This window comes from Heptranchias perlo, chromosome 16 (assembly GCF_035084215.1).
Source record: "Heptranchias perlo isolate sHepPer1 chromosome 16, sHepPer1.hap1, whole genome shotgun sequence".
Lineage (NCBI taxonomy): Eukaryota > Metazoa > Chordata > Chondrichthyes > Hexanchiformes > Hexanchidae > Heptranchias > Heptranchias perlo.
Genome location: NC_090340.1, coordinates 23,437,982 through 23,510,070, shown reverse-complemented (window position 1 = coordinate 23,510,070; position 72,089 = coordinate 23,437,982). Strand labels below are relative to the sequence as shown.

The window sequence follows — 72,089 nt, the reverse complement described above, 5'->3', positions numbered from 1 at the left end:
GAAACATGGCTAAGGGAGGGGCAGGACTGGCAGCTCAATGTTCCAGGGTACAGATGCTATAGGAAAAATAGAGCAGGAGGTAAGAGAGGAGGGGGAGTTGCGTTCTTGATTAGGGAGAACATCACGGCAGTAGTGAGAGGGGATATATCCGAGGGTTCGCCCACTGAGTCTATATGGGTAGAACTGAAAAATAAGAAGGGAGAGATCACTTTGATAGGATTGTACTACAGACCCCCAAATAGTCAACGGGAAATTGAGGAGCAAATATGTAAGGAGATTACAGACAGCTGCAAGAAAAATAGGGTGGTAATAGTAGGGGACTTTAACTTTCCCAACATTGACTGGGACAGCCATAGCATTAGGGGCTTGGATGGAGAGAAATTTGTTGAGTGTATTCAGGAGGCATTTCTCATTCAGTATGTGGATGGACTGACCAGAGAGGGGGCAAAACTTGACCTCCTCTTGGGAAATAAGGAAGGGCAGGTGACAGAAGTGTTAGTGAGGGATCACTTTGGGACCAGTGATCATAATTCCATTAGTTTTAAGATAGCTATGGAGAAGGATAGGTCTGGCCCAAAAGTTAAAATTCTAAATTGGGGAAAGGCCAATTTTGATGGTATTAGACAGGAACTTTCAGAAGTTGATTGGGAGAGTCTGTTGGCAGGCAAAGGGACGTCTGGTAAGTGGGAGGCTTTCAAAAGTGTGTTAACCAGGGTTCAGGGTAAGCACATTCCTTTTAAAGTGAAGGGCAAGGCTGGTAGAAGTAGGGAACCTTGGATGACTCGGGAGATTGAGGCCCTAGTCAAAAAGAAGAAGGAGGCATATGACATGCATAGGCAGCTGGGATCAAGTGGATCCCTTGAAGAGTATAGAGATTGCCGGAGTAGAGTTAAGAGAGAAATCAGGAGGGCAAAAAGGGGACATGAGATTGCTTTGGCAGATAAGGCAAAGGAGAATCCAAAGAGCTTCTACAAATACATAAAGGGCAAAAGGGTAACTAGGGAGAGAGTAGGGCCTCTTAAGGATCAACAAGATCATCTATGTGCGGAACCACAAGAGATGGGTGAGATCCTGAATGAATATTTCACATCGGTATTTACGGTTGAGAAAGGCATGGATGTTAGGGAACTTGGGGAAATAAATAGTGATGTCTTGAGGAGTGTACATATTACAGAGAGGGAGGTGCATCAAGGTAGATAAATCTCCGGGACCTGATGAAATGTATCCCAGGACGTTATGGGAGGTTAGGGAGGAAATTGCGGGTCCCCTAGCAGAGATATTTGAATCATCCACCGCTACAGGTGAGGTGCCTGAAGATTGGAGGGTAGCAAATGTTGTGCCTTTGTTTAAGAAGGGCGGCAGGGAAAAGCCTGGGAACTACAGACCGGTGAGCCTGACATCTGTAGTGGGTAAGTTGTTAGAGGGTATTCTGAGGGACAGGATCTACAGGCATTTGGAGAGGCAGGGACTAATTAGGAACAGTCAGCATGGTTTTGTGAGAGGAAAATCATGTCTCACGAATTTGATTGAGTTTTTTGACAAGGTACCGCATGGTAGGTTGTTGCATAAGGTTGAATCTCATGGGATCCAAGGTGAGGTAGCCAATTGGATACAAAATTGGCTTGACGACAGAAGACAGAGGGTGGTTTTAGAGGGTTGTTTTTCAAACTGGATGCCTGTGTCCAGCGGTGTGCCTCAGGGATCAGTGCTGGGTCCGCTGTTATTTGTTATTTATATTAATGATTTGGATGAGAATTTAGGAGGCAGATGACACCAAGATTGGTGGCATTGTGGACAGTGAAGAAGGATATCTAGGATTGCAACGGGATCTTGATAAATTGGGCCAGTGGGCCGATGAATGGCAGATGGAGTTTAATTTAGATAAATGTGAGGTGATGCATTTTGGTAGATGGAATCGGGCCAGGACCTACTCCGTTAATGGTAGGGCGTTGGGGAGAGTTATAGAACAAAGAGATCTAGGAGTACAGGTTCATAGCTCCTTGAAAGTGGAGTCACAGGTGGATAGGGTGGTGAAGAAGGCATTCGGCATGCTTGGTTTCATTGGTCAGAACATTGAATGCAGGAGTTGGGATGTCTTGTTGAAGTTGTACAGGGCATTGGTGAGGCCACACTTGGAGTACTGTGTACAGTTCTGGTCACCCTATTGTAGAAAGGATATTATTAAACTAGAAAGAGTGCAGAAAAGATTTACTAGGATGCTACTGGGACTTGATGGTTTGACTTATAGGGAGAGGTTAGACAGACTGGGACTTTTTTCCCTGGAGAGTAGGAGGTTAAGGGGTGATCTTATAGAAGTCTATAAAATAATGAGGGGCATAGATAAGGTAGACAGTCAAAATCTTTTCCCAAAGGTAGGGGAGTCTATAACGAGGGGGCACAGATTTAAGGTGAGAGGGGAGAGATACAAAAGGGTCCAGAGGGGCAATTTTTTCACTCAAAGGGTGGTGAGTGTCTGGAACGAGCTGCCAGAGGCAGTAGTAGAGGCGGGTACAATTTTGTCTTTTAAAAAGCATTTGGACAGTTACATGGGTAAGATGGGTATAGAGGGATATGGGCCAAGTGCAGGAAATTGGGACTAGCTTAGTGGAATAAACTGGGCGACATGGACATGTTGGGCCGAAGGGCCTGTTTCCATGCTGTAACTTCTATGATTCTATGATTCTATGTCCCTCACAGCATTATTCCAAGAAGAGTAAAGGATTCCAATATTTACCCCTCAACCAACATCACTAAAAAAAAAACAAATTATCTGGTCTTAATCTCATTGCTGTTTGTGGTAACTTGCTGTATGCAAATTAGCTGCCACGTTTTCCTACATTACAACAGTGACTACACTTCAAAAGAACTTAATTGGCTGTAAAGCGCTTTGGGACGTCCTGAGGTTGTGAAAGGCGCTATATAAATGCAGTCTTTTTACTAGTAAATCTCCTGTGGTATTTCTCATGGTAAATTGGAGGTTATGCTATTGCAAGGGGAGCAAGATTAGGGGAGGGATGCACATGACTACTGAGAGGATTTGAAAAGAGGTTTGTGAGGGAGGTGCTCAGAGACAGTGAAATAAGTGTTTTTCCTTACCCACTGCTCGTAGATACAGGCCCATCATAAATTTATGACTATAGAGATAATGCCACAATCATAAGTTCAGAGCAAGAAGTTGCGTTCATTGGGAGTGTAGGTCAAACAAGCAGAACTACAATTTTGCAACCCTATCCCAAGCTACTGGAAGCAGGGGTTGGGAAATGACCCCCAATATTATTTGTGTATTATTGGGTTTGGCCAGCCCACTAGATAAGCACTAAATCCAACGGACATATGCCTTCTACACACAATTAAAAGCAAGAAGGGTGTACATGTGGCAGGAGACACTGTTGGAATGAAAAGACAGGGTGGCAGAAGTAAGAAATGTTTAAAGGAACACTATTTACATGAAAACAATGTTTGGTGAACCTTTTTTATTTATTCATTAGCACAAACAGTAAAACAAATCATTGTTTCACTTGAAAGTGATGTGATGAAAAATGTTGCAAGATTCTTGTTCATAGTCTACCTCCCTAAACAACAACTTGCATTTGTATAGCACCTTTAACGTAGTAAAGTGTCGCAAGGTGCTTCACAGGTTCATAATCAGACAAAAAAATTGACACCAAGCCAAGGAATCATAGAATCTTACAGCACAGAAGGAGGCCATTCGGCCCATTGTGTCTGTGCTGGCTCTTTGAAAGAGCTATCCAATTAGTCCCACTCCCTTGCTGTTTCCCCATAGCATTGCAATTTTCTCCCCTTCAAGTATTTATCCAATTCCCTTTTGAAAGTTACTATTGAATCTGTTTCCACAATCCTTTCAAGCAGTGCATTCCAGATCATCATAACTCGCTGCATTAAAAAAAACTCATCTCACCTCTGGCTCTTTTGCCAATTATCTTAAAAAAGGAGACATTAGGACAGGTAAAGAAGGTAGGTTTTAAGGAGTGCCTTAAAGGAGAAAAGAGAGATAGAGAGGTTTAGGGAGGGAGCTCTTGAGCTTAGGATTTAGGCAACTGAAGGCATGGCCGCCAATGGTGGACGAAAGGAATGGGGATGTACAAGATGCCAGAATTGGAGGAACACAGAGTTCTCGGAGGATTGTAGGGCTGGAGGAGATTACAGAGATGGAGGGGCGAGGCCATGCAAAGATTTTTTAGAAAAAGGTTTGCCAAACACTTTATCAGGAAGACAATACCTTTTTAATAACTTTGGTGCTCACAAGTCTGAGATTGTTTGAAAAACAGTAGAAACAAGTGGCATCACAAAAAAGATAGGGCTTCCAACAGCAACAGAAGCACTAGTCCTTATGCTATCTTCCTCAGCAATTGCATCCTTCGTTCTTGTACTAAACATATGGTTCAATTCTAATATTTGACAAGTCTCATGATCATTGCACTCATTGGGAACACGATGGTTCTTCAGACTGACTGACCGTAATAGTACTGTATGTTTCTTTGTAAATTTATGAGCCTTTCAAATTTATGAAAGAACACCTTTGTATCTATATTTCAGTAGTGAATTTTTTAAAAATCAATTAAGAGATGGGGCAGGTAATGGGGGAACATAGTGGCACGAATCTCTTAGGACCAGATAATCTGAGTTTGCTTCTTAAAAAAAAGTTGTAATTTATTAATTTGATTGTTAAAGGTTGTTACCTCCATTTGAAGAGCACAGAATCTTGACTCCCTCCTCCCTAACACCACACAGTTCCACAATACACAAAATAATCTACATATTACACTCACAAGCTGACCTGGCTGTCTCCAAAGATCATTATAAAGTTGAGTAATTAGGTCGTAAAGTCCTTGTTATTTCTGTGGTCCTCTTGCTGCTGCCTTGGTAACAATAGCTGTTGGCCTTTTGCTGTCAGCAATCAAGTGATGTGTCAGAAATGCCAGTGGAGATGGTCGTATGATTTTTAATACAGACATTATGTAAGCTCTAAACCTTGCCTGATTTATGAGCCGTTGGCACCACCTCAACACTTAAAAAGAGTTGTCTATCAAATAAGATCATGGAGGAACTCTTTGCTGCATCTATTTGATCATCCACCCAGTTCTGGCAATATACATAGAAGCAGCGCCACAGCCAAATTCAACTAATTCATCATTTGGATCTTAGTACTTCAGTTCTATTAAGAAATTAGTTGCAGAACATGTTTGAATCTGGCATAAATTCAGCAATCTGTAGTCTTCACATTGCTTTATGGTGCATTGTACTTATTGACACTAGGATTGTTGTGCACCTGAAAGTACTAACTGATTAATTGAAATGTACTTTCTGTATTGGTTGTTCCTGTTTTACAAAGTTACCCTGTTATTACAGGTAGTGCTGTGTACAATGAAGTAAACAGAACAATCATGAACGGTGGACGCCTGAAATCAAAAAGGCAATGGCTGCAAATGCAAAACAGGCTTATCAGCATCTGAAAACGAAAGATAGATTTATCATTTTGTGTGTGACACTTTGTCAGAAGGCCACACTTGAAATAACAACTATTCTTTCACATACTGGTTGGTCTACATATTTCCAATAACTTCTATTTTATTGTGTATAACGATGAACTTAATTAATAATATTGACATACATTGGATCCATATTGCATAATATATGTATGTCAGAAGTATGAAAAAGTTTCAGATAACAGGAATGATTATCATTGACAGTATGAGGAATGATATAGAAACTTCATAACATCTTGCATACACCAAAACAATTCTCTAAGTTTGTTGATGTTAGTGTTGCTTGTATATGCGGGATTGACTGCACATTATCTTTGTTCACTATTAACCTTGATGTGGAGATTCCGGTGATGGACTGGGGTTGACAAATGTAAGGAATCTTACAACACCAGGTTATCGGTTATAGTCGGACTATAACCTGGTGTTGTAAGATTCCTTTCAACTATTAACCTAATTCACTTGAATCCACACATATATTAGAAGAAATAATGACACTGATGCCAGTTTAGTTGGGGGTGGTAAGAGGGTCCTACCTTTCCTTTGCGAATTTTGCACTCATCAAAGTGCTGAAACACTTTCCATTTCAGGCACCCAGTGCCAACATAAGCACTTCTGGCTCGGGTATAATGCATTGATTTGCAAAATAAAGTTCACACTACTCTGCTACAACAACATGACTCGGCCTCAATCTGATAAGAGTATCCCTTGTTGCACCCGTGTGACATTTTTTTTCCCTTTCCTGCTCCAGCCATCCTATGGCATCTCAGTGAAATTGCCATTTTGTGCCAACTACTGCTGAATTAAGTAAGTTTTGTGCTGTGGGCCCATGCCCACCAGTAACTGGTTTGACTCCCTCTAATCTCATTAAAATGAAGGGCCCTTGCAGTCAGTGCTTAAAGGAAACTTTCATCCAATCAGTCCAAGTTGCATTTTAAATACAAATACAGTTTCTAATGTGTTCCACAAACTATATTCTCATATTTAGCCCATATTCAAACATATGCCATTTTACAGTACGAGAATACAAAAACAAAGGACTGGAAAATACCAGTTAGTCCATCACACCTGTCCTATATTGTCATAGTGTGATTTCTACACACCATTATCTCCATCTGTCCCCTCCGACATAAAAATAAGTTCCGTGAGCTTCTTAAAACCCAATTCAGTACAAAATAATGAAATTGCCAAGAAAGTCAAGTAAACCAGGTATTATGGTTTATATTGAAGTATCCTATATTGAGTAACATACATGTCTAGTACTGGCAAAAATGCTGCTTGATTCAAATGGAACAATTTAGTTAAATGTGGTTTAATTTATAGATTTGATAAAGTTTGATCAACAAACTGGTCTTTTAAAAATATGTATTTACTAATGATGGAGCTAATATTGTATCATACAAATCATATCATACAGTGGTAAATACTGGTCAGCTCTCACTATTTCCCACACAGTGAGTTTCTGAACTGGGACAGATATTCCCCTTTGGATGAAGGAAGGGAACATTGGTGAGTGAGTTGCCCATGGTGTCTTAGGGTATATCCTGGTGGACAGTTACAGAGAAACATTGTCACAGGTCGGGAAGCAGGTCACAGCCTGTGCTGTTGTTCAGGAAGTAGTATAGAGCACAGGAAGACACAAAGACTGCAATAAAATCCAAAATCCAACAACCAATTTTGAAAATATATTTATTATTTCATTGATTCAAGCTATATTGACAGTATATGTAAAGGAGGTGTCTCTTTTAATTTAGTCTTGCTGTTGTTAAACTCACTGGTTTCGCAATTCCATCACCATCTTGCCACCAAATAAAGAAATATCCTTACAATATTTTCTTTGTTCAATTAAGTTAACTCCAAGTGAAAATTGCTCCTTCAGAGCAATTCCCATTCATGCGCAGTTTGACCAGTTCCCAGCCACTGCATCGTATGAGTAGGCTCACTTCTATATCTATGTTCAGGGCTATCTAGTTTTCTCTCAAATTTCCCTATCTGTGACATAGTTAATGGCTCATCCTCTGGTGGCTCTTCCCATTAATTCAGAGGTGCCTGAAGTATTAAAAAGGATCAATTGCTGGCATGCCCACCTTTAAGCCAAGTCATGCATTCAAGCCACTCCAGAAATTGATCACATAATCTATGCTGATCTTTAGTGCTGTACTGAGGGAATGATACATTGTCGCAGGTGCCATCTTTTGGGTGAGATGTTGCACTGAAGCCCTGTCTGCCCGTTAAGCTGGAAGGAAAAGATACTATGACACTATTCAAAAGGATGGCATTCTCCTGCTGTCCTGGCCAATATTCCTCCCTCAACCAGCACCAGCAAAAAGAAAATGAGATTTAATTTTCTGATTGTGTAAACTTGTGTACAAATTGGCCACCACGTTTGTCTTCACAACAATGTTGGTGGCACACATTAGAAACTACAATTCGAACTTAAAATCCAGCTTGATAGGATGAAAACCTTCTTTGAGTGCTGGCTGTCGGGTCAACATTAAATAAGAGAGACTAATTGAAAAGCAGGGGATGAGGAAGTTAGAGGTCTCGTCCCAGTTCAGGGTTCATACTATCTTTCTGCTCTATTTAATCACCCATTCACTGACAACAAAGCATATACTGAAGCCAAGACCATGCCACTCATCTTGCTGAAAGCTACATCTAAAGGGTTCGAATGAAGACTGCATTATGACATATGTTCATCTTTTCTTTCTAGAGGAAGCAGAATCAGAGCCCAGTGGCACAAAGCAAGCCAACATTCATCACAGCATGTAGCATTACCCCATCCAAAGCAGCAGCTCAGGTACATCTGCCCTGGGGAATTTGATACTGAGGTACAGGAGAGCACACTGAGTGATACACAGAGTGTGAATAAACAGTACAAGGTGATGGAACCTGCTGTCCAGATGGCCAGCTCACATCTATTCTCTGCTGATGGAGTCGCAGATCTGACCCTTAAGGAACCAGCTTTTGAAAGAAGTATGCTTTCTGGGCATGAAAGACTGCTATAGTCATTAGAGACTGTGCCAAGCAACCTTCAACTGACGACAGCTAATATGAAGGAGTCCACTACCTGCATGGATAACACACCAAATCCGAGGCAGTAGTCCTGCCCGGTGCTCTCCCAGGCCGTTTAAATTAGCTGAACTCCAATAAACAGCTGGGTTCAGTGGAAGTCAAGTTGGGTGTTTGCAAAAAAGGACACTGTCCAACTTTCACTGCAATCTTAAGGCTTTTAAAATCCAAGTTTGGCATCACCTAATCATCACTCCTGTTTTGCCTTGATTTCTCTTTTCAACTTTGTGGTATCCTGCACTAAGGGCTTTGGCCCATAAACTTGATTTCTCAATTCAATATATTAAAAAAAATCCACTACTGCAGCTGACCTGGGAGAGGTAGGATAAACCAAACTAGAGGGTAGATTCCCTGATAACTTGAATATAAACGTGTTCATTAAATTTAAAGTTAAGAAAAGGATAATCTCCTTTAAAATGCCATTTACCGCAATCGTTGCACCTATTCTTCATGTAGAGAATTTAACAATTATTGAACAAGCTTCTATAAACCAACATAAACTATTATTGAAACAAAACTGTTGCTACTACAGCTATAATTAATGACCCTGGTCACTTTATTGTATTGTGCTATTTTATCACGCCCTCTTGATGTTACACAGTTTGTTGCTATGGCTACAGGAAAAACAGAAAATAACATCTCTTCAGCACTTTAAAGGAACATTTTGTTATAGAAAGGGAACAGAAGGACTTTGTGAAGAGGCTTTCGGAACGAAGCTAAGGGAACTCGGAAAGGTAAAAAGGCTGATTCTTCCTTGTTTAACATGTTAAATACTTTATAGCCATAAAATACCTCAATGTGTATAGGTGGGTAGGATTTGTACGGACTAAAAGAATAAGAAGCGTTCACTTGTTTACACACTTGAGTATATTATTTTTTTATTTGATATTTCAAGTTATTTAATGCAGTTTATGAACTATTTGCATTATTTCTCACCTCTTCTTTGTAAGAGCTGTGTTGTTACCTTTGTAACATGCAACTTCCAGCAGAAGAACCCAGTTGTACTATCTCCATCAATTCCTTGATAAAACTAATTTAATAAGTAAAATCCCATGGGCTGGAGTCCTTTGTTTCTAGGTGCTCTCCATAATTATTTAAGTGAAGTCTTATATTAGAGGTTTTAACTCAATGAGAAGAAAGAACTTGCATTTATACAGCACCTTATCACGTACTCAGGACATCGCAAAGCATTTTACAACAAATGGATTACTTTTGAAGTGCAGCCAATTGCACACAGCAAGGAACCACAAACAGTATATGAATGATCAGATAATCTGCTTTTGGTGGTGTTAGTTGAGGGAGGAATGTTGGTCATACTAAGCATTCGGTACAGGACATCCTGCTCTTCTTAAAATAGTTCTACAGGATCCTTTACGTCCAACTGAGCAAGCAGACTGGGGCTCAGTTCAATGAGTCATCCAAAAGACAGTGCCTCAGTACTGAGCTGAAGTAGGAGCCTAGCTGATACGCTCAAGTCTGTAATGGAGCTTGAACCCACGGTCTTATTGACTTAGAAATAAGAGTGCTACCAACTGAGCCAAATTGACACAAATTGAAATATTACATAGGCCTGAATGTAATCATAACTAGTAGGAATTTTATGAGAAAAGTTCCACATCTTCAGGTTAAAGAAAGTATATGGTAATACAGCTTGAGTGTAAAGTATTCTCTTTATCCATATAGTACTAACACATTACTATTGCTAGCCATGTCACCTCCATGCTTGCTCACCACCAATTCAGGTGCACATGGGAGTATCTCTGATGACCAAAATTAGTAGATGACGTAGTGTCTGAAGTGACTTCATAGACTTGGTGCTTCAGATCCATGTGGATGCTGATCTGAAGGAGCCTGACCTGGGAAAAGTTAGCATTAGCTAAGCACACACAGGAGTCAGCTGATAATACCATTCCCAGCGTAGGCAACTCCAAATTAGCACCAGGTTAATCTATACAGCCATTCCAGGATCCACCCATAGCCTTCACCATCAGAGGACCTTGATTGGGTAACAGCGCAAGAGAAGAACTGACATTACAGATCCCAATGGGATGGAAATGAACAAGAAAAAAATCTTTTGTAAGGCAGGAGAACTTTATTCCATTTTTTTTAAGTTATACTAGAAGTACTCTTCTTTACGGTTTCCTTCTCCATTAATCCCAAATGTTGATGTTCATTTTTTTAAAATTCATTCACGGAATGTGGGCGTCGCTGGCAAGGCCAGCATTTATTGCCCATCCCTAATTGCCCTTGAGAAGGTGGTGATGAGCTGCCTTCTTGAACCGCTGCAGTCCGTGTGGTGAAGGTTCTCCCACAGTGCTGTTAGGTAGGGAGTTCCAGGAATTTGACCCAGTGACGATGAAGGATTGGCGATATATTTCCAAGTCAGGATGGTGTGTGACTTGCAGGGGAACGTGCAGGTGGTGGTGTTCCCATGCGCCTGCTGCACTTGTCCTTCCAGATGGTAGAGGTCGTGGGTTTGGGAGGTTAGCATTTGGGTGTGTGTAATGGCAGCATGAAAAAGTGAGGTGTTTGCATCGGTGAATTTCACATTACGCCCCAGAGCTTTAGCACCCATTTGTAATGCTTATCACCAGAATCATTCAAAGGTGGGGGTGGGGGGCGTGGGGGGAGGAAATAGCAGGGAAACTGCCTTTCTGGATTTTTGTTCAATATAAGTAACACTGCTGGTAAAGGGCCAACTTCAGGTTGGTCTTAAATTCACCAGACCATTAAAATATTTGTTTATAGTAGGAAATGGAAACTGAGCTGGTGAAAAAAAAATCACTCCCATCTCCTGTGCCACTGTAAACACGGCGAGTTTAGAGAATTCAGAATAAGGTCTGTTCTTTTGGCAATTTTGTTCTGTATTTTGTAAACGTATAATTTCCACCACTATAGACACTAGCGGCTTTTATGTGTGAATTCATAGCTGCTGCCACCTTCCTGCTTCTCTGGCTTTGGGAAGTTTCGGGGGAACCTAGCTTGGAAGTTGGTCCTCCTGTCATTGCTCAGGAAATGAGTATAGAAAATTAAGGTGGGGGGAATGGGGAAGCCTGCTATCTCTGCAGCATATTAATGTGTGGATGGATTTTTATGGTATTTTTCTACTTTGCTTATTTTTGAACAGTGTCACCAACAGCAACGCATAAAGGGTTTAATCTAATGGAGTTTGAGAGATTAAAGTGGATCACAGCACTCCATATGTCATTATAGTCCTTACCCAAAAGCATAATTTGCAGAACGTTAGTGTTGAGATATTTCAACAGTTGCCGAAGTTGCTGGTTGTCATTTTGGTTGCTGAAAGCTCGTCATCTCTGACAACGCGACGCTTTTGTATCATGAGTATTTAAAGCAGGCTGACTGAACAGGGTACCACGCGTCACTTAACTGCTATTTATTATCCTCAAGTAAATACAGTGAGGTAGATTTTCATCTTTATCCCCCTGGGTGATGCGCATCGCCTGGGTGGAATGTACTAAGGAAAATCTGGTGGGGAGGTTCGTACGCTGGTAACAGAATCTGCCTGATTTCCCTTCCATTGAAATTAAGGGCCGTGTGATAGTCCCGCCAGATTTTACTTTCCACGCTCGGCTCAGCCGATGCTCATCAACCAGGCGGTAAACATGAAGATCTACTCCAATGAGTAAATCAAATAATCAGAGGAACAAAAGAAATGCACTAGAGGTGAGACATACATTTACAGGGCTATCCACAACTGCAAAGACAATAAACCAATGGATTTCAACCTAATTGGAGCTTCATGAACTCCTTTTGACTTGTGTTGTGAGAAACCACAACGGACTCTAACCAAAGGAGCTGAAGGAAGCCCCTCACTATGCTTATATGGTAATAAATGAGGACTGTCCACAAAAGACTGTAACTGTACCATGACATTCATCGTCACTCGGTGATGATGTACCCCCGAATCTGATGAAAGCGCTGCTCACACAACATAACTTGTTCCTCATTTGGTGGGTCGATACAAATTCCGCAAGAAAAAAACAAAAATAATTAAGTGTCTAATTAAAAACAAATCCTATAGTAAAGGCAACCCGGAAGCACATTACTGGTAGCAAGAGGCTTGGAGCCAGGATAAAATTCTAACTTTTTCACATTTCCCCAGTAGATAAAGGAAAGAGCAAAATGTAGATGAGTATTGTTGAAGGAAATGTCACACATAGAGCTGCATAATTAATTTGCACAGACTTTAGGTTTAGAGAAGAAAAAATGACTAAAGAATGTAATTTAGCAGCAAGGAGACAAAAGGCTGTAACGGCCAAAGTGACAGTACAGTGACCGTGTCTGGCAAAACACTTTATAGTCCTTTCTGTTGAATAAAGGGCACCATGTATTTTGAAAATGAATGAAGTATATGGATCAACGGAAAGGCAAGATATCATTTGCTATACTGGATCACTTTTTTAAAAATGTGCAATATTAAATATTTTATTCTGTGATAAATCAATGTTGAAACTAGATTAATAGTTAATGTTTCTATTGTGAAAAAGATTAATCAGGTATTGCAATATTCTCTCCCAGCACTCTAAACTCTCTTGTGGCTCAGGTTCCCTCCTGTGGACGTTTCAGGTTAAAAAGGGGCAAAGGAAGTGGAACTTTAAGAAACTCACCCTTTACAGGGGCAGATGTTGGTAACTGTTAAGAGGTGGTTGATACCACATGAGTTGCACACAAAAGAAGCACCCTAGTTTGTACTTGGTGAGCTCCAACACCAGCAAACAAATGGAGTGTGGAGGGACCAATTAGCTTGGAGGCTAAATACAGATAAAACTGTCCATGCTTGCAGCGCTCTCTAATGTTACTGACATCATAGTCCTCTAACCACAGGTATATGTTTTTATTTATGGACACACTAATGCTAAGTGTGCATCAGCTACTGGACTGGAGTCATCCAGCAATGTAGATACAGACCTGAGTGAGTTCATTTAGAGAGATGAGTAGTTTCTGAAAAAAAGTGACCACGCTCAGAAAATTGGGTACGGTTGAGAGGACATATCAAGGTTGTAGAAAATGTAATATGAATAGGGGTACTAAATAAATATTTTAAGAACATAAGAGAAATAGGAAAAGGTCATTTGGCCCATCAAAACTTCTCCCTCGAGTACATCTCCTCATCATGGCATCCAATTGTATTTTGAACAACCTCAGTGTTCTTGCCTCTACTACACTGTCAGGTAGATTATTCCAGTGAAATATATTTGGAATAATCTGTTAAACAGGGTAGTAGAATGTTGGAATTGATCAAAATGTTGCAGTTGAGCTTTGCTGCCAATGATCACTGCCCTGCTGATCTCCTGGTCCGAGCTTCACTGCCCTGCTGATCTCCTGGTCCGAGCTTCACTGCCCTGCTGATCTCCTGGTCCGAGCTTCACTGCCCTGCTGACCTCCTGGTCCGAGCTTCACTGCCCTGCTGACCTCCTGGTCCGAGCTTCACTGCCCTGCTGATCTCCTGGTCCGAGCTTCACTGCCCTGCTGATCTCCTGGTCCGAGCTTCACTGCCCTGCTGATCTCCTGGTCCGAGCTTCACTGCCCTGCTGATCTCCTGGTCCGAGCTTCACTGCCCTGCTGATCTCCTGGTCCGAGCTTCACTGCCCTGCTGATCTCCTGGTCCGAGCTTCACTGCCCTGCTGATCTCCTGGTCCGAGCTTCACTGCCCTGCTGATCTCCTGGTCCGAGCTTCACTGCCCTGCTGATCTCCTGGTCCGAGCTTCACTGCCCTGCTGATCTCCTGGTCCAAGCTTCACTGCCCTGCTGACCTCCTGGTCCGAACTTCTCCACCCTACTGATCTCCTGGTCTGAGTTTCACTCTTCCACTGGGTCCTTGGTTAGATTCTGCTTCTGTTTTCTGTGGATCAAACTTTTCTGACTCCTGAACTGAACTTCACTCCTCTGCTGGCTCATAGACTGATCTTTACCCATCACTGGCTCCAAGCTAAACCTTTGTTCCCCCGCTGTCTCCCGAACCAAACAGCTCCAAAGCTGCCTCATGCCTGGAGATGTCTCCCTCAGTACAGGCCCTCACATATTGGACTGGCTACCACTCTTGTTTCAGCTGCCACTAGTTAATATAATGTAAAGTCTCCCTCCTACACCCACTTTTCATTTTTGGTCATTTTTGAACCCTGTTTCACTTTCTCTTCATCTCATCTAGCCATGCTCCCTTTCAACTCCCCCTTCTCCAGTACCATTTATCTCTTGATCCTTCCCCGCAGTCCATACTACCCCTCAACCTACCTTGTCTCCTACCCCTATCATAACTTTGAGTCCCTCTAGAATGAGTCCATGGCCTTTGGTATTCTCCATCTTGCCCATTATGGCACTTGTCACTGACTTTCCCAGTAACCCCAAATGTTGCACCCTCCGCTCCCAGTCCCATTTCGCTTAGCTGGCTCCTCGGGGACTCTTATCTGTGTTTTAGTCACTTCTAGACTTTATTTTTTCAATGAATTGCTCCATCCTCCATAAATATCAACTTGTCCAAAACTCAGCTGCACATATCCTGTCCTGCACTAAATCAGGTTTGCCCTTTTCCCTGATCCTGTTCGCAATACATTGAATTTGAAATCCTCATCCTTGTATTCCTATACCTCCTTCTGCACTCTTTGGTCTTGCAACTCCGGTCTTTTCTGCACCCTTCCTATCTTCACCCCACCATTTGATGGCAGAGCCTCCAGCTGGCTCAGCCCTACTGTCTGAAATTCCCCCCCGCCCCCAGTCCCCTTCACCACTCCACTTCTTTCTTCACCTTTAAAAAGCCTTCTTAAAACCTATAATTTCGACCAAGCTTTTAATCACCTCTCCTGACTCTCCTACTATGACAAGGCATCCATTCTTCTCATCTGTTTTACTTATTTATTTAAATGTGTAATTTACCCCCATCCCTTGTAAAGTGCTTTGAGATGTTCTCTATGTTAAAAGCCCTATATAAATGCAAGTTGTTGAAACTCTTTTCATGTCTTCCAGATATTCTCTGTAGTCAATGTCGCAGCATTTGATGTTGAGATTTATGAATAATTTTGGCATGTTCTTCCTGTGTACCAACACATTTTCTAGGTGTGAAATTTAATATGGTTGCATGCCATTTTAAAAATTCTTTCACCAGTGGATCTTAAAGCTGTTGTTTTGCTAATGGTTGGATGGATGTGCAAAGCCATGACCATTCTGTTCATACTTGTTTAATTTCCACCAGCTGCCTTTACTACATTGAAAAATGACACAGTACTTACTGGACAAATCAAATGGCAGAAAGCACAAACTGATTGAATGCTGCTATTTAGATTTTTAAAAGAGAGATCTGTTCAGACAAAATTTCCTCTATCTAATAAGAATTGATCTTAAGAGACTGTAGTTGAATTAACAATTACTTAATAGACAATTTCATTTTGTAAATGGCTGCCTCAAACAGTGCTGTACTATTTGAGCCCATTGGAAAGACTGAATGAATTGAACTGATGGAGTCCTGTTGGGAAATTCCACTAACATTCGAGTGGCACCAAAAGATCTGTTGAGTATTGTTCATTAGGAGTGACAATCTCTCATTCAGCTGAGTGTCATGTTTAAAAACAAATACAACTCTATTGGAGCAAGATTTTATCTGCATATTATGTTGAATGAAACCAGAAACTCATTGGTAAAGGATGCATTTGCAGTTTGGTTAGATATAGTGCACAGAGGAAATCTACCCCATATCTTTAAAAAGGATTCGTCCTGTATCACCTTGCTTGATCAAAGATGTCAATCCTCATATTTCCCTAATACTGACAGCTCGGCTGATTATTCAAATAGTTATGAACCAGAGCAAACTTACAATAAGTTGTTAACATTCTGGGAGCATCTTGAATAAACCTATAACTAGATTTGTACTGCAAAAGACAGGAATTAATCTCTTCAAATCCTGGAGGGTACTAATCCCAGAATACTTCCATTAGGCTATCCTTTTATTTTTTCTTTCAATTATTCAGTTATAATCTGGAAGATGGCAGAAGGAGGCTCAGTCAACATGGAAACACTACACGAGTCATTTAAAAAGTTTGCTGCATATGGAGACACCAAAGCGACTGGCAATGAAATGACCGGGAAAAACTGGGCCAAGCTGTGCAAAGACTGTAAAATCATCGATGGCAAAGCAGTCACCTCAACCGATGTGGACATTGTCTTTTCAAAAGTGAAGTAGGTACCAGATAATTTTTCAACACTGAAATATTGCATATTGTGTACTGAATAATTTGGCATCAAGTTCATTCTTCAGAAAATTAAGATATATTTTATGATTAGCATAGCTGAAGTTTTGATGGAGTATGGGTGGTACAAAACACTCTCCTTTCAAATTTGAAACCTTTACTTTTATTTATCTCAAACACATGGAATGAAGGTCCAGCGGTCACACTCTGTCTTGTCTCTCTTCAGCTTTTAAGAGTCTAAGTAAATTAGTGTGGCAATCTCAATCCAACATTCAGTGGTCATGAGTCCACCCCAAAAAAACTGCCCACAGTTCAACAACTTCTGGGCTATCTCAGTCACATCATGTACCAGTGAATGCTATACTGGCTTAGTGAGAAATCCAAATGGCTTCTTACCCAATCTGCATTTGACCAAAAGGCACTTAATGCTCTCAAAGATGCAATCAGGTAAAATATAGCTTCCCTGAGCATTTTAATTCTTCACCTTGATGAACGCAAAGTTTGCAAAATAAATAATGCAGTACAGTGAAATAAATTAAGAAATAAACTATTGATCTTGATAATCTGATGAAGGATCTGACTATTAACCTATCTTCCTCTTTAAGGTGATGACTGATCTGTGCATTTTCAACATTTTCTATTTTTTGTTCAGATTCCTAGAATGTGCAGTTTTTCTTTCTATCTCCAAATTGACTGATAAGATATCCTTATTTAATCTGTAGTCTCAGGTTAACATAAAAGTAAATCCAATTTCCTTTTATAGAGCGTGACAGTAACCCAATCATATGCATAGTAACCCATTAAGGTCATTGGTGTAATTTTGAAGCTGCTTGTCTCTTAAATCCACCATGACCACAAGTCTGGTGAATTTGCTGGCCAGACAGTTGGAGAAAATGCCACATGGAAGTGAGGTGTTATGTGTTTAGAGAGAAACAATTGCCACTTCCATCTCATTCTGCTCGAATGTTGCTTCCTCACTGAAGTTACAATGGCTGAAAACACACATGGATCTAGAGACAGCACAGTTCAGGGGCACCAGTCATTTCCCATCCAAATTTAGAAATTGCTTGATGTAAAAATTAAATTATAATCCCTTTACACTTTATGTATATGATTTTCAGTATTGATTTGTTCTAAATTTGTGACACTGTGATAAATATCTTAAGTGAAGAATGTTTATTATGCTGTAAAAAATGTTAACTCTTAATTAGTCAGGTTTGTTACAAAGAAAATGTAGATTAGAAAGTTAAACACAGCTGAACTCTTTACGTTTTATTCCTGCTGAAATTCTGCAATAATTTAAACATAAATTATTTGCTGTTTATAACTCTCTGGTATAGCTTCAGAATTCACATTGCCAATATTTTCAACAGAAATGAAGCAATTTAATTACATTTGTACACAGAGCCAAGACAGCTCGAATAATCACATTTGAAGAGTTTAAAAATGCTTTGGCAGAGCTCGCTCCAAAGAGATTCAAAGGGAGAAGTAAGGAGGAAGCAATTGAGGCAGCCTACAAGCTGATTGCGGGAAAAGATCCGGCAAATGTTGGTGTAACGGTGAGTGAATCAGCACAAATTCTCTGATGAGAAAAAGAACATCTCGGGACATGATTGAACAGCTTTCATACACAACATGATTACCAGAAACAGGGCAGAGATGCCCCACTCCGGCAAGGATTATTTCTCTCGGTATTGGAGCTGCACTCGGGGAACAGCACTGGTCCTGCGGTTTTATTGAAGTGAATGCTCACGTCAAAATGATTTAATACAGAGTCCAGATTAATTTTTTTTAAAGATATTAATGTGCTTTGATTCTGTGTCAGTTTATCCCAAATAACTTGTTTTTCATTCAATGTTCCTGGTATAAAATGCAATAATCAGAATGAGAAACATTCTATCACAAATAATGTTGATTCCGAATGGATAGAGAGATTGAACCTTACTGGGTGCTGACTTCTGTGCTAATGAAGCATCCTATTCACAAATGACAATGGTCACCACACAGCAAGGGACATTCAACCTCTTGTAAAATTGATCTATTACACAGATGGTGCTGGGGAGCTCCTATTATTTTGCATGGGAACACACTCTATCTTTGAAATTACATTTCAATCTTTTGCTCTTCATGGTGTCCTGGCGGAGGCTGATCATATGTCACAGAACATTCACACCAGGCAGTTACCCTCTCACACCTGAAATCAGCTGTATCTCAAAAACATAGTAGCTGTGTTCCATTCAGTGAATTTCACTTCAATATTTATTGATCATTGTTCATTAATACATCACAGTTATTAATATTCCACTAAAACACCTTATTCAACTGAGACCTACACAATTATTGAAATCTTACCCTCCTTTCACATAACTAACCTGCATATGTGAGTTAGTAACTCCATTTTTGTTTCTAACTCTGTCCTCTACTTGCAAATCAGATAGTTTTTTTATGATTAGTCTTTAATAAGGCATTAACAAGCAAGAATTTCTCCCATTATTTTCCATGACCACATTTTAACACGGGAGCAAGGCTCAGAGGGTGGTAAAAGTAGGAGAAAAATCTGTCATCACTTTCTACTGTTTGTTTGCAACTAGCTCTTTGTAAAAACTAACATACAGAGGACGATACGGTCCTTTGTGAGTGCGTGTATGTTTAAATGATAGGTGACTTGGAACTGCAGAGACTATCTGTGGGTGACGTATACTTTGTTTGGATTTATTAAAAAACAATGATTTCTGTTAATTACAATGCATGAAAATATCAGGGAAAATGCACTGAGTCTACTGTGTGTTACAGTACTTGGTTAACATGGATGTATAACTGATTAAAACAATACTGGGTAGTTATCTAATTAATACTGTAACTCTGTAAGGCCAGTCAATTGGTACTAAATGTCATGTAGTCATAAAATTCATTGTCTATCCTGTTCCTCCATATGAAACATGTGATTCCATGAAACAGGTTTAATGCATTTTTTCACCAAGCAGTCTCAGCGGGATTGTGTACCTTGCTGTTAATTTATTCTTCTGGAGTAATATACATATATATTGTATTTGGTACTTGAATGGAGCATCAGTAAATATCACTTATTCTTATGGGCTTAGCTCAGTGGCAAGAGCACAAGTCTGGAGTCTAGACTCAGTCAGAAATAGCCAGACCAAATGCCCCCCTCTCAGTCTTAAGTTTGTTCTTATTTTTGATTCTTGTAATGAAACATTATTTTCTTTCTAGAAAGTAACAAAGGCTGGTGCTGTTGACAGACTAACGGACACGTCTAAGTACACAGGCTCCCATAAAGAACGTTTTGACCAAGGTGGCAAAGGCAAAGGGAAGACTGGTCGAGAGGATATAATAGAAAACACAGGCTATGTGGGAGCTTACAAAGGAGCTGGGTCCTACAATGAAAAAGCAAAAGAGAAATAATGTCAAAAAGTGCTTTCTGTGCTGGCTGGTTGGTTGTAAACAGAGAGAAACCTTTTGGTTATCCTACTGAAGGCATACTAAAAATGAATTAACTCATCCTTCTTAACAACTTAAAATTTTAAATTAGGAATAATTACTTTATCATAAAAAGGTATATTTTTCTGTATGACCACTTAACGTATTCATGCTAAATCTTTCTTTATATTTTTTGGATTTAGTGGAAGCATCCATACAGGAATGAAGAAAATAAGCCCCAAAAGCATTAATTACACTATATATAAGTCAGTGATTTAAAAAATTATGATAATGGAAGCAACATTTCATACTATCTACATTATTTGAAAAGAATGTATTTCTAGTTTTAAACATAACCTTTACAAATCGGCTGCTTTAACATTCTACTCAGACTGCAGAGTTCTTCCCTTAATTAGCATACATGAGATAAGAAAAAGATCCTAGGATTGAAATTCCGATGCAAACCCCTCTTGACATGTCGGGAGCACATATCACAAAATTTCTCATTCCCAGCCTGACATCCATTAGCTTTAATAGACAGAAAATTGCAGGCTGGGAGAGTGGAATTTTGAAGTATGCATTCCCTATGAATGTCGGGGGCATGTTTTAGGGAGCATTATTACCAGAATTGTGGGTATTGCACAACATTCGGTTATGGCAATGATGTAATCACATTGCCAAACATATGATGCATTACAATTTACTTTTATTGCTGAGTGAATGAAAGGTAAGCTTAAAATTTAAACATCAATTTGCAGACTTCATGCTGAAGCAGATGTTGTGTTTTGCTGCAGCTCAAACTTTCTCCACTATCCAATACAACAATGTTGGGGGGCAGTTTTGGTGCAGGTTGTTCTAGGAAATGAGTCTGCTTCAAAAAAGTTCCTCAATACATCAGTATCATAGGAATTCATCAACGTTTCAATATGGAAACAGGCCGTTCAGATCAGCGTTTACCCTCCACGGGAACAAATAGTTCTAGTTTACCCACCCTATACCCACATCCCTTCAACTCTTATTCCTTCAGATTAAAAACAAATAATGGGACATCACTGGGGACCAAAACAGATACAGTAGGGTAAATTTTATGAGGCTCCACCTTTTATGAGGCGAATAATTACCGCACAACACCAAGAGTGGAACCTTACAAAATGTGCCTTAATATATGGAATTCCATGAGGGACCGTAACCAGATGTCATCAAGCTAGTAATTTTACTTGTGGATTAATGAGGTATGCCAATCGTAGCTTGGTTTGCTATTTTGAAAAATATCATAGCAATTTAAATCTTTTCATACTTGGTGCATTTCCACTCTCCCATACAAAAAAAATACTTGGAAGCCGTAAAGAAATGTAGCAGATATGAAGTCAACAGCAAACCTCTGATTATGATCTGAGAGTACAGTAAGATCAACAGTACCAATTAATGCTTTGTACAAAAAAATATACACTTCCCACCTTCTTAAAGAAATCCTTTGACTTGGGGAATATAATGCTTTATAGGACTTCCCAAACGCTTTTTGTACTGAGTGTACCCTACAAAGTATATGTACTATTTCATCGCCTGATATGTACAGAAATAAGCTATATTGAAATGCAGATTATTGAACATAATAGCAGTATATGTAACATTTTTCATCCATAATGTTTTGAGTAAAAGTAAAGGTATTAAAGTACCCTAATAGTAACATGGTGCAAATATACCACAGTGCTATTTACCAATAATTCAAGTTTCTATCTATGTATTCTGTTTTTAACTATCTGTATCAATAACTATTACTGACAATAAATTATTTTGTTACTAAATGCCTGGTGACTTTTGACACGCTTTCTCTCTCAATTAGAGTAAGGGTTCTAACACAGGAGTACTAGATGATTTAGGGTGTATTTACACGATGGTGAAATTTTCCACGACAAACATCACTGGCAAGACCTGACACACAGCAGGCGGCTTATGGGAAAATCGTGGCAGGGCACCTGTGATTTTATGATTAGTGACCCGCCATGTGTGACGCGGCAACCATAGCACCAAGAGTGGGAAAGATTCACCCGACAACTTTAGTGTCAGTGCGAAGCAGAATCTGCTTCATCCTTGGAAAATTTTTCAAAGTTAAAATATAAACTTAAAATATTACTGATCGGTATCAAAGTATTAAGTTTAATAGCTTCAAGTGAGTATCTATGGCATTTATGAAGTTCTTTTGGGTGAACCTCCCACAAGAAATGAAAGTTTAGCTACAACCAGGTCATGACTCTGGCAAGCAACAAGTAGTCAGTCTATGTGTGTGTATGTCTCCACAACTCCATGGAAACCACAGATCCCTACAAACAATCAAACAGCTGCTTTTAATGAAACACCCAAGCATAGTTTCAAGGTAATAGTTGTTTGCAGACAGACTGTTGCTATGCCTTGATATGCAATAGTAAAGGTCAGCATTCAGTTAACTGACTTTGTTAACCACAGAAATGTACAATTTCAGCGCATGCGATTTTGTTGGTGGGAACGCAAAAAAGCAGCCAATTATTATGCAACAAATAACAATCCTTTAACAGTTCTCAAGCAGCTGATAAACTTAATTGGTCCACAAGTCATTAAATTTGTTAATCCAGCTGTGGCATGCACAATATTTCAGCTAAACGGCTAAGTGGAAATTGCAAAAATCATGAGGTATCCATGAATTATACATGAGTGTATTTACTTCTGACACAACTCAACATTATATTCTCCATTTACGCAGTCAGTTTTTATTTTAAAGCATAGAACTTGTTGGCCTCCAGTTCAGCGATGATTGACAATATAAGGGAGCTGACAAGCTGGCCAAGTCTGGTGGTGCCCTTCTCTTTCAGGGCTCTGACCATTTGTGGCCAATGACCCTGGGAATTCTTTGTTGCACCAGACTGGGGAGATGGTTGACAGATCCAGCAGAATCTTCAGGTGTGCACATGCCTTCTACCAGATCGATAATGTTAGTATAACTATAGGTGCTGTTTACCCCGTCTGGCCACTTCCTGAGATGTCCAACGGGCAAATTAGACGGAGTAGGCTGGAAGGCTTCAGTCGGTGAGCGGCGGTAAAGAGCGAGACCAGAGCGGGGATAAAAACAGCGCGGAGAGAGCGAGAGTCCAGTCGGTGAGCGGCGGTAAAGAGCGAGACCAGAGCGGGGATATAAACAGTGCGGAGAGAGCGAGAGTTCAGTCGCTGAGCGGCGGTAAAGAGCGAGACCGGAGCGGGGATAAAAACAGCGCGGAGAGAGCGAGAGTCCAGTCGGTGAGCGGCGGTAAAGAGCGAGACCAGAGCGGGGATAAAAACAGTGTGGAGAGAGCGAGAGTTCAGTCGCTGAGCGGCGGTAAAGAGCGAGACCAGAGCGGGGATAAAAACAGCGCGGAGAGAGCGAGAGTCCAGTCGGTGAGCGGCGGTAAAGAGCGAGACCAGAGCGGGGATATAAACAGTGCGGAGAGAGCGAGACCAGAGCGGGGATATAAACAGCGCGGAGAGAGCGAGACCAGAGCGCGGATATAAACAGCGCGGAGAGAGCGAGACCAGAGCGGGGATATAAACAGCGCGGAGAGAACGAGACCAGAGCGGGGATATAAACAGCGCGGAGAGCGAGACCAGAGCTCACTCTGAGAGCGAGACTCTGAGACCAGCGGCAGTTCGGGGTGACGTCACCAGTCAGAAAGTGACGCGGCACAGGGGAGGCAGCTGATTGGTGAGTAGGTTCAGGTGAGTATTTCTACCATTTTACTGTAAGTAAAGTAATAAGAAAGGGAAGATCTGCAGGTTTTATAGCAGATAGTGTTTTTTTTTAGTGAACCTAGGTCCCTAGTATAGTTAACATTTTCTAATTTCAACGTAATTTAAAAGGGGTAACTAAGCTAAGGCAAGTCATGGCAGCAGACCTCGCACCCGTGATATGCTCCTCCTGCAAGATGTGGGACGTCATGGACACTACCAGTGTCCCTGCCGACCATGTGTGCGGGAAGTGTGTCCACCTGCAGCTACTGACCGATCGTATCTCGGAGCTGGAGCTGCGGGTGGACTCACTGTGGAGCATCCGCGATGCAGAGAAACTCGTTTAGCGAGTTGGTCACACCGCAGGTACAGGGTATACAGGCAGGAAGTGAATGGGTGACCACCAGGAAGAGTAAGAGGTGCAGGCAGGTAGTGCAGGGGTCCCCTGTAGCCATCCCCCTCTCAAACAGATATGCCACTTTGGATGCTGTTGGGGGGGATGACTTATCAGGGGAAGGCAGCAGCAGCCAACTTCCTGGCACCACGGGTAGCTCTGCTGCACAGGCTGGGAGGAAAAAGAGTGAAAGAGCTATAGTGATAGGGGACTCAATTGTAAGGGGAATAGACAGGCGTTTCTGCAGCCGCAACCGAGACTCCAGGATGGTGTGTTGCCTCCCTGGTGCAAGGATCAAGGACGTCTCGGAGCGGCTACAGAACATTTTGGAGGGGGAGGGCGAACAGCCAGCTGTCGTGGTGCACATAGGCACCAACGATATAGGTAAAAAAGGGGATGAGGTCCTAAAAGCAGAATATAGGGAGTTATGGCTTTATGAAGGGGAAGTCATGTCTGACAAATTTGCTTGAGTTCTTTGAGGATATAACGTACAGGGTGGATAAAGGGGAACCAGTGGACATAGTGTATTTAGACTTCCAGAAGGCATTCGACAAGGTGCCACATAAAAGATTATTGCTCAAGATAAAGAATCACGGGATTGGGGGTAATATTCTGGCATGGGTGGAGGATTGGTTATCGAACAGGAAGCAGAGAGTTGGGATAAATGGTTCATTTTCGGACTGGCAACCAGTAACCAGTGGTGTTCCACAGGGGTCGGTGCTGGGTCCCCAACTCTTTACAATCTATATTAACGATTTGGAGGAGGGGACCGAGTGCAACATATCAAAATTTGCAGATGATACAAAGATGGGAGGGAAAGTAGAGAGTGAGGAGGACATAAAAAACCTGCAAGGGGATATAGACAGGCTGGGTGAGTGGGCGGAGATTTGGCAGATGCAATATAATATTGGAAAATGTGAGGTTATGCACTTTGGCAGGAAAAATCAGAGAGCAAGTTATTTTCTTAATGGCGAGAGACTGGAAAGTACTGCAGTACAAAGGGATCTGGGGGTCCTAGTGCAAGATGATCAAAAAGTTGGTATGCAGGTGCAGCAGGTGATCAAGAAAGCCAACGGAATGTTGGCTTTTATTGCGAGGGGGATAGAATATAAAAACAGGGAGGTATTGCTGCAGTTATATAGGGTATTGGTGAGACCGCACCTGGAATACTGCATACAGTTTTGGTCTCCATACTTAAGAAAAGACATACTTGCTCTCGAGGCAGTACAAAGAAGGTTCACTCGGTTAATCCCGGGGATGAGGGGGCGGACATATGAGGAGAGGTTGAGCAGATTGGGACTCTACTCATTGGAGTTCAGAAGAATGAGAGGCGATCTTATTGAAACATATAAGATTGTGAAGGGGCTTGATCGGGTGGATGCAGTAAGGATGTTCCCAAAGATGGGTGAAACTAGAACTAGGGGGCATAATCTTAGAATAAGGGGCTGCTCTTTCAAAACTGAGATGAGGAGAAACTTCTTCACTCAGAGGGTGGTAGGTCTGTGGAATTTGCTGCCCCAGGAAGCTGTGGAAGCTACATCATTAGATAAATTTAAAACAGAAATAGACAGTTTTCTAGAAGTAAAGGGAATTAGGGGTTATGGGGCGCGGGCAGGAAATTGGACATGAAGCTGAGTTCGGATCGGTCAATGCCCTGTGGGTGGCGCAGAGGGCCCAGGGGCTGTGTGGCCGGGTCCTGCTCCTACTTCTTGTGTTCTTTAGATTTGCGGTTGGGATCAGATCAGCCATGATCTTATTGAATGGCGGAGCAGGCTCGAGGGGCCAATTGGCCTACTCCTGCTCCAATTTCTTATGTTCTTATGTTCATACCCCGTCATGGGTTCTGCAATGAGGCTGTATTCAAAGCCATAATATCCCTGAGATGGACTGCCTAGTACAGTCATAGAATCATGGAATCATAGAAAGGTTACAGCATGGAATGAGGTCATTCGGCCCATTGAGTCTGTGCCAGCTCTATGCAAGAGCAGTCCAGCTAGCCCCGCTTCCCTGCCCTATCCCCGTAGCCCTGCAAAATTTTTCTTTTCAAGTACTTATCCAGTTCCCTTTTGAAGGCCATGATTGAATCTGCCTCCACCACCCCCTCGGACAGTGCATTCCAAATCTTAACCACTCGCTGTGTTAAAAAAAAGTTTTTCCTCATGTCACCTTTGATTCTTTTGCCAATCACCTTAAAACTATGTCCTCTGGTTCTTGATCCTTCCGCCAATGGGAACAGTTTCTCTCTATCTACTCTGTCTAGACCCTTCATGATTTTGAATACCTCTATCAAATCTCCTTGCAATCCTCTCTGTTCCAAGGAGAACAACCCCAGCTTCTCCAGTCTATCCACGTAACTAAAGTCCCTCATCCCTGGAATCATTCTAGTAAATCTCTTCTTCACCCTCTCTAAGGCCTTCACATCTTTCCTGAAGTGCGGTGCCCAGAACTAGGCACAATACTCCAGTTATGGCCGAACCAGTGTGTTATAAGGGTTCATCGTGACTTCCATACTTTTGTACTCCACGCCTCTATAAAGCCCAGGATCTCGTGTGCTGTTTTAACCACTTTCTCAACCTAACCTGCCCTGCCACCTTCAATGATTTGTGCACATATACCCCCAGATCTCTCTGTTCCTGTACCCCTTTTAGAATTGTGCCCTCTAGTTTATATTGCCTCTCCTCGTTCTTCCTACCGAAATGTATCACTTCGCATTTTTCTGCATTAAATTTCATCTGCCACATGTCCGCCCATGCCACCAGCCTGTCTATATCCTCTTGAAGTCTATCACTATCCTCCTCACTGTTTACTACCCTTCCAAGTTTTGTGTCATCTGCAAATTTGGAAATTGTGCCCAGTATACCCAAGTTCAAGTCATTAATATATATCAAGAAAAGCAGTGGTCCCAGCGCCAACCCTTGGGAAACACCACTGTACACCTCCCTCCAGTCCAAAAAACAAACGTTCACCACTACTCTGTTTCCTGTCCCTTAGCCAATTCTGTATCCATGTTGCTGCTGCCCCCTTTATTCCATGGGCCGCAATCTTGATGATAAGCCTACCGTGTGGTACTTTACCATGGCCTTTTGTAAGTCCATATACACCACATCAACTGCATTGCCTTCATTCACCATCTCTGTTACCTCATCAAAAACTCTATCAGGTTAGTGAAACATAATTTGCCTTTAACAAATCCATGTTGGCTTTCCCTAATCAATCCACACTTGTCCAAGTGACTGTTAATTCTGTCTCAGATTATTGTTTCTAAAAGTTTCCCCACCACTGAGGTTAAACTGATTGGCCTATAGTTGCTGGGTTTATCCTTACACACTTTTTTGAACAAGGATGTAACATTTGCAATTCTCTGTTCCCGTATTTATGGATGTTTGGAAGATTATGGCCAGTACCTCCACAATTTCCACCCTTACTTCCCTCAGCAATCTAGGATGCATCCCATCTGAACTGGGTGACTTATCTACTTTAACTACATGGTATAGGTTTGGGAATTCCTAGTCCTCTCTTCAGCTTGGGCAGTTGCAGGCATCCAAAGTGCATTTGCAGCTATTTACTTGCCTAGGGGAACTCTGCTGGGTTCCTGTCCAGATCATGGAACTGCTGGGCCAGGATCTGGGATGGTCAATGAACCAGAACAGCGTATTTATATTTGTTATACTTGTCTGCTCAAGAGGTGATATTGGTGCAACATCTGTCCAGATCGGAATTTCCCCTCATTCAGCTGTATGTGTTCAGGTACCTCCAAATTAAAGTGCTTGAAGAACGTCAACTTTGTTCTTGTCTTCAGCTGGGAACACAACTTCTGTGACTGGGAGTGGTCCTCAGAGCTTGAGATCATTCTGGAACTAATGCTCCTTTCTCATTCCTCCCTCACTCCTGGTTCTCCCGATCCTTTATACCCCTCCTTCCAATGATCCCACACCCAATGATCCCTTGTCCCAAACGCCAGAGCCAACCTCCCCACACTATCACTCCCTGTCCCCATTACTGCTACATGCTGTTCCTACAATCTATCTCCTACCAACCTGGAAAATCTTTGCTACCATCTTTCTCCATGTCCTGGGCTTTAAGAAAAGCTAAAAGATAAATTAACAAACCTTGAATAGTAATAAAAGCCACTGATTTACAGTTTCAATGCAAATATGCACATACTCATAGAAGTGGAACCCTGAAATACTACTAGAGCCCCTATGGTACTCCAATAAAAATGCTATTTGACTTATTTATTCACTGTAAATTAGTGGCACTGACCATATATTGTACATTGCATAACATAAAAGAACTCTTTCCATTCCCTGCCCCCCCCCCCCACTGCTTCTGGTGCAATCCAATTGGATGTTATAGTCCAATTATGACATCATAAAGTGCCTTCTACAGAGTGCAACTGTACTTAAATCAGCTCCAAGTCCCCTCAGTCACTGTATAAAGGCTCAGTCCTATTCTGCTCAGAAGAATAATTTTATATTTTAAAAGTGGGTTATAAGCAATTTCATAAGTGAAATACAAATCAAAATTCACAGCTGGAAGCAATGCACCGAGCAATGCTCTGTGGTGCTGATCCAAGAGTGCCAGGGGAAGGACGAAAGCAGATTAAATTCTCCAGTGAGTTCCCGATCTCAATTGTAGCAGAGATCTTCAGATCTTCAGTCTACTGCTCACCCAAATATGAAAATATAATGCGGGGAGTCAACATCAACTACACTGATATGACTTCTAGCACCACTGAAAAGCACCATTGAGGGAGGCATGAGGACAGGTATTCCCGTCCAACATTCTGGCTATTGGAGTTGTGGCCTGGCACTGGTTGATGGCAGGGACAACACGGCAGTGGTCATACTTCCACACCTACACTTTATTGGGTAGTGTTTTCCTTCAATTGAGAATTGTGCAAATACAAGTGTGCGCTGTAGATCCAGCTGCTAATGCACATGCCCGTTATGATGCAGAACTGAAGTGAGAAGAGCCCATTTGAAGTGTATTCTAAAAATTGCTGTCAAATTGCAGAATAAAGTGATCAACTCTTACAGGATAAAGAGATCAACTCTTGCAGTATAAAGAGATCAACTCTTGCAGAATAAAGTGATCAATTTTTGCAGTATAAAGTGATCAACCCTTGCAGAATAAAGAGATCAACTCTCGCAGTATAAAGTGATCAACTTTTGCAATATAAAGTGATCAACCCTTGCAGTATAAAGAGAACAACTCTCAGTATAAAGAGATCAACTCTTGCAGTACAAAGTGATCAACTTGTGCAGTATAAAAAGATCAACTCTTGCAGTATAAAGAGATGAAAATTTGCAATATAACTTAATGAAGTTTTATGATATAAAGTGATGAACTTTACTGTAAACTCAGTCTTTGATTTTATATTGATCGTGACTATAATGTATCATGTCTCTGTCCATTTCTGGCAAACTGACAAAATTGCCTACTAATATCTGTAATGATCAACCTCATCTAAATTGGTCCAAATGTTTTTAACCCATATTAGAAATCTATCACCTGTAAAATAAAACATTTTCTAAAATTAACCAAGCTACTCTATTTAAGTACAAAATTCATTATTTTTTGTGAGAAGCAAGTCCTGGATACCCTAGGAATACATGTGCTAGCATATATAACCCCCCTGGTGAGACATGTAGAAGGAAGGTGTACAATTTTAAATGTCATGCCTACATATCTACTCCTTGCCCCTGCTCTGTGTAAACTTGGAGTTTAAAACATAGCAGCATTGTGCATCGATACAAGATAAATTCCTTCCAGCAGTACACTCCCTTTGTTACTGCAACATATATAATGTATGTTGCAGTAGCCTATTATTTAGAACCTATTTTACCATCATCATATTAAGACTAGCTGACTTGGCACCTGAAAATTCATTCATTTCTCTCTCTAAGTATTATATTATTTCATTGATATCTTTAACCATGTAATTCTCCTTCATTGCCTCTCTTTGGATGTCTTGGAGCTACTCTTGTGTGGTTCTATTCATGGCCCCTCCTCTTCTTCATCTCCAAGCTGCCTCTTGGCGACATCATCCACAGGCATGGGTTCAGTTTCCAAATGTATGGTAATGTCACCAAAGTACTTCTCTGCTACCTCTCTTGATCCCATGACCTACCTCCGTGCTGTCAGACTGTCTGCCTGACATCAGTTCATGGATGAGTCACAACTTCCTCCAAATGAACATCGGGAAGACTGACGTCATCGTTTTGAGTCCCCCACCATTAACTCTGCTCCCTTGCCATTGATTCCATCTCCCTCTCTGATCATTCAGGCTGAGCATGACTGTGCAAAACCTTGGTATCCTGTTCAGCCCAGGCTGAACTTCAAACCCTACACCCTATCCATCACTGAGACTATCTATTTCCACCTGCACAACATACCCCATATCCGCCACTGCCAGTGTCTCTCTGCTGCTGAAATTGTTATGCATGATTTTGTAACCTCTAAACTCGATTTCTCCCATATGCTCCTTCCTGACTTTTCCTTGCCCATTCTTCACAATCTCCAACTTGTCCAAAAGCAGCTGATTATATTCTGTCTTAAATTAAGTCCCGCTCACCCATCACTGCCATACTCATTGACCAACACTGGTTCCCTGGTTTCAACATATTACATTTAAACTCCTTATCCTCATCTTCAAATCCCTCCATGGCCTACCCTATCTCTGTAACCTTCCCAGATTTATATCTCCCCCACCCCGCCCAGCTTCAGGGCCACTCTCGAGCTCCCTCATTAAACCCCTCCACATCTCTCTACTCCTTTAAAAACCTCAAAATCCATCTTTTCCTGCCAATCTGTCTCTCTGCTGGCTCAGCATCCATTTCCAAATTTATTTCCATTTGTGAAGTTCCTTGGAACTTTATTCATATTAAATGCATGCAACCTGTTAGCAACTCAAGCTTAATTTCATCCATTATTATATTCTTTATTGGATTACTAGCCTTGCTTTGATGATCTTTTCCAAGTTGTGATGCTTCTTCTGAATTTCTTCCCAGGTCCTCATACTGTACACTGTATTCTTCTTACAAAGTATAATGTGGGGAAATGTGAGGTTATTCACTTTGGTAGGAAGAATAGAAAAACAGAATACTTTTCAAATGATGAGAAACTATTAAATGTTGGTGTTCAGAGAGATCTGGATGTCCTTGTACAAGAAACGCAATAAGTTAGCATAAAGGTACAGCAAGCAAATGGCAAATGGCATGTTGGCCTTTATTGCAAGGGGGTTGGAGTACAAGAGTAAGGAAGTCTTACTACAATTGTACAGGGCTTTGGTGAGACCTCACCTGGAGTACTGTGTACAGTTTTGGTCTCCTTATCTAAGGAAGGATATATTTGCCTTAGAGGCGGTGCAATGAAGGTTCACTAGATTGATTCCTGGGATGAGAGGGTTGTCCTATGAGGAGAGATTGAGTGGAATGGGCCTATACTCTCTGGAGTTTAGAAGAATGAGAGGTGATCTCATTGAAACATATAGGATTCTGAGGGGGCTTGACAGGATAAATGCTAAGAGGTTGTTTCCCCAGACTGGAGAGTCTAGAACTAGGGGGGCATAGTCTCAGGATAAAGGGTTGGTCATTTTAAGGCTGAGATGAGGAGGAATTTCTTCACTCAGAGGGTTGCTGAATTTTTGAAATTCTCTACCCCAGAGTGCTGTGGATGCTGAGTTGTTGAGTATATTCAAGGCTGAGATTTTTGGACTCTCAGGGAATCAAGGGATATGGAGATCGGGCAGGAAAGCGGAGTTGAGGTTGAAGATCAGCCATGATCTTATTGAATGGCGGAGCAGGCTCGAGGGGCCGTATGGCCTACTCCTGCTCCTATTACTTATGTTCTTATGTTATGTTGTTATGTTATGTTCTGGTTGACCTCAAGTTGACTCAGTCCAGTGCAACCTAGCTGTACTTAAAATAGATAAGTCACCCAGTCCGGATGGGATGCATCCTAGGTTGCTGAGGGAAGTAAGGGTGGAAATTGCAGAGGTACTGGCCATAATCTTCCAAACATCCATAGATACAGGGGTGGTGCCAGAGGACGGGGGATTTGCAAATGTTACACCCTTGTTTAAAAAAGGGTGTAAGGATAAACCCAGCAACTATAGGTCAGTCAGTTTAACCTCAGTGGTGGGGAAACTTTTAGAAATGATAATCTGGGACAGAATTAACAGTCATTTGGACGAGTGTGGATTGATTAGGGAAATCCAGCACGGATTTGTTAAAGGCAAATCATGTTTAACTAACCTGATGGAGTTTTTTGATGAGGTAACAAAGGGTAGATGAGGGCAATGCAGTTGATGTGGTGTATATGGACTTCCAAAAGGAGTTTGATAAAGTGCCACATGTTAGGCTTATCATCCAGATTGCGACCCATGGAATAAAGGGGGCAGTGACGACATGGATACAGAAATGGCTAAGTGATAGGAAATAGAGAGTAGTGGTGAACGGTTGTTTTTCAAACTGGATGGAGGTATACAGTGGTGTTCCCCAGGGGTCAGTTCTGGGACCACTGCTTTTCTTGATATATATTAATGTCTTGGACTTGGGAGTACAGGGCACAATTTCCAAATTTGCAGATGACACAAAACTTGGAAGGGTAGTGAACAGTGGGGAGGATAGTGATAGGCTTCAAGATGATATAGACAGGCTGGTGGCATGGGCGGACACGTGGCAGATGAAATTTAATGCAGAAAATTGCGAAATGATATATTTCGGTAGGAAGAACAAGGAGAGGCAATCTAAACTAGAGGGCACAACTCTAAAAGGGGTACAGGATCAGAGAGGTCAGGGGGTTTATGAGCACAAATCGTTGAAGGTGGCAGGGCAGGTTGAGAAACCGGTTAAAAAAGGATACTGGATCCTGGGCCTTATAAATAGAGGCATTGAGTACAAAAGTATGGAAGTCATGATGAACCTTTATAAAACACTGATTCGGCCACAACTGGTGTATTGTGTCCAGTTCTGGGCACCGCAATTTAGGAAAGATGTGAAGGCCTTAGAGAGGGTGCAGAAGAGATTTACTAGAATGATTCCAGGGATGAGGGACTTTAGTTACGTGGATATCCCAAATAGCTGGGATTGTTCTCCTTGGAACAGAGACAGTTGCCAGGGGATTTGATAGAGGTATTCAAAATCATGAAGGGTCTAGACAGAGTAGATAGAGAGAAACTGTTCCCATTGGCGGAAGGGTCAAGGACCAGAGGATATAGATTTAAAGTAATTGGCAAAAGAACCAAAGGTTTTTTACACAGCGAGTAGTTAGGATCTGGAATGCACTGCCCGAGGAGGTGGTGGAGGCAGATTCAATCATGGCCTTCAAAAGGGAACTGGATAAGTACTTGAAAGGAAAAAAGTTGCACGGCTACGGGGAAAGAGTAGGGGAGTGGGACTAACTGGATTGCTCTTGCATAGAGCCAGCATGGATTCGATGGGCCGAATGGTCTCCTTCCCTGTTGTAACCTTTCTATGATTCTATGATTCTGATCTTATGGCCTGCCCCCAACCCAAATATTCAATCGCTTTTTTTTTTAAATGCAGTTTAATTGATCCTGGTAAGGAAAAAAGAGCTTCCCTAACATGTTGTTGGGCCATTTCTCTACAGTTTTTCACAATCCAAAGGTGGATGAGTGAGATATTTGTTAATTATATCCATTAAATGGTTCGTTAGCTACTTGAGAAGTGTTAAAAGAGCACTATTACAGGTGTGTCAGGATTGGCCAGTTTCCTTTTGTTTTTCATCTCAAATTTAGATTGGATGAAATTATCTGCAGCAAAAACATGAAAAAGAACATCAAAATAAATGGAAAATATGGCCTTCAAAAGCAATGATAATCCCCAACTGGTTGTGATGTATACTTTTAACATCCCAAAGTTCATATTGTTCTTTATTACTCCTGTATCTTATTTTCATCTTACATTAATGAGAATGGGCACCATGTTGTAAACTTTGAAGTGATGCCTGGACACTATCATAAAAGTTTATCCCTTGAAATATCAGATGAAGTTGTAAATTAGAATCCAATATACATCCCATAAAACACTATGGAATAAATTAAACAATCCTGTGCTCTCAGTGGGAAGCTGCACTCGAAGGGATCATGGATCAGAAATAAAGCTACAATGCTGCCGTCAATTCTCTGACCCCCTTTCTCTTTGAGTGTGGCTTCCATTGAAAGTGTAGGATTGGTGAATCTACCCTTTTATTTCAGTTCTAATAGTTTACTAGGTTACTGTGTGGTGTGCTGCTAAGCTCCCCATCTTGTGCTCAACTAAATGTACAAGTCCTCAGTCTTATTTACAATAATCCCTGCTCCAGTGCATTATGCTTCACATGGCTGTTATGTAAGGACCCGGAACAGTGAGTGGTTTACTGGGGCACATCAACATTAAAGTGTGATCTTAGCTGCCAAAATCATACAGTGTGGACGATTATTCTGTGAAAGTGGCATCATCATATTTATGGAAATACCTTTCAGCAAATCAGGTTTCAGTATTCAAATTTGGTATAATTCAATGATGACAGTAGGCATTTTTGTTTATTACACCGCTTTGACGTCAGACTAGGTGTCACCATGGGTACCAGAGTATCTGTAATATGAATGCTGCCCTTTAAAACACCGAGGGAAAAAAAGGGATCTTTCTGTAGACGCTTTAGGACTTTAGGTAAGCCACCTCAGAGCAGTAAAAACAAAGAATTTATCAGTTTATAAATTATAGTTACTTTTACCCTTGGTTTGATAGTGTTTGAGAATTCCTCATATGACTCAGAACTACAAGGGATCAAAAGTAAAGAAGTCATGTTAATGTAGCTTTCACTTGTAATGCATTACTTTTTTTTAAGTATAGTCATATATGAGAGCCAATTTACACGCAGCAAATCCTACAAGCAGCAGATTGGTGACCATTTAACCTGCTGTTTTGGTTGAGGGGAGACCAGAACTCCCTACTCCTTTCCAAATAGTGCTAAGGGATCTTTTATATTCACCTCAACAGTTAGGTAGGCATTTGGATTATTACCTCATCTGAAGGACTGTGTATCTAACAATGCAGCACTCCCTCAGAATTGTCAGCCTAGATAATGTACTCAGGTCCTGGAGTGAGCCTTGAACCTACAACCTTCTGACTCAATGATAAGCATGCTCTCAACTGAGCCACACTGACCCTGTAGTTTTATTGATTGCAAAAGAAAGACTTTATAACCTATCCTACCAAAAAAGGCATCAGAAGCTAAGACTGAGTCAGTTGGTAAATCCTATATGTAGCTGAACTAGAAAGTCCCAGCTTTGATTCCCAGTATGTGCAGACTTAGCAGATCTCAGGTGGGATGGCAGTGGTGGGTGTCTTGAGCCTTGCAAATGACCTAGAGGCTTTTAGGGTTAAGGAGCTGAGCCACTTGTTGCTAAGGGCCCAGCTTCTGTCCTCCTCATGTAGCTATAGGTTTGATATGGTTTGTTCAGAAAGCTTCTGGTCAATGATGACCCCAGGATATTAATGGTGGGGAACTTGGCGCCAGGAGTGCTATTGAAGGTTGAGAGACATAACTGAGCTATTCTTGTTGGAGATGCTCATTGCCTGGCACTTATATGGTACGAATGTTAGCTGCCATTTTTTAGCACAAGCTGGGTGTTGTCCAGGTCTTCCTCTAGGCTGGCATGGGCTGCTTCATTATCGCAGGAGTTGTGAATGAAGCTGAACATTGTAGAATCATCAGTCAACAGCCCCAGTCGTAAACTTACGACAGACGGAAGATCAGTGATGAAACAGCTGAAGACGGGTAGGCCAAGAATGCTGCCCTGAGGAATTCCAGTAGCGATGTCCTGGCTCTGACAAACACAACCTTTTTTATATAGAAACATAGAAAATAGGAGCAAGAGTAGGCCATTCGGCCCTTCGGGCCTGCTCCGCCATTCAAAATGACCATGGCTGATCGTCTAACTCAGTACCTTGTTCCCGCTTTTTCCCCATATCCCTTGATCCCTTTAGCATTAAGAAATATATCTATCTCCTTCTTGAATACGTCTAATGACTTGGCCTCCACTGCCTTCTGTGGCAGAGAATTCTACAGGTTAACCACCCTCTGAGTGAAGAAATTTCTCCTCATCTCGGTTCTAAATGGCATATCCTGAATCCTGAGACTGTGACCCCTGGTTCTGGACTCCCCAGCCATCAGGAACATCCTCCCTGCATCTAGTCTGTCTAGTCCTGTTAGAATTTTATATGTTTCGATGAGATCACCTCTCATTCTTCTAAACTCTAGTGAATATAGGCCTAGTCGACCCAATCTCTCCTCATACGTCAGTCCTGCCATCCCAGGAATCAGTCTGGTAATGTGTATCAGGTATGACTCCAGCAATTGGAGGGTTTTCCCATTGACTTTCATTGACCACAGTTAAGGCTCCTTGATGCCATTCTCAGTTGAATGCTGCCTCAGTGTCAAGGTAAGCTACTCTTCTCTGATATTCAGCTCTTGTGCCCATGTCTCGATTAAGCCTGTGATGAAAATGATGTACACCAGCAGACCAAATGCAGAGCCCTGTGGAATTCCACACATAACCAGGCCCCAATCAGATCTGCTTCTATTAATGACAACCCTCTGCAAATGTGATTTCAATCAACTACTTATCCAACGTCTTACCTATCCTATGATCCTAGATCTCATTTTTTCCAGTAGTTGTCAATGTAGAACTTTGTTAAATGCCTTTAGGAAATCCAGATGTACAACATCAACTGGACTGGGCAGTATTTGTGGAGAGAACAGACAAGTTAACGTTTCAGGTGTGAGCCTTTTCTCAGAACTGGAAGATATTACAGATGAACGACGTTTAAAAAGGAACTGAACAAGGGGAAGCTGAAGGAGAAAAAACACAAACATGCGCACAGGAAAGAAATAGGATATCTGTAAATGCTTCAGTTGATTATTTTGCTGCTGTTATCAGAATTAAGAATTAATTAAATATTCTAAAAGAGAAAAAAGACTTGCATTTATCTAGTGCATTTCATGACCACAGGATGTCCCAAAGCACTTTACAGCAAATGAAGTACTTTTGAAGTGTAGTCATTGTTGTAATGTAGGAAATGCAACAGCAAATTTGCACACAGCAAAGTCCCACAAACAGCTGTGATATAAATGACCAGATCATTTGTTTTAGGTGTAAATTGAGGTTTTAGGTTGAGGGATAAATATTGGCCAGGACACCGAGAGAATGCCCCTGTTCTTCTTCAAATAGTGCGTCCATTTCAGGGAACAGACAGGGCCTCAGTTTAAAGTCTCATCTGAAAGATGGCATCTCTGACAGTGCAGCACTCCCACAGTACTGAACAGAAGTGCCAGCCTAGATTATGTGCTCAAGTCTCTGGAGTGAGGCTTTGAACCCACAACCTTCTGTCTCAGAGGCGAGAGTGCTACCATGCAACTAAAGGAAACAGTAAAGCTGTTTTAATGTAATAGCCAAAAATATTTCTCAACATCTTCAATCACCCTGTCCGACCCTTTCTCTCCAGCTCATAATGGAGAACATTGCCTGAACTTTAAACTCTCTCTTCCTATTTTACACAGGACACTGTGGGACCTCAAAAATGGCAGGAACATCAAGTGATATGGGAGCTCTGCATGAGGCATTTAAAAAGTTTGCAATGCATGGGGATACCAAGTCAGTTGGTAATGAAATGAATGGAAAAAACTGGGCCAAAATCTGCAAAGATTGCAAAGTCATCGATGGTAAAACAGTCACTTCAACTGATGTGGACATTGTCTTTTCAAAAGTAAAGTAGGTACCAGACACTATTTCACACAGTAAAACTGCAAGTCCTGTACTGAGTAACAATATGACTTTGTAATTTATGTCTTCACAAAAGAAAATGTTGTAAGCCAGCTCAGTGATGCAGGTCATTGATGCACCAACGCACTAGACCGTGAAATGGCATTACATACCCGTGATTTTTCACACAACAAATTCCCAATCTCAGCTATGCTGTCGGGGAAGACAATCATTACTGTACTATCCTCATACAGATTAGAGAGCACAGCAGCAATCCAATTGACAGGAGTTCTGTACCATCATATAACCCTGTACAAGTAACTATGGTCACTCCTCTGATAAGAACATAAGAAGAAAGAAATAATAATAATTTTAGAAGAGAAATAATAATAAAACCATTTGCCCTATCAAAGCACACCCATCAATCACTTTAACTCGCCCAACTTAGCATCCAACTGCATTTTGTATGTCCTTAGTGCCCTTTAATTATTCCAAATATTTATTGGCTTTCCTGTACCATTTAATACTTTATAGATGTCAATGAAGTAACCCTTACACTTCTTTCTGTACAACTTATGCTGTTTTAATCTGTCCTCATCCCCTTTACACTTGGGATCTTACTTTTGCTCTTCTCTGCACCCTCTACAATGCATTCAAATCCCCTTTAAATAATGGTGATCAAACCTGAATACTGTACATCAACCAGTGCATTATAAAGCATCAGCATAACCCCTGTAGATTGATACGCCACTATTCTGCCTATTTACCCACCTTTTCATTTCTTGATGAAGACTGAGATGGATAGATTTTTGTTAGGTAAGGATGTCAAGGGATGTGGAGCAAAGGTGGGAAAATGGAGTTGGGGTGCAGGTCAAACTGATCTAATTGAATGGCAGAGCACGCCCAAGGGGCTGAATGGCCTACTCCTCTTCCTAATGTTCTTGTGTTCCCATGTCCCACAACACCTCAAATTTAAAATTCTCATCCTCATGTTTAAATCCCTTCACGGCCTCACTTTCTCTATTTCTGTAACCTGCTGCAACTCTCCATTCCTCCAACTTTGGCCTCTTGTGCATCTCCCCTCTCTTTCATCCCACCAATGGCAGGGAGGGGGCCTTCAGCTGCCTAGGCCCCACACTCTTGAATTCTCTTCATAAACCCCTCCACCTATCTCCCTCCCTCTCCTCCTTTAATACCCTCCCTAAAATCCAGCTCTTTGATGAAGCTTTTGGTCACCCCTACTAATAGCTCGTTCTTTGGCTCAGCATCCATTTTTTGATTATGTCTCTGAGAAGCACTTTAGGATATTTTTCCACATTAAAGGCGCTATATAAATCCAAGTTGCTGTTGCTGGTAACTGTCCCTTCAGTATAAAATTTTCATTAATTTTCTTTTTTCTCTCCTTTACATTTATTGACACCCCACACTGCCCCCAGCCTCCAACATGTTGGCCAAAACATTGTAACAATCTCTACAATCCTCTTCTTAACTGTCTGTTCTTGTCTGCCATCTCCTCTCTAATTAGCCTTACCCCTCACATAGCCTCTTTCCCATACATTTACCACAGATCCAGATACTACTAGTATGGCAGGGGGATGGGAACCAAAGGGCAGATACAGATAGGACAAAGACAGACCAGGAAACGGGAAGTAGAAAAGCAGTTAGTGACATAGTTAGCGACTCAGAAAGGCAAAAGAAGCAAAGGTTAAATAGGGTTCAGCACAGGAATTTGACGGGGTTAAAGGGTATATACTTCAATGCAAGGAGTATTACAAACAAAGCAGATGAGGCACAGATAGACACATGGCAGCATGTTATCATTGCTATAATGGAAACCTGGCTTAAAGAGGGGGATAATTGGCAGCTCAATATCCCTGGATATAGAGTTTTCAGGCAGGATAGAGTAGGTGATAAAAAAGGAGAAGGGGGGTAGCATTATTGGTTAAAGAATCAATTGCAGTTGTGAGAAGGGATGATATGCTAAATGGATCATCAATCGAGGTCATATGGGTTGAGCTAAGAAATAAAAAAGGGGCAGTCACATTACTAGGAGTGTACTATAGACCCCCGAATAGCGAAAGGGAGATAGAAGAACAAATATGTAGGCAGATTTCTGAGTGCAAAAATAAGAGGGCAATAATAGTAGGGGACTTCAACTACTCTAACATCAACTGGGATTCAAACAGTGTGAGGGGCACAGAGGGCACAAAATTCTTGATCGGTGTCCAGGAGAACTTTTTTAGCCAGTACGTGACAAGCCCAACAAGAGGGGATGCAATTCTAGATTTAGTCCTGGGAAATGAAGATGGGAAAGTGGGTGATGTGACAGTGGGTGACCATATTGGGGATAGTGACCACAATTCAGTTAGTTTTAGCATTATTATGGAAAAGGACAGAGTTAAGTCAGGAGTAAACGTTTTAAATTTCTGCCAAATTTTACAGAACTAAGAGGTGATTTGGCAGAAGTGGACTGGACACAACTACTTGAGGAGAAATCAGTGGCAAGCCAGTGGGAGGCAATAAAAAGTGAAATTCTACCTACAATGCAGACACGTCCCCTCCAAGAAAAAGGGTGGCAAATTTAGAGCCCCCTGGTTGTCTAGAAGTATACGGGGCAAGATAAAGCAGAAAAAGAAAGCTTATGACTGTCACAGAAAACTAAATACTGTGGAAAGCCTAGAGAAGTATAGAAAGTACAGAGATGACGTAAGAAAGGAAATAAGGAAAGCAAAGAGAGGGCATGAAAAAATATTAGCTAGTAAGATTAAAGAAAATCCAAAGATGTTTTATCAGTACATTCAGAACAAGAGGATAGCTAAGGAAAAGGTGGGATCTATCAGGGATGATAAGGGTAACTTGTGTGTAGAAGCAGAGGATGTGGGTAGGGTTTTAAATGAATATTTTGTCTCCGTATTCACAAAGGAAAGGGATGATCCAGACATAGTAGTTAAAGAGGAGAGGTGTGAAATATTGGAAAAGGTAAACATAACGAGAGAGGAAGTACTATAGAGATTGGAGTCCTTGAAAGTTGATAAGTCACCAGGGCCAGATGAATTGTTTCCTTGGCTATTGAAGGAAGCCAGGGAGGAAATAGCGGATACTCTGAGGATCATTTTCCAATCCTCACTAGATACAGGGGAGGTACCGGAGGACTGGAAGACTGCAAACGTAGTACCATTGTTTAAAAAGGGTACGAGGGAAAGGCTGAACAATTATAGGCTGGTCAGTCTTACCTCGGTGGTGGGAAAACTATTAGAATCAATACTGAGAGATAGGATAAACTGTCACTTGGAACGGCATGGTGTAATCAGGGATAGTCAGCATGGATTTGTTCAGGGAAGGTCATGCCTTAGAAATCTGATTGAATTCACTGAGGAAGTGACAAGGAGGATTGATGAGGGTAGTGCAGTGGATGTTGTCTACATGGATTTTAGTAAGACATTTGACAAGGTACCACATGGCAGACTGGTCAGAAAGATAAAAGCCCATGGTATACAGGGAAATGTGGTGAATTGGATCCAAAATTGGCTCAGTAACAGGAAACAAAGGGTAAAACTCGATGGATGTCTTTGCAAATGGAAATCCGTTTCCAGTGGTGTGCCACAGGGCTCAGTGTTGGGTCCCTTGCTGTTTGTGGCATATATTAATGATTTGGACTTGAATGCAGGGGGCATGATTGGCAAATTTGCAGACGACACAAAAATTGGCCATGTGGTTGATAGTGAAGAGGATAGCTGTAGACTCCAAGAAGATATCAGTGGGTTGGTGGAGTGGGCAGAAAAGTGGCAAATGGAGTTCAACCCAGAGAAGTGTGAGGTAATGCACTTAGGGAGGGCAAACAGTAAAAGGGAATACGCAGTAAATGGGAATATATTGAGAGGGGTAGAGGAAGTGGGAGACCTTGGAGTGCATGTACATAGGTGCATGAAGGTGGCAGTACAGGTAGATAAGGTTGTGAAGAAGGCATACAGAATGCTCTCCGTTATTAGCTGAGGTATAGAATACAAAAGCAGGGATGTAATGATGGAACTATATAAAATGCTGTTAAGGCCACAGCTGGAGTATTGTGCGCAGTTCTGGTCACCACATTACAGGAAGGATGTAATTGCTCTGGAGAGAGTGCAGAGAGGATTTACAAGAATGTTGCCAGGGCTTGAAAATTGCAGCTACGAGGAGAGATTCGATAGGCTGGGGTTATTTTTCTTGGAGCAGAGGAGGCTGAGGGGAGACTTGATTGAGGTGTACAAAATTATGAGGGGCCCAGAAAGAGTAGACAGGAAGTACCTGTTTCCCCTAGCGGAGAGTTAAAGAACTAGAGGACATAGATTTAAGCTGATTGGCGGAAGGATTAGAGGGGACATGAGGAAAAACTTTTTTACCCAGAGGGTGGTGGGTGTATGGAATTCGCTGCCTGAATTGGTGGTAGAGGCAGGGACCCTCAACTCTTTTAAAAAGTACCTGGACCTGCACCGAAAGTGCTGTAAGCTGCAGGGCTACGGACCGGGTGCTGGAAGATGGGGTTAGAATGGGCACCTGGTTGTTCTTCGAGCCGGCGCGGACACGATGGGCCGAATGGCCCCCTTCTGTGCTATATCTTTTCTATGGTTCTATGGTGCTATGGTACTATGACCAAATTCATGTCCATCAGCTCAGCAGCGATGATGGGGTCGAATGAATTCACTCCATTGTTGTCGGTTCTGAACTGGCCGGGCCGCTTCAGTCATCTGTATCCCTTTCTGTGACAAGTCACTCTTGGCATTGTCTATCCAGTGCTTCCTTGGTCTTCCTCAGCTTCTTGTTCCATGTATCTCTGTATGCAGGGCCATGAAAGATACTCTTCTGGAAAGCACACTACCATTTTCAGCCATACCAGACAGAAGGTGTCTGTATTGATAAGCAGTCATTTTCCATGGAATCCTTGAGAGAACATGTTGATGGATTGATGGTGTAGCCGCCCCTTATTCTTTGAGATGTACATGACTATTATCGTTTGACAGGAGGCTATACTCAAGAAAGGAGATTGAGCAAAATAACTGTAACAAATAAATGTTTCAGAAATGTGTTAGAGGTAGAACATTATCCAGTGGGAAACATGTAGATACCCGAATATCATTGGGAACGTGGTGTCTCAGTATTGGCTGACACAGCACTGCTTGCCAAGCTCCTCTGTACCTGCTCAGTAGGCTCATTAGCTGGCAGTGGCCTGGCTGGAGCTTATGTTCGAGGAGCCAAATGAAAATGTTGGATGACATGCTGCAGAGGTGTCACAAACACCAATTTCTTGTAACTGTTCTGGTACCAGAATAATTACAGTCTGGTTCTGGTCACCGAAAAACAAGGGGAGACATTCAAACGTTGCAGGCAATGCAGAGAGGAGCCATGAGGCTGATCCATGTTGTTAGAGATCTGAATTGCGAAGAAAGACTGGGGAGATTGGCTTTTCAGCCTGAAACGGAAGCATCTGAGAGTTTTTTTAATAGAAGTATATGAAATAGCAAATCAAAAAGCTTAATTAGAACAATACTTTATATTAAATCGTGTGAGTAGAACAAGGGGTTACAGATTCAAACTAATTAAAGGTAATTTTAGGACTGACGTCAGGAAATTCTTCACATAGAAAGTGAGCAACACTTGGAATGGACTCCCAGTGGATGGAAAAATCCTGTATTGTTATATATGAACTGTAGGATATTTCTGGATGGATGAATTAAGATGGGGCGAATGGCTTTGCTCATCCATAAGGATCTTACACTTTACCTATCTGTTAAATCAGTAAGCTACAGGCTTTGATAAATTACATAGCCAGAGAGAACAAGAGCAAATCTGTTGGGGAGTAAATATTGCAGAAAATATTGAAGTAAAATAATCCACTGTTCACAACCTAAAAGTTTTTTTTTGATTAACATGTCCCTATAAAAGATGTTAACACAAAGACATCATGGCCTCATGATGGAACCAAGTATTTGGAGCCCTATTGCTTTATGTTATTCCACCATGTTGCTCTTCCTTTTTGAGATCACGCTAGCTCGAGACCTCTTGCTGCAGTCCTAAAAGGTTCTTCATCATTCGGAGCACCTTGTTCATCATAAATTAAAAATCATAATCTACTTCTACTGAACCTTTCGCTTCCACTGCTGCTGCTGTCAGACATACTGCCGCTGTGTCGCACTCTGGAGGCTCCATGTGCTGACTCTGCCCCTTACTTTGCAACATGTGGGCTAGATTTACAACCTACTCTCGGGACTGAAACTGGCGTTAGGGATCGGCCACCCATTATAGCAATGAAAATCTGGCGGTTTCTATAACGGGTGGCCAATCGGTAACGTCGGTCTTTCGCCCGGGTGACTTCAGCCTGTGTATGCTTCAACCTCCTTTGCATTATGCGTGATTACCAGACGCATCTAATGGAGCGCTTTAGTATAGTAAAATACCTAAAATGTGCCACAGGTCACATGTTGGTGCAGAAAATAAAGTTAGCCCAGTGTGTATTATTTAGAAGTTGAATATAGAGGGTTAATCTATAGTCATGTTTTAATTTCAGATCCAAGTCAGCTCGAGTAATCAGTTTCGAAGAGTTTAAAATGGCTTTGGCAGAGCTCGCTGTAAAGAGATTTAAAGGCAAAAGTCAGGAGGAGGCAATCGATTCAATGTACGGTCTGATTGCCGGTAAAGATCCAGCTAATGTTGGAGTAACGGTAAGCATGTTGAGCCAATCTGAATTCAAACCTCAGGTCTGCAAGTATGTCATTTGGATTTTAACTTTTCAGTAAGATTTTATCAGTTCCACTGTGCCTTTTCTGTTGTATTGAGTTGTTAAACTTTGTTTAAAATTCCTTAACTCGGAATGTCGTGTCCTGACTTGAACCAATCTGAACAAGGCAAATTCTGGTACATCTCAATAAGACCCTTAGGAAACACTTGGAGGTGGTACAGCCATGTCATGGACTGTCTCATTGTATTGTCTCACAACATACGCACACATGCACACACACTCAGAACATACACAGATATGCACAAAACACACAGTCACGCACAACACACACTCATGCATATGCACGCACAGACACATGCACATACAAACACATCTCTCATGCACATTCACTCTCACCACACACTCACACACACATACACTCACACTCATTCACAAATAACTTCTCAGTCCCAGGCCTGGTATATGGTTGGCAGAGACACCTATGGACAGACCAGGTGTACCTCCCTGATCACTGGTGAATGTAAAGACCAGTTGGGGTTCCAGGCAAAAATCATGGCCAAGACTCCCAAAGATTTGGGACCATTTTTTTCTGAAATATTTAAATCAGCCCCTTTGCAAGGAGGCCACTGGGACAACTAGATTTTCTTTCTGGGGAAACCCTAGGACCCCTTCCCAGCCAGGTCATCACCACCAGACTTTCTGGCCTTGCTGCTATGGCAGGCACCCCCAAATGCTCCTCTAGTGGTGTGGGATTTGCCAATGGTAGGCAAACGAAGAGCCTCCCCCGGTCCAGTGAATTTTGGCGGGATCAGCTGCAGACCTTTACAACCTGCACCAGCATACGCAGCAAGGACATTTAAACCAGTAGACGAGCATTTCTAAACCTTTACAGTACTTGTATAGTTGGGGAGCTGGTAATGTTGGTGGCTGGCATCTCTCATCTCCCATCTGGGAGTGTTTGGCAGGCAACTGTAATTGGTCAGTGACTCAATTGTACTTGTGGATATTTCACTGGACACAGCACAGGTTCTGGGGGAAGAAGGGAAGGATCAGAAAAGGCATGCAATGCAGATGTGTTTAAACCTAGGCTCTTGAAATGGAGCCATCCTTAATTCTGCCACCTGCGTATACAGGCCAAGGCAATTGCCTGGATATGTCAAAGTGATCTGCATGCGGAGGCCCTTAGAGAACTGTGCAATCTCCTGGAGCCCAACTTTGAAACCAATTTGATTTTAGGGGCATTTCTGTCAGTGTCTCTCATGGTAATCACTGCCCTGAATTTTTTTCTGCTGTTTTGGTTCTGTCCATGCAGCATTAGGAATTATCTGCAAAATCTCACAACCAGTAATGCACAGCTGCAACATGCCAACGATGTCATTCATTTCCAATGGAAACCAGCCAACTACACAAATAAACCCTTCCCTTTTACAATTTTATTGGGTTTCCCAAAATGTCTGATATTATTGACGGTGTATATGTGGCCATTGTGGTTCAATCACATCTGCTTCAAGAACAAAATATTTTTCCAAGCCATGAATGTGTAGCTGGGACATGACCATCGGTACAGAATCATACAAATTAATGCCTGGTACCCAGGTAGCTGCATGATTCCTTTAATTTATAGCAATCAATGGTGCCACCATTATTTCACAGGCTAGAAGAACTACTAGAGGAGCAAGGCTACCCATCAGAACTATGGCTCATGATCCCTTTGAGATACCCACACAAGCTGAAGAGAGTTACAGTGAGGCTCAGGCAGCTACCAGGGTCTTGAAGGAAGAGGACGGCCCGGTCACGCCCTCGCAGCCCGACATACTGGGGATCTGCAAATCCTTTTATGCCGGACTGTATGACACGAAGCCCTCAGACAGCGCAGCCTTCCAGTCCTTCTTGTCGTCTATCACGGAGGTTCTAGACGACAGCAAGCGGGAGAGTCTGGATCACCCGCTAACTCTGGACGAACTGACACAGGCCGTCCGTTCCTTCGAGAAGAGTAAGACTCCCGGAAGCGACAGCTTACCGGTGGAGTTGTACTTGGCTCTGTGGGACTGGATTGGCCCAGACCTGCTGGAAGTGTACGGGGGTATGCTTCTGGCTGGCAGCATGTCAAACTCCATGAGGAAAGGCATCATCACCCTCATCTACAAGCGGAAGGGGGAGAGGGAAGATATCAAAAATTGGCAACCCATCTCACTACTTAACGTGGACTACAAAATTCTGTCCAAGGTCATCGCCAATCGGGTCAAGTCAGCCCTGGAGGTGGTGATCCACCCCGATCAGACCTGCGCCGTACCCGGCAGGAAGATCTCTGATAGCCTGGCGCTACTCAGGGATATGATCGCCTACGTACAGGACAGGAGGGTGATCACCTGCCTGATCAGCCTGGACCAGGAGAAGGCCTTTGACAGAATATCCCACACGTTCATGTTGGACGTGCTCTCCAAAATAGGGTTAGGGGAGGGAATCCGCAATTGGATCCAACTGCTCTACACAGACATCAGTAGCGCAGTTTCAATCAACGGGTGGGAATCAGAAAGCTTTCCAATCAAATCTGGAGTCAGGCAGGGCTGTCCTCTCTCCTCCGTCTTGTTCGTGTGTTGCATCGAACCCTTTGCCGAGTCCATCAGGAGGGATGCGAGCATAGGAGGGGTGACGATCCCAGGCAGCGGAGGCACTCAGGTCAAGGCCTCCCTGTACATGGACGACGCGCCGTCTTCTGCTTGGATCAGCTGTCAGTCCGCAGATTGATGAGCATCTGTGACCAGTTCGAACTGGCCTCAGGGGCCAGGGTAAATTGCACCAAGAGCGAGGCCATGTTCTTTGGGAACTGGACCGACCGATCCTTTGTCCCATTCACCGTCAGGTCGGATTACCTGAAGGTGCTGGGGATCTGGTTCGGGGGGGCCGGGGCGTGCACCAAAAACTGGGAGGAGCGTATTGCCAAGGTGAAGCAGAAACTGGGACTGTGGGATCAACGATCCCTCTCGATCGTGGGCAAGAACCTGGTCATCAGGTGCGAGGTGCTCTCGGTGTTGCTGTCTGGCCCATACCTTGCTCCTGCGCCGCGACAGTCACCCGATCCATCTTCCACTTTATCTGGAGGTCAGAAATGGACTGTATCTGCAGGGTCACGATGTACAAATCTCCAGAGAAAGGGGGGAAAGGCGTGCCCAACGTGGCCCTCATCCTGATGGCCACCTTTGTGTGCGGCTGCATCAAGCTGTGCATAGACCCTCGGTACGCAAACACAAAGTGTCACTACGTGCTGAGGTTCTACCTGTCCCCGGTGTTAAGAAGGATGGGCCTGGCCACGCTGCCACGGAACGGTCCGTCCAGTTGGACCGTTCTGCTATCCTGTCCTTCGTGGAAAAGTTTGTGCAGAAAAACACTTTTGACCACAAGGCGGTTAGCAAGTGGTCCGCACGTAACGTCCTCAAGACACTGCGGGAAAAGGAGATGGTGGATCCTGTCGGTTGGTTCCCCGAGCAGACTGTCAATGTCATTTGGCAGAACGCCTCATCGCCAGAGCTTTCAAACAAGCACCAAGACCTAGCTTGGCTGGTGGTGAGAAGGGCCCTTCCCGTCAGATCCTTCATGCAATCCCGGACTCTCAGCACCACCGCGCGCTGTCCCAGAGGAGGCTGCGGTGGGGACAAGACTGTCACCCATCTCCTTCTGGAATGTGCCTTTGCAAAGAAGGTCTGGAGAGAGATGCAGTGGTATCTGTCCAGGTTCATCCCGAGCAGTTCCGTAACACAGGATTCTGTGCTCTACAGGCTGTTCCCGGGGACGCACACCGAGACGGACATCAACTGCTGCTGGAAGACCATCAACTCGGTGAAAGACGCCCTTTGGTCTGCCCGAAACTTGCTGGTCTTCCAGTGCAAGGAGCTGTCCTCGACCGAGTGTTGCAGACTGGCACATTCTAAGGTCCAGGACTACGTGCTCAGTGACGTACTGAGGATGGATGCGGCCGCCGCAAAGGATCTGTGGGGAAAGGCAACTGTTTAGAGCCTTCCCGCCATTGTATACTGAGGGGCTGAAATCAGGGAAAAACCCCTCGGGCAGAATGTAAAATTCAAATTGATGTAATGAAATGTCATGTACCTGTAATGAATCTGTAATGAATCACCTGTATTGATTGTGATGCAATGAGGCACCCTGGAGTGTCATGAACTGTAATTATGTCCAATGTGTTCATTGAACTGTACTTGATGTAACCTGCAAATTGTATAATCTGTATGTTTATGTTTGGAATGAGATATGACAACTGTATTGTATGTATTGCTGCAAATTTTATGAATAAAGTATATTTTTTGAAAAAAATAATAATGCTGAAGCCTTGTGTTATGGGCGTCTCAGTCTGATTCCCCAACATAGTGAATCCAGACAAGACAGAATGCTGTAGATTGGAGTGTAAGCATATCAAAGACTCAATCAGAGCATTTATTATGAAAGCTATGCCTGATGTTGGGTCTTTGACCAACGGGGGCTCAGCTGCAGAGAGCCCTGGAGTGGCTATGCTCTCCATAGTAATCTGCAACTTGGTCGGGCAGTCAATGCAACACCACATAGATGTGGGTTGTGGACTCACAAATGACCCCAAGCTATGAGCTTAATTAATAATCTTTTGTGTAGAACTTGATCAGATTCCTTTTGAAGGTTTAAGTGCATGTCATAGGTTTACCACAGTCATCTTGGGTTATCACTTCCTCAATAAAATCAATCCTCTGGGTTTAACCATATTTCTGATATTCCCACCACTTTGTAGTTCCCTTTCAGCAAAACAGCATCCAGTTGTGATATCTTATTTCAAATGCTTCTTGCATTCATATAGAAGCACCTTAGAGTAGATTTGCCTTCTTTCATGCCTCCGGGTGACAGCTTATTCCTGGGCTCCTGTACTGTATCTCTCTCAGGGTTACGGTATTGGTACCCACAGGTTACAGATACCTTTTCCCTATGGTCCTTCTTGCTTGGGATTTGGTTATCTCCCAGGCCTTGTCTGCCTATCTAGTTGAAATGATTTTCTAATACTGCCCTAATGTTCCTCGCCACCCTCTTTGTGTTCCTATTCGACGAAAGCCAAACCCCTGTACCAGTGCTTTTTACTCTGATAGCATTCCCAGTTATTTATGAAGGTACCATGTTGCTTTGACACCAGGTTGCCAGCCATTTACTTATATCCTTAGCTTTATTCTCAAACACTGGAAGAGAACACTACTCTGCATCCTCTATCTTTGCGTTTTGATGCAATCCTCACATATGTGCCTTTTGAGGCCCCTATATTATTTCTTCTCATGTTGTTTCCCCCTGTGTGGACTATCAGCACAGGGTCTGGTCCTGACCCCTTTAGTATGCCATCTAACCCTTCCTCAAGTGTGTACTAGCTCACTATCCTGTGGTCCTTGCCTTTCTGGAACATATGGTTAATGCAAGTATTTATTTTCTTTCTTTATGTGCTTTGTAGTCAGAAAGTTATTAAATATGTAGCATCTCATGTGAGCACAAAAAAAAAATTATAAAAATGACTGACTGCAAGTTTTGTGAGCAGGCCAGCTATCTATCCTTATCTATATCTTTAAGTCCAATAAAGCATGTCATTTCTCCTTTTAGGTCGCACACAAAGGAGGAGGTGTTGAGAGACTAACAGACACCTCTAAGTACACGGGATCCCACAAGGAACGTTTCGATGAAAGCGGCAAAGGCAAAGGGATGAGTGGCAGGGAGTACATATCAGAAAACACAGGCTATGTGGGGAATTACAAGGGAGCTGGAACCTACGATGATAAAATGAAGAAATAAAGAATGCATATTGATGACTGGAACGTTTCCATGACACAATGACCCCTTGTTATGTTGCTTAAGGTCCTCTAGCGTTTGCAATAAACAATGAAATTACATCTCTATTTTTACTTATAAAAACCTACTTTCTGGGTAGAAAGTGCAACTCGTGACCCATAGTTGTAACTGTGACCAGCAATTGCACACTTAGGTAACAGTAGTGTAACTTTTCAGTTATATACTGCTGTTTTCAATTGAGAGGGGGTGGGAAAACTGAATTTGCGATGAGAATTTCCTTGTGGCAATTTTAAACACAGACTTTATAAAATAATGTCTCGTATGCCCTTCTCAGTCTACAGAAAACATTCCACTCTGAAGATCTCCCTTCAAGCAATTTATATATAAAATTGAAAAACCTGCTCTGGGTACATGCACATAATCGTAGAAAATGCTAATCTAACTTTGACAGTAGTTTTTTTTTAATGTCTATCAGGATGGGATTAGAGAACTTTCCTGTTTAGCTCCCTCTACTCTGCCCAGTAATTCTCAAAATTGCAATATATGTATAATAAATTTAAAATATTATATCTGTGCATGCTTCTTGTCTACAACACTTTATTTCCCGTTGTGATGTTTTTGTCACACTTTTCCATCAACTTTTCCTATAAATTCCTATGTCCTCATTTATAATGGAACTGCCTATGTAAACTTGTCACGCTGTAATTCCACTTCCCCACCAGTGATGGTACAGTAGTGCCTAGCTTTGCATCTGCCAGCTCCTCAACCTGTATTGCACCGAAACCCCAATGCTCCAACCAATTCTACTTCTCTGCTTTTTAAATTGCCATAAACCCCATCCTTACCTTGTTTATATAAAACAGGCAAAGTACCAATCCACTGCCCTGGTCCACTGAAGTTGGATTCTTGAAGCTAGCTTTCAGTTCTCAAAGTTGATTCCAAGCTTGTGCTCTTTTTTGGATAAAAGCATTGATGTTCATTTACATTTTGCACCTTGCATTAGTTTTTTTTGCAATGGAAGGCACGATCATTGCATATTTACATTACTGTCTACAGGGTGGGCTGCAGCAAATCACCAAGGCTTCTTCGGCAGCACCTACCAAACTTGCAACCTCCACCACCTAGAAGGAGAAGGCCAGCAGGTGCATGGGAACACCACCACCTTCAAGTTCCTCTCCAAGTCACACACCATCATGATTTGAACATATATTACCATTCCTTCATTGTCGCTGGGTCAAAATTGTGGAACTCCCTACCTGACAACACTGTGGGAGTACCTCACCTCACCTTAGTACTACTCCCAGCATCTCACCTCACTGCCCCATCCCAGCTCCTCACCTCAACACTGCTCCCAGTTCCTCACCTCAACATTGCTCCCAGCTCCACACCTCAGTGTCCCTCCCATCTCCTCACCTCAGTGCCCCTCCCATCTCCTCACCTCAGTGCCCCTCCCATCTCCTCACCTCAGTGCCCCTCCCATCTCCTCACCTCAGTGCCCCTCCCATCTCCTCACCTCAGTGCCCCTCCCATCTCCTCACCTCAATGCCCCTCCCAGCTCTTCACCGATCCCAGCATCTCACCTCACTGCCCCTCCCAGCTCCTCACCTCAATGCCCCTCCCAGCTCTTCACCGATCCCAGCATCTCACCTCACTGCCCCTCCCAGCTCCTCACCTCAATGCCCCTCCCAGCTCTTCACCGATCCCAGCATCTCACCTCACTGCCCCTCCCAGCTCCTCACCTCAGCACTGCTCCTAGCTCCTACCCTCACTGTCCCTCCCATCTCCTCACCGCAGTGCCCCTCCCATCTCTTCACCTCAGGGCTCCTCCCAGCTCCTCACCTCAGGGCTCCTCCCAATTCCTCACCGATCCAAGCTCTTCACCTCAGTGCCCCAACCCAGTTCCTACCCTCAGTGCCCCTCCTAGCTCCTCACCTCATCACTGCTCCCAGCTCCTGCCTTAATGCTACTCCTCATTCCCAGTGCCACTCCCAGCCCCAACATCTTTTTGCTGCTCCAAGCAAAGCAACAGTACTGCATGCTGTGGGTGGGAATTCTTGCAAGATCAGGAATTCCTACCTACAACATGGAGTATTCTTCAATCCTTGGAAATCTGGAGTGCTAGAGGAATAAGAATGTTAGCTTGAACTTAAGGGGTGGGGGAGGAGTGCCAATGTGAATTGTGGGGGGGGGGGGAAACTGCCATCTTGAACTGGAGAGAAGGGGAGAAGAGTACCAGCCTAAATTAAAGGAGATAGGGAAAACAGTGCCAGTGTGAACTGATGTCAGAATCAATTGAGGGGTGTGAGATGGAACAGAGTGCCAACCTGAATGGGAGACAAGGAGAAGACTACCAGTATAAACTGGGTAGGAGAGAGTGAAACATATCTCAAAAATTGAAGGAACAGAGGGTAAAGAGTGCCTGTGTGAATTCTGGATAAGGCGAAGGAGGAGCACCTCTGTAAACTAGGGAGAGAAGGAGAAGAGTACAGTACAGGAAAATGCTGGAATCCATTATTAAGGAAGTGGTAACAGGGCACTTAGAAAATCATAATATTATTAGGCAGAGTCAACATGGTTTTATGAAAGAGAAATCATTGTTGACAAATTTATTAGAGCTTTTTGAGGATGTAACAAGCAGGGTAGAAAAAGGGGGACCAGTGGATGTAGTATATTTGGATTTTCAAAAGACATTCAATAACATGCCACATAAAAGGTTGTTACACAAGATAAGGGCTCATGGGGTTGGGGGTAATATATTAGCATGGATAGAGGATTGGGTAAAGGTCAGAAAACAGAGAGTAGGGATAAACGGGTCATTTTCAGGTTGGCAGGATGAAACAAGTGGGATGCCGCAAGGATTAGTGCTTGGACCTCAGCTATTTACAATCTATATTAATGACTTAGATGAAGGGACAGAGTGTAATGTATCCAAGTTTGCTGATGATACAAAGCGAGGTGGGAAAGTGAGCTGTGAGGACACAAAGAGTCTGCTAAGGGATATAGACAGATTGAGTGAGTGGGCAAGAAGGTGTCAGATGAAATATAATGTGGGGAAATGTGAGGTTATTCACTTTGGTAGGAAGAATAGAAAAACAGAATATTTTTTAAATGGTGAGAAACTATTAAATGTTGGTGTTCAGAGAGACTTGAGTATCCTCGTACAAGAAACACAAGAAGTTAGTATGCAGGTACGGCAGGCAATTAGGAAAGCAAATGTTGGCCTTTATTGCATGGGGGTTGGAGTACAAGAGTAAGGAAGTCTTACTACAGTTGTACAGGGCTTTAGGGAGACCTCACCTGGAGTATTGCGTACAGTTTTGGTCTCCTTATCCAAGAAAGGACATACTTGACCTGGAGGCGGTACAACAAAGGTTCACTAGATTAATTCCTGGGATGAGAGGGTTGTCCTATGAGGTGAGGTTGAGTAGAATGAGCCTATTCTCTCAGGAGTTTAGAAGAATGAGAGGTGATCACACTGAAACATATAAGATTATTAGGGGGCTTGACAGGGTAGATGCTGAGAGATTGTTTCCCCTGGCTAGAGAGTCTAGAACTAAAGTGATTCCTCAGAAGAGCTGGCCAGCAGAGTGGTGGGAGTGATGTTGTGCTGGCCCTGGAGAAGGATGATGGCAAAAGGGGACATGGAATTAGGGTATCCCCTCAAAGCGCTCCCACATCTCACCCTCCTTAACCAGTACCCGCAATACTGCCTCCTCTCCAGATGGCCGAATCTTCCCCTGCACAGGTGCAGGTGGAGCAGTCTTTGGCGGGGCCCTTATGGGCTCTAAAACCCAGGTCATAGACGGAGAGCATCTCAGCAGTCACGGCAGGAATCTGAGCAACCTGCCACTACCTCTGCCGAAGCCACAGGGGATTCACCACATAGAAGCGGTAGAAAGAGAAAGACTAAGCAATTGTAATTCATCAAGGGCTATGGACAAGGGTGTTCAACAAGCTGTCATGTTATTAATTTTTTTTTTGTTATGGCACGATAAATTTAATAATTATCACCACCACTGCCACATCTTGGCCATTATTGCCTCTTTTCTGAATTCGCCCTTTCACGTGCTTCATCATGAATGCCAAGACATGATGCCACCCATTGGGCTCATGTACAATGGGTGTATACGTGGCTGAAGGACTGTTTTTTGCAAAGGCGGTGGGGGGGGGGTGGGGGCGGGTGGGTGGCGGTTGATGGTAGTGGTGTTTGTTCCAGGCGGCCTGAGTATTTCAAAGTCTTCAATTTGCACATCTCGTTATGAGAATCTGTTCGAGATGCGGGCATCCCTGGTATCACGGGCAGCAATGTGTGCGGCTGCTCTGGTGATGGACTCCCCATCTTCATTTTCCTCCTCCTCAGATGTACTGTGGAATAGATCCATTACGCCCCTCATCCCGATCCTGTCAGTTTGCGGGGCGCCAAAATGTAGGTAAATTTGTCTGAACACAAGAATTCTCAGTCTCAACAAAGAAATCTCAGTCTAAACACAAAGAACTCCCAGCCAAAGGTTTGTCTGAGAGAACTGCAGCCCAGCTGCAATACCTCACGTTTTATTGAGATGTGACAATCACTGGTTTAAAGAGCCAAGTGAGCTTCGGCTGCAACTTGTCTCCATTCCTATGATGCGTTTCAGAAGCCATGGGAGATACTTGCAGGGGTAGTAGTTAAATCCGTTTCTGTTGCAGAATCCACAAAAAGTAAAGTACCTAAAGTATTTCAACTGAATTGGTTCTTTAAATATTGGCCCGCCGGCTTTAAGTTGAGACGGGATGTCTGGGGTTCTGTTGCGCATGCACATTTTAACAGGCCTGGGTTAAACCCGGAAGTGGGTGTGTTGGAGCCGGGATGCGGTCCCGCTCCAAAAAGCTGCAGTTTTAACATAAGAATATAAGAAATAGGAGCAGGAGTAGTCCATACGGCCCCTCGAGCCTGCTCCACCATTCAGTAAGATCATGGCTGATCTTCTACTTCAACTCCACTTTCCTGCCCTATCCCCATATCCCTTGATTCCCTTAGTGTCCAAATATCCATCGATCTCATCCTTGAATATACTCAATGACTGAGCATCCACAGCCCACTGGGGTAGAGAATTCCAAAGATTCACAACCCTCTGAATGAAGAAATTTCTCCTCATCTCAGTATTAAATGGCCGACTCCTTATGTTGAAACTATGACCCCTAATTCTAGACTCTCCAGCCACAGAAAACAGCCTCTCAGCATTTAACCTGTCAAGCCCTCTAAGAATTTTATACATTTCAATGAGATCACCTCTCATTCTTCTAAACTCCTGAGAATATAGGCCCATTCTACTCAATCTCACCTCATAGGACAACCCTCTCATCCCAGGAATCAATCGAGTGAACCATTGTTGGTAAGGAGTTCCTTAGGTAAGGAGACCAAAACTGTGCACAGTACTCCAGGTGTGGTTTCACTAGAGCCCTATATAATTGTAGCAAGACCTCCTTACTCTTATACTCCAACTCCCTTGCAATAAAGGTAACATACCACTTGCCTTCTTAATTGCTTGCTGTACCTGTATGTTAACTTTCTGTGATTCGTGTACAAGGACACCCAAATCCCTCTGACTACCAACATTTCTCGGTCTCTCACCTTTTAAAAAATATTCTGCTTTTCTATTCTTCCTACCAAAGTGCTTATAATTTCACATTTTCACACATTATATTCCATCTGCCACCATCTTGCCCACTCACTTAATCTGTCTATATCCCTTTGCAGCCTCTTTGCGTCCTCCTCATAGCTTACTTTCCCACCTACCATTGCATCGGCAGCAAACTTGGATACATTACACTCGGTCCCCTCATCTAAGTCATTGATATATATTGTAAACAGCTGAGGCCAAAGCACTGATCCTTGCGGCGCCCCACTAGTTACAACCTGCCAACCCGAAAATGACCCGTTTATCCCTACTTGCTGTTTTCTGTCCGTTAACCAATCCTCAATCCATGTTATTATATGATCCCCAATCCCATGAGCTTTACTCTTGTGTAACAACCTTATCAAATGCCTTTTGAAAATCCAAATATACTACATCCACTGGTTTCCCCCATATCTACCCTGCTAGTTACATCATCAAAAAACTCTAATAGATTTGTCAAACACGATTTCCCTTTTATAAAACCATGCTGACTCTGCTAATCATATTATGATTTTCTAAGTGCCCTGTTACTATGTCCTTATTAATAGATTCTAGCATTTTCCCTACTACTGATGTCAGGCTAACTGGCCTATAGTTCCCTGTTTTCTCTCTCCCTCCTTTCTTGAACAGCGGGTTTACATTTGCTACCTTCCAATCCATGGGGACCGTTCTAGAATCTAGGGAATTCTGGAAGATCAAAACCAATTCATCCACTATCTCTGCAGTCACCTCTTTTAAGACCCTAGGTTGTAGGCCATCAGGTCCAGGGGATTCATCGGCTTTTAGTCTCATTAATTTTGCCAGTACTTTTTCTTTACTAATCTTAATTGCTTTGAATTCCTCACTCTCATTAAACTCAGGTATGTTTTTTAAATCTTCTACTGTGAAGACAAATACAAGATATTTGTTTAACGTCTCTGCCATTTCCTTATTCCCCATTACAATTTCTCCTGTCTCTGCCTCGAAGAGACCCATGTTTACTTTTGCTATCTCGTCCTTTTTACATACTTGTAGAAGCTTACAATCTGTTTTTATATTTCTTGTTAGTTTACTCTTGTATTCAATTTTCTTCCTCTTTATCAATTTCTTGGTCATCCTTTGCTGATTTCTAAAACCCTCTCAATCCTCAGGCTTACTACTCTTTTTGGCAACATTACCAATCTACCTCAGCCAACTCGCCCCTCATACCCACCTAATTGGCTTTGTTAAAATTTAAGACCCTATTTTCGGACTTGACTGCATCACTCTCAAACACAATATGGAATTCTATCATATTATGATCACTCTGCCCCAAAGGATCCTTAACCATGAGATTACTAATTAACCCTGTCTCATTACACAATACTAGGTCTAAAATAGCCTGTTCCCTAGTTGTTTCCTCGACATATGGTTCCAGAAAACTGTCTCGAATACATTCCATGAACCTCGTCCTCCAAACTACTTTTGCCAACCTCCCATCTGCCACCACCCCGTTCTTGCGGGTTAAAATTGCCCCCCTGGAGTCTGTAATAAAAGGAACTTCATACAGTTCCATAAACTGATGTTGCACATACTTGTATTTCCTAAATGTATCAGTAAATACATCTCAATGACAGAAGCTGACATGCAGGGCTGCAGTTTCACGTTCATGATAAGGTACAGTCCTGAATTCGAACAGATGTGCTTTTATGGATTCTGACATGTCTTATTACCACGGAAACTGTTGCAATGAAATATGCTGCCATCTTTATCTTAGTATCATAGTTTGGTATAGCACAGAAGGAGGTCATTCAGCCCATCATGTCTGTGCCGGCTCTTTGAAAGAGCTATCCAATTAGTTCAACTCCCCTGCCCTTTCCCCATAGCCCTGTAAATTTTTTCCCGTCAAGTATTTATCCAATTCGCTTCTGAAAGCTACTATTGAATTTGTTTCCACCTCCCTTTCAGGCAGTGCATTCCAGATCATAACAACGCTTCAAGAAGGCAGCTCATCACCTCCTTCTCAAGGGCAATCAGGGATGGGCAATAAATGCTGGCCTTGCCAGTGAGGCCCACATCCCATGAAAGAATAAAAAAAACTCGCTCCATAAAAAAATGTTTCCTCATGTTGCCTCTGGTTCTTCTGCCGATTACCTTAATCCTGTGTCCTCTGGTTACCAACCCTTCTGCCACTGGAAACAGTTTCTCCTTATTTAGTCTATCGCTCCTTAGTTACTCTATCTAAATCTCTTCTGCACCCTCTCTAAGGCCATGACATCCTTCCTAAAGTGTGGTGCCCTGAATTGAACACAATACTCCAGCTGATGCCTAACCAGTGTTTTGTAAAGGTTTAGCATAACTTCCTTGCTTTTGTACTCTATGGGGCCGATTTTAGGATGGCTGAATGGGAGCGTTCGGGATGGGGAGGTTCCTAAAATGGAGGAATCCCGGAGCGGGTCCGGAGCCCGGCGACAACCCGCCCGCTTCCGGGTTCCCCAATGACGCGTTCGGGTGTGCGTGCAGCTCCCGCATGCGGGACTCCCACCGGCAATTAAAGCCGGCGGGATGACAATTTAGATACTTACTTACCTAGTTGAGGTCCTTGACAGACCTCATTGACAGGAGATTTTGGCAGGTCTGCAGTTTTCATAGATCCTCAGCGTGTTTCCCGTGCTGTGGGAAACACTCCCTGTTGGAGCAGACGTGTTTCAGTCAGCAGCCAATGGGAGATGCAAAGGATTTTTTGACAGTTGGGGGGAATACCTCATTTATTGCAGCAGGGCACTCTGTCACTTCAGACAAAGTTTTGGCTGCAACACTTTTGTCTTTCGACTCAAAATTATTAATTTATACACTAAACTCTGCTGTGCAAACACATTTACCTACTTTGCGGACCCCCTCAAACTCACACCGTTAGGATGGGGGGCGCCATTGCTGCATTCATCACTCCATCCGAGGACGAGCAACATCACCAGCCTCGCCAGGCACGCTGTCCACCTCCGCCACATGGACCTCCACAACACAGTGCTGCGCCACAGGCACCTGCACAAAATAGTTGTGCAACTACACATACACCCACTGTAGGGTGACCCAATGGGTGGCATCAGTGTGGGTGTTCATGGACCACCTCATGAAAGGGACTTATTGCACAAGCCTTTCAAGAATGGCCAAGACGTGGCAGTAGTGGTGACAATATAATATTTAATGTGAGTTGAACCAAAATCAAATATAAATAAAAAACATGACAAACCGTCAAACACCCTTGTGCATCCCCTTTGTGCTCACAAAACCTTTGCCTTACGCTTCCTACTAATCATACGTGGTGCTTCCCCTGTGGCTGCAGCAGAGGTAGAGGCAGGTTGCTTTTGTTCATGCCCTGGCCAATTAGATGCTTTGTGCCTACACCCTCTGGGTTTCAGTGCCCGTGAGAGCCCCTCCAAAGACGGCTCCACCTGCACCTGTGCAGAGGCAGACTCAATCACCTGGAGAGGAGGCAGCATTGTGGGTACTGGTTGAGAGGGGGCATCGGGTGAGACGTGGAAGCACTTTGAGTGGCCTCCCCACTTCTATGTCCCCTTTCGCCATCATCCCCCTCCTGGGCCAAGCCCACATCACTCCTACCACTCCGCAGGACGACAGTTTGGAGGACACGTGTGAAGCCTTGTAAGGCCAGTGCTAGTGTTTCTGCCTGCCTGTTTAAGGTGGCAGAATATTGCTCACCCTGAGTCCGAAGGGCCGTTGTCAGGGCCTCAATGGACTCATTGGTGAGCCATGCCTGAAGCTCGATGGTGGCTAGCCTTCCCTCCATCGCAGACATTCCCGCACTTACCCGCGGCACTATCTCAGAGATGCCTTTACGTCCCTGTGACAATATCTCGGAGATCCCCTCCTGTACCTGTGCCACCATTCCACTCATGCAGGAGTTTGACTCCTCCATCCCCTGCATGATTGTGGAGAGTGCGCGTGGCACCTGTTCCAGCACGTCGCAAATGTGCTGCTGCCCCTCGATCATTCTCCTTTTCATCGATGGCCCCCGGGGTTCAGCATCTGTATCCAGCTGAACAGGGCCTGGAGAAGAGTGCTCCCACCAAGACGGACTCTCCACAGCTGCCCCTGCCACCAGTGTCTGTTTGTGCTCACATGTGTGTGGTGACTCACCAACCGCTGAATGCATTGGTTTGGGTGAGGCTGACTGTGAAAGAGATGCATCAGAGGGTGAGTATGAGACAGAGCCATGACATTGTATGAGGATTGGGTTGAGTGGTAGTGGTGGGATAAGTACTGGGGAGATGAGTAAGTGTAGGTAAGTTGAGGATGAGGTTTGAGTGGGTGTGAGGAGTGATGTGATAGAGTAGTGTTGGCAGTGCAGAAGGAGTTGTGGGTGGGGTGGGGGTGGTGATGCGGAAGACGGAGTGTAGGAGAATGAGTAAGTGTACTCACTTTGGCTGACCTAGTTAGGTCATTGAAGCGCTTCCTGCACTGTATCCAGGTGCAGGATATGTTGCTGCTGCTGGTGACCTCTTCTGCCACCTCAAGCCAGGCCTTCTTGGTGGCAGAGGCAGGCCACTTCCTCCTGTCCGCCGGGTAGAAGATCTCTCTCCTCCTCCTCACCCCATCCAGTAACACCTGGAGTGAGGCATCATTAAACTTGGGAGCAGCCTTTCCCCTGGGCTGCTCCATGCTGTAATTTTGGCTGTTTGCTGCAGGAGCAGCAGTGGAGGACTGCCCCTTTAAATAGGTCTCCTCCAGCTGACAGCCTGTGATGCGGGTGCGCAGTCCGCCCGCTGCGCAGGTTTCCAAACCCGGAAGCCAAGGTAAGTGGCTTCAATTTACCCGCAATCGCATGGGGAACACACCGATTTGACTGGGTGGGTTACCCACGTGCCCAGTGCCCCCCCCCACCGCTGCCAACCTGCCTCCCTGGTAATATCAGGGCCTATGCCTCTATTAATAAAGCCCAGGATCCCATATGCTTTTTAAACAGCCTTCTCAACTTGTCCTACCACCTTCAAAGATGTGTGTGCGTATACCCCCAGGTCTCATTGTTCCTGTACTCCCTTTAAAATTGTACCATTTAATTTATATTGCCTCTCCTCACTCTTTCTACCAAAATATATCACTTCACACTTCTCTGTGTTAAATTTCATCTGCAATGTGTCTGCCCATTTCACCAGTCTGTCTATGTCCTCCTGAAGTCTGTTACTATCTTCCACATTGTTCACTGCATTTTCGAGTTTCATGTCATCTGCAAACTTGAAATTATACACTGTATACCCAAGTTCAGGTCATTAATATATATCAAAAAGAGCAACGATCCTAATACCAATCTCTGGGGAACACCACTGTATACTTCCCTCCAGTTTGATAAACAACCATTAACTATTACTCACTGCTTTCTGTCCCTTAGTCAATTTTGTATCCAAGCTGCCACGGTCCCTTTAATCCCATTGGCTTTAATTTTGCTAACATGTCTATTATTTTGCTAACATGTCTATTATTGTCTGTTCGCCACACAACAACAGCGCCGGCCTTGTCAGCAGGTTTAATGACAATGTCAGGGTTTGACCTGAGAGAATGGAGTGCTGCAAGTTCAGAGGGAGGTAGGTTAGAGTGAGTGCAGGGAGCAGAGAAATTGAGACGGCTGATGTCATGCCAGCAGTTCCCAATGAAAAGACCAAGAGAGGGTAAGAGGCCAGAGGGAGGGGTCAGGTGGAATGAGAATTCTGAAGACGGGAGAAAGGGTCCGCTGTGCGGGGGGAAGACTCCTGGCCAAAGATATGGATGCGGAGGCGAAGGTGATGGAAGGAGAGCTCAGCATCATGTCAAGCTTGAAATTCATTGAGGTGGGGGCATAAGGGGATGAACCTAAGGCCTCATTAGAGCTTATAATTAGAGCTCGACCATTCAGGAGAAAATCAGGAAACACTTTTCACACAAAAGGTAGTGGAAATCTGGAACTCCCTTCCCCAAAACGCTGTGGATTACCTCCCTCAGTGCCTGCTCTATCCCTCGGTCTGTGTTCCGACCCTCGGTCTGTGTTCCGACCCTCGGTCTGTGTTCCGACCCTCGGTCTGTGTTCCGACCCTCTGCGTGCACTCGGGATAAAAGGGTCATTTTCAAAATGGCAATCTGTAACTAGTGGGGTGCCGCAGGGATCAGTGCTGGGGCCTCAACTATTTACAATATATATCAATGACTTGGATGAAGAAACAGAGTGTCTTGTGGCTAAATTTGCTGATGATACAAAGATAGGTGGAAAAGCAAGTTGCGATGAGGATACAAAGTGTCTGCAAAGGGATATTGACAGGTTAAGTGAATGGGCAAAAATCTGGCAGATGGAATATAATGTGGGAAAATGTGAGGTCATCCACTTTGGGAGGAAAAATAAAAAAGCATAGTATTATTTGAATGGAGAAATACCACAAAATGCTGCGGTAGAGAGGGATCTGGGTGTCCTCATACGTGAAACACAAAAAGTCAACATACAGGTGCAACAGGTAATCTGGAAGGCAAACGGAATATTGGCCTTTATTTCCAGGGGGATGGAGTATAAAAGCAGGGAAGTCATGCTACAACTGTACAGGGTGCTGGTGAGACCACAACTGGAGTACTGCGTACAGTTCTGGTGCCCTTATTTAAGGAAGGACATACTTACCTTGGAGGCAGTTCAGAGAAGGTTCACTAGGTTGATTCTGGGGATGGAAGGGTTGTCTTATGAGGAAAGATTGAACAGGTTGGGTGTATACTCATTGGAGTTTAGAAGAATGAGAGGAGATCTTATTGAAATATACAAGATTCTGAGGGGACACGATAGGGTAGATGCTGAGAGGATGTTACCCCTCATGGAGGAATCTAAAACTAGGGGGCATAGTCTCAGAATAAGGAGTCGCCCGTTTAAGACAGAAATTAGGAGGAATTTCTTCTCCGAGGGTCGTGAATCTTTGGAATTCTTTACCCCAGAAAGCTGTGGAGGCTGAGTCATTGAATACATTCAAGGCTGAGTTAGACAAATTTTTGATCAGTGAGGGAGTCAAAGGATATGGGGAAAGGGCGGGAAAGTGGAGTTGAGGTAAAAATCAGATCAGCCATGATCTCATTAAATAGCGGAGCAGGCTCGAGGGACCGAATGGCCTACTCCTGCTCCTATCTCTTATGGTATTATGGTCTTATTATGTGGTACTTTACACAACATCAACTGCAGTGGGCACACATTGCAGATGAAATTTAACGCAGAGAAGTGTAAAAGTGATACATTTTGGTAGGAAGAATGAGAAGAGGCAATATAAACTAAATGGTGCAATATTAATGGTGTTGCAGGAACAGAGAGACCTGAGGGTGCACATACACAAATCTTTGAAGGTGACAAGACAAGTTGAGAAGGCTTTTAAAAAAGCATAGGGGACCCTGGGCTTTATTAAAAGAGGCATAGAGTACAAAAGCAAGGAAGTGATGCTAAACCTTTATAAAACATTGGTTAGGCCTCAGCTAGGTATTGTGTTCCATCAAAAGCAAAGTACTGCGGATGCTGGAAATCTGAAATAAAAACAGAAAACGCTGGAAATACTCAGCAAGTCAGGCAGCATCTGTGGAGAAAGAAACAGAGTTAATGTTTCGGCTCCATGACACTGTCAGAACTGGGAGAAGTTGGAGGTTAAACCATTTTTAAGCAAGTACAGAGCCGGGGGAAGAAAGAACAAAAGGGAAGGTCTCTGATAAGGTGGAGAGCAGGAGTGATTAAATGACAAAAGGGATGATGGTGCAAGGCAAGGTGGGTGATAATGGGACAAGTAAAGAAACAAAAGAAGGGTCTAGAGGAGATGTAAATGACAACATCAGAACCATTACCAGCACCTGCTGTCCGAAAAAATGGAAGCAGTGGTTATGATCTGAAGTTATTGAAATCAATGTTGAGTCCAGAAGGTTATAAAATGCCCAATCAAAAGATGAGGTGCTGTTCCTCTTGGTTCACTGAAATCTATCAATCTCAGATTTAGAATTCTCAATTGAGCTAGCATTAACTGCCGTTTGCAGAAGGCCGTTCCAAACTTCTCCCACCCTTTGCGCGTAGAAGCATTTCCGAACTTCAATCCTGCATGTCCTGGCTCTAAATGCTAGGCTATGTCCTTGCATCCTCGTATTCAAGTGTAGTAGACCTCCAAAAACAGTTACAAATGTCTCAGCAGCCAAAAGCAATAATCCAGCCACTAACCTGTAAATCCTGCATGGTCCCTTTAAATAGCGCCCGGGTTGGGGGGGGGGGTGCTCCTCCAGGCACTCTAAGACACGTTCAGATGGTCGGGGTTAAGACTGTGTGCTGAGTTGAGTGTTAAGTCCCAAAGTGGTGTGTATCACTTTAAATCATCATTGTACACTGATTGAAGCCACTTTCTCCCTACTTTACATCATTCCAGCGTTCGTTATCTGCGCCTGCGCTAACTCCTATACCAAGATGGCATCTGGCGCATGTCATGCTGGAAACGTGCGTGCGCATCCAAGACGTCATCTTGAATGTCAAAGAGGCCGTGTAGCGCCGAAACAACGGGCACTACACGGCCCAATTTAGCGCCCATAGAAACGTGTTCTAAAATGAGTCACTACTGTCAGGAGAGGAGAGGCAGGGGGGGAAATCAGAGCGGAAAATGAAACTGTTATTTGAGCATTAAAAAAAGGTTCACCTAGCTTATAATCTAAGGAAAAATTTGGAGGGCTATGGGGAAAGAGCAGGAGAGTGGGACTAATTGGGTAGCTTTTTCAAAGAGCCAGCAGAGGATTGATGGGCTGTGTGGACTTCTTCTGTGCTGTTAGAGTCTAGGATAATCATGAGGGTGGTTACATTGGAGGCTTGACCAGATTACAATCTATTCTGCACAGTTGTTGAACGCTGTTTGCACAGTCTCCAAGTACCTCAAAATATAAAATACCATCTATATATATATCATGGTTTATGATATGAGGACGGCCTCAACCGGGATCTTGGGTTCATGTCACACTACATGTAACCCCACCTGACGTAGAGTCATCCAGACTCAAGTCGTAGTTGGCTTGTTCTCCATACACAGATGCGGCCGGACCTGCTGCGATTTCCAGCAAAAAAAAGTTATCTGTTTTTAATACAAACCCCAGCAGCTGCTACGTTTGACCCCTGGTGACCCCACCTCAGTATTCTTGGATGTAATGTTTCCCTGACTAACCTGTTTGAACACTCCTTTGATTGCTGTGATTATCTCTCTGCCGAGGTGTGATAAAGGGCAGTTAGAAACATTATCTGTAATCACCAGGCATTGTTCTCTGACTATATATGATGTGTCTTTATGCTACTCTTCACCATACCTGACGAAGGAGCAAAGCTCCGAAAGCTTGTGATTTCAAATAAAGCTGTTGGACTATAACCTGGTGTTGTGCGACTCCTTACATATGTTAACTTAGTCCTGATCAATAACTCTCTCTGACACCAACGGAAACCCATGGCATTTATGGAATTCTTTGTGGTGAAGTTCTAACGGTGAATGCAATAACACAGGAAAGGAATGATCAGCCACATTCAGCAGCAGACTCCAACAGGCAATGGGGAGCTAATATGTGTCCCCACATTTCCATGGAGATACACATCAACATTTGCTAACAAACTGCTTTCACAGAAATAGTCTGCACTCAAGCACAATTTCACTGAAGCGCTTGTTTTCTAAAAGAACAGCTTCTCTCCAGATGTAATCAGTAACACATCTATCACATCTATGCTCAATCCAGTACATATGGATGAAGACTATATGGATGAAGAGCTTTTATGTGTTATCGTGATTTGACAGACAATACAAAAAGCTTCAGCCAACTCACAAATTTTGAGTTTCCAAGACCAATCAATCACTTTTAAGATTCTGGCTTGACAAACAAACCAATTTTGCAGTCAGCAAGTGAACATATGGAGTAATCATTGCAGCAAATCTCACCTTTACCTTAATTTCAGTCCCTCCTGGTAGCAAGAAAATAATACAACATGCTACACTGTGGGCTTGGTAACACTTCCTTCCACTGACTCAAATCAAGGCTCGCTCTGAACCTAGCTGGCCCCCCTTTTTCAGGTAAACTGGTGAGGTCAGGGTGTCCAGCCTGCAATCCAAGGGCCAGGTATGGCCCAGGCCATTGTGCTGTCAAATCCAGGCAACTCAATTGATTTAGTCAATGAAGAACTATATTTGTGGTTGTTAGTATAAATAACCCTATGGTCTACAAATTCTTCAGTATGATAAAAGTTTGTTGCTTACGTTATTTGTGGTCTATTGCACACAAAGTGTAATTTACGATTTTGCTCACTTTCATTCAGTGGACTACTATGAATGCACAATCAGCCAATTGGATTACAGCTGTGATAATGCAGATCAGGCACTAGCAAATCAGTAAACTACCCACTTACTTACTTTAAATAGGGCAATGTTTCTTAATCTAGCTGCTAAGTGAGCAAATTTGTATGGAAATGTGGAGTAAGATAGAGAAAGGAAAGCAAGAGTTCAAGTCGTTGTCCTCAAAGCACCAATGGGTAGGGGAGAGCATAATGCAGAGAATGCACTTAATTTAAGATATCTGTCCAAGAAACAAAGGTGCATTAGGCATGGCAAGAAATAATCAAGTCAGACAATGTAGTCTTATGTATCTGCCAGACACTGGAAGAATTAAGAAGAAACCTGGATGTTAGAAATTTCAGCTCTACTGTACATACACTCTCAGGTTCAATGTCAACGACCACTCCTGGAGGGCATTCTGGATCCCTTACATTCAGGAGTTTGCCTGTACTGCCCAGTATCTAGTTATATGATAGTGTGAACCAGGGGCATAACAATAAGACCCCATTGTATTATGAACTGGATATCGTGATCCTTGAACGTGCCCTCATATGCATTTCTGCAATCTTCTGAAAGGTGGACTGATCGACACTTTAGTGAGATGAGGCCAGATGCAATTCATTAAGCTGCATTATTTTGCAGTCAGCAAGTGAACATATGGAGTAATCATTTCAGCAAATCTCACCTTTACCTTAATTTCAGTCCCTCCTGGTAGCAAGAAAATAATACAACATGCTACACTGTGGGCTTGGTAACACTTCCTTCCACTGACTCAAATCAAGGCTCACTCTGAGCTTGGCTGGCCCTCCTTTTTCAGGTAAACTGGTGAGGTCAAGGTGTCCAGCCTGCAATCCAAGGGCCAGGTATGGCCCAAGCCATTGAGCTGTCAAATCCCAGGCAACTTAATCCTATTTGCAGATTTATCCTGTTTGAATTTTGGAGGTACGGAAAAGACTGTTCTTAGCACTGTAGCCTCACAGGCAGATAAATCCTAAATCCAAACACCAAGATCTGTCAGTAACAGCAACTTGAGATATATGAAAATCAATGGGAACTTGGAATTTATGACCCCGAATTTCCATGGGAGTTCTCCCAAACTCCTGCTCCAGCAGAAGTTCAGAACCGCTCTATGGCTCCAAGGCCCCAATGTATGCACCAAGTAATAGGTTGTACAGTCCTACATCAGGTCTATTACTTCAGCACTGTGTACGGGACCAATGCTGCAACAAGTTATTTGTTCCTCAATTTACGTAACTCGACTGTGCTGCTAAATAATTCCATTGGCTGTGCTGCTGTTACCCCTATTTTAAATTGGCTTGACAAACATAGAAAGCATGCGCATTGCAAGATCAGGGAATTCCATACGCCACTATTACCTTAATTGGCATTTAACAAGGAATAAATAAAGCTTTGATTGTGCATTCGTAACAATGGCAGCATGTGTGGCAGGGGAGGAATTTTGGGTGATGTTAATGCTAAAATGATCATTAATGTGCACATTTGAAATTCCTGTTTGGTAATGCAGATTTTGATCGTGTGCTGATGACCAGAGGAATTTCTAGGCCTAAATGGGCTGTAACCTGTGAGTAAGTGTAAATTTGTTAATTATCTACAAGAGAACAAACTGCAAGTCTGCAAATTGGGTTGTTCTGGTTGTGTATGCAATGATTTTTATTGTTTTGAATACCATCGTGCTACCCATTTACTATAGTTCATGGGGACTTATGTAGCATTTATGCCAACTGGAAATAGGAGGATTAGATTTTAAAAACAGACAATAGTTTCACATCTGGTTACACAAAACCTGGAAGTATTATTGAATGAGGGAGTTACACTCTGGCAAGCACAGTTTATACTTCTCCATTTCAAATAGAAAGATATAAGGGCACATATTTTTCTCTATCTACAAAGAAAAAGGAAAAATTATTTAGCTAATCTGTCATTAAAAACAAGTGGCAGTCTAAGCAGAATTTCCCTCTGCCTTTCTGCTGGTGTCGCCCTTTCCACTTGAGCTGGCTGTACAACCTGCTGGGACTCTTGGCATTTTGGAATCTGCCCATTTATACAGTGGGGTGCATTTCAGTGCACCAATGGCAACAGGGAAAAAACTGGTATGCAGCAGCCTATGTATGGGCAGCTGTTAAAACGTTACAATGATGGTTTTTACTTTCTTGCCACAGGCTTTCCCCTTTATCTGGCTTCTGCACATTGCTGACCTATGTGGAAGGGCTGACCACTCAACCTGCCAATGACCAAAAAAGTGGCAGATTGTGTCACCATATGAAGCATGGCATGGATGTGGGCATGACAACTGATTTATGTTGCAGCGCTGCGGCCAAAGCCAGGGCTACAACAAGCAGTAGCCCTGTAATTCAACAGAGACATAGGGCTCGATATTAGCAGGGCGGCGGGTTCTCAGCAGGGGGTCGATTGGGCGCGTGGGTAACACGCCCAGTGAAATCAGTGTGCTCCGCACAGAATCGCAGGCTAATTGGAGCCATTTACCTGTGCTTCCGGGTTTCCCGCTGGTAAGCTGCGCGGCGGGCGGACTGCGTATGCGCAGCAATGTCTGTCAGCTGGAGGAGCCCTATTTAAAGGGGCAGTCCTCCACTGACTGATGCTGCAGAAAATAGGAAAAATTACAGCATGGAGCAGCCCAGGGGGAAGGCTGCTCTCAGGTTTAATGATGCCTCACTCCAGGTGTCATTGGATGGGGTGAGGAGGAGGAGGAGGACAGAGATCTTCCCCCCGGCGGGCGGGAGGAAGCGGCCTGCCTCTGCCACCAAGAAGGCCTGGCTCGAGGTGGCAGAGGAGGTCACCAGCACCACCAACATATCGTGCACCTGCATACAGTGCAGGAGGTGCTTCAATCACCTAAGTAGGTCAGCCGAAGTGAGTACACTTACTCATTCCCCTCCCCTCCGTCTGCCACATCACCGCCCCCACCCCACATCTCCTTCTGCACTACCAACACTACTCTATCACATTACCCCTCACACCCACTCAAAGCTCATCCTCATCTTACCTGCACTTACTCACCTCGCCAGTACTCATCCCACCATTACCACTCAACCCAATCCTCATACAATCTCATGGCTTTATCTCATACTCACCCTCTCGTGCATCTCTTTCACAGTCAGCCTCACTCAACCTGCCACTACCTGTGCTGCAGCCACAGTGCATGCATCACATATGTGCAGTAGGAAGCGTAAGGCAAACGTGTCGTGAGCATGAAGGGGATGCACAAGGGTGTTTGAGGGTTTGTCATGGTTTTTACTTATATTTAATTTCTGATCAACTCACATTACATATTATATTATCACCACTACTGCCACGTCTTTGCGAATCTTGTCTGGTTTGTGCAATAATGCTCTTTCCTGAGGATCACTATGAAGACCCACAACTGATGCCACCCATTGTGTCACTGAAGAGTGGGTGTAGGTGTATTTACAGGGCTCTTTTGTGCAGACGACTGAGAGATGTCGGCGATGTCCCCGGTGGCGCCCTGGAAGGATGCGGAGGAGAAGTTGTTGAGGGCATTGGTGACTTTGAGAGCGACAGGTAAGAAGATGGTGCTCGGGCCAGCTGGGAGCAGCTCGGCATGAAGGAGGCTGCAGATGTCCACGACTACATGTCGAGTGACTCTGAGCCTCCATGCTGCTCAAAGAGGTCCAGGAAGCTGAGCCTCGGTCTGTAGACTCTGTGCTGAGGGTAGTGTCCTCTGCGACGCATCTCTGTCTGCGGTTGCCCTCCCTCCTGCTGTGCAGGTGGATGTGTCACAACACTGTGTTGTGGAGCTCCACGTATCAGAGGTGGACAGCGTGGCCGGTGAGGCTGGTGATGCTGTTTGCCCTCCGAGGAGGTCATGACTGCAGCTACGGCGGCCCCCATCTGGAAGATGTGCATCTGAGGGGGTCCGCAAGGTAGGTTAATGTGTCTGGACACCGGGGTAAGTGTGCAAGTTGGTGCATTTTACTGTTAGGAGGAGGGTGGTGGAGGCCAAACTTTGTCCAAAGTGACAGAGTGGCCGCCTGCAATGAGTGAGGGTCTCCCCACCCCCCACCCCCGCAGCTGTCAAATGGACCTTTGCAGCTGCCACAGGCTGGTGGCTGCAACATGTCCATTTGAACTGGGAGTGTTTCCCCCAGAACGCGAAACAGTCTCAGTTCATTTCAAAATCCCACCCCTCCAAAAATATCAGGTCAATCAGGTCTGTAAACAACCTGAAATACCTGTTTAAGTACTTTAAGTGGCACCCCGCCAGCTTTAATTGCCAGCGGGAGTCCCACATGCGGGGGCTGCGCGCGCATGTCAGTGCGTCACTAGGGAACCCGGAAGTGGGAGGGTTGGAGCCGGGCTCCAGACCTGTCCCGGGAATGCCTGATTTTCGCAGCCCCCCCGCCACGAACGCACCCGATCGCGGGTGCTAAAATCGAGCCCATAAATTGTACTGCTGAAGCTAAGGTACACCTCTCCCAAAAAACCCTACATTATGTCCATGAATGAACTCTTGACTAACTGATTGACTGATAGTAGCCACTGGTCTATAAGAGATCTAAAGAACACCATTCACACCTGGATAAGTGACACAGGAGCATGAACACTGCAGTGCTAAAAGTACTGTTTCCTTCCTCCTGATTCCAACCATGAACCCACCGATGGGCACCTCTCACTGCAAACTACCGCGTACTGGTATCAATTAGCAGCAGTGAAAACTAATTTCTTTCACATAATTTAATTGTCAGCCTTGGCTTAATGGCAGCACTCTCGCCTCTGAGTTAGAAGGTTGTGGTTTCAAGTCCAACTCCAGAAACGTAAACACATTTTTTTTTCCAAAAATATACTTTATTCATAAAATTTGCAGCAATACATACAATGCAGTTGTCATATCACATTCCAAACGTGCACATTACAGGTTATGCAATTGGCAGGTTACATCATGTACAGTTCAATGAACACATTGTACATTAATACAGTTCATGACACTCCAGGGTGCCTCATTACATTACACTCTATACAGATGATTGATTACAGATTAATTACAGGTACGTTACAGATTCATTACAGGTACATTACATTAAATTTAGTTTTACATTCTGCCCGAGGGGGTTTTTCCCTGATTGCGGCCCCTCGGTATACAATGGCGGGAAGGCTCTAAACAGTTGCCTTTCCCCACAGAGCCTTTGCGGCGGCCGCACCTAGCTTCTGTGCATCCCTGAGCACGTAGTCCTGGACCTTGGAATGTGCCAGTCTGCAACACTCGGTTGAGGACAGCTCCTTGCACTGGAAGACCAGCAAGTTTCGGGCAGACCAAAGGGCGTCTTTCACCGAGTTGATGGTCTTCCAGCAGCAGTTGATGTCCGTCTCGGTGTACGTCCCCGGGAACAGCCCGTAGAGCACAGAGTCCTGTGTTACGGAACTGCTTGGGACGAACCTGGACAGATACCACTGCATCTCTCTCCAGACCTTCTTTGCAAAGGCACATTCCAGAAGGAGATGGGTGATGGTCTCGTCTCC

At 43.3% G+C, this 72,089-nt stretch overlaps 2 protein-coding genes across 2 annotated transcripts; both read left to right on the top strand.

Annotated features, from left to right (window-relative positions):
• Nucleotides 1–9,170: 9,170 nt before the first annotated feature.
• LOC137333591 (tubulin polymerization-promoting protein family member 3-like) lies at nucleotides 9,171–22,014 on the top strand. Its single transcript, XM_067997809.1, has 4 exons — nucleotides 9,171–9,310; nucleotides 16,556–16,763; nucleotides 18,180–18,333; nucleotides 20,003–22,014. The coding sequence occupies exons 2-4, from the start codon at nucleotides 16,570–16,572 to the stop codon at nucleotides 20,192–20,194; spliced, it is 540 nt and encodes a 179-aa protein (XP_067853910.1). The 5' UTR covers nucleotides 9,171–9,310; nucleotides 16,556–16,569; the 3' UTR covers nucleotides 20,195–22,014.
• A 15,910-nt stretch (nucleotides 22,015–37,924) lies between these two features.
• On the top strand, nucleotides 37,925–50,687 carry LOC137333288 (tubulin polymerization-promoting protein family member 3-like). The gene is made up of 3 exons (XM_067997448.1): nucleotides 37,925–38,115; nucleotides 44,648–44,801; nucleotides 50,435–50,687. The coding sequence occupies exons 1-3, from the start codon at nucleotides 37,925–37,927 to the stop codon at nucleotides 50,621–50,623; spliced, it is 534 nt and encodes a 177-aa protein (XP_067853549.1). The 3' UTR covers nucleotides 50,624–50,687.
• Nucleotides 50,688–72,089: the final 21,402 nt, after the last annotated feature.

Coding starts and splice junctions, on each gene's coding strand:
- LOC137333288 (XM_067997448.1), top strand. CDS start 37,925: ATGGCAGGAACATCAAGTGATATGGGAGCTCTGCATGAGGCATTTAAA. Junction 38,116..44,647: donor ATTGTCTTTTCAAAAGTAAA/GTAGGTACCAGA, acceptor TTTTAATTTCAG/ATCCAAGTCAGCTCGAGTAA. Junction 44,802..50,434: donor CAGCTAATGTTGGAGTAACG/GTAAGCATGTTG, acceptor TTCTCCTTTTAG/GTCGCACACAAAGGAGGAGG.
- LOC137333591 (XM_067997809.1), top strand. CDS start 16,570: ATGGCAGAAGGAGGCTCAGTCAACATGGAAACACTACACGAGTCATTT. Junction 16,764..18,179: donor ATTGTCTTTTCAAAAGTGAA/GTAGGTACCAGA, acceptor ATTTGTACACAG/AGCCAAGACAGCTCGAATAA. Junction 18,334..20,002: donor CGGCAAATGTTGGTGTAACG/GTGAGTGAATCA, acceptor TTTTCTTTCTAG/AAAGTAACAAAGGCTGGTGC.